This window comes from Coregonus clupeaformis, unplaced genomic scaffold (genome assembly GCF_020615455.1).
Source record: "Coregonus clupeaformis isolate EN_2021a unplaced genomic scaffold, ASM2061545v1 scaf0790, whole genome shotgun sequence".
In the NCBI taxonomy this organism is placed as follows: domain Eukaryota; kingdom Metazoa; phylum Chordata; class Actinopteri; order Salmoniformes; family Salmonidae; genus Coregonus; species Coregonus clupeaformis.
This window is the reverse complement of record NW_025534245.1, coordinates 25,133-97,221: the sequence shown is the minus strand read 5'-3', so window position 1 is coordinate 97,221 and position 72,089 is coordinate 25,133. Positions and strand designations below refer to the sequence as shown.

Here is a 72,089-nt window from a genome sequence, read left to right as displayed (position 1 = left end):
GCACAAAAGTAGCTAGACATTCATATAGGCCCAATATAGGCTATATCTCAATCAATTAAAACAATCTTATTTTCTGGTGCTCCTAAATGTTATGTTGTGCTCCTAACTTTTTAAAGTTGTGAGCACCAGTGCTACCAATGTAAAATGTTAATCAAGAGCCCTGCCCCCAAGATATGTTAATCTCTCACCATTACCAATAACAGGGAAGGTTTGTTAAAAGTATGGCCCTTTCTTAAACAAGCCATACAAAGCTGGTTACAATTTCAATTTTATCCTCCAGAAAAGACAGAACAAATATTACAACAAATATTATGGTTAAACTCAAATATACTGATTGATTTAAAAAAACATTCTTTATGGATTTTTTAAAAATTCAAATGGTATTATATTTATTAATGATATTATGAGTTACAGTGCCTTCGGAATGTATTCAGACCCTTTGACTTTTTCCACATTTTATTACGTTACAGCCTTATTCTAAAAGTCTTTGGGGACCTTTAACAGAATGTGACTGTCAGAACAGGTGTTGAATGTGGAGGATGAGGGCTGCAGTAGATAAATCAGATAGGGGGGAGTGAAGCCTAAGAAGGTTTAATAAATAAGCATCAACCAGTGGGTCTTGCGACGGGTATACAGAGATGACCAGTTCCACAGAGATTATATAATTTTGGACCCCACTGTACATTATGCACTTAGCAAAATAATGCCATCTGCACTGTTATTTTAGTTGTCAGTTAATCTGACTATTCTCTGATCATTGATTTTACTACTTATTTCAGCATTTTTTAAGGTTTTCTGTATAGTTGTCTGATGTTGGTGGGGCATACCATTATTTTTTTATGTTAATCCTGAATCACTATGATAAATATATACAGTACCAGTCAAAAGTTTGAACACACCTACTCATTCCAGGGTTTTTCTTAATTTTTACTATTTTCTACATTATAGAATAATAGTGAAGACATGAAAACTATGAAATAACACATATGGAATCATGTAGTAACCAAAAAAGTGTTAAACAAATCAAAATATATTTTATATTTGAGATTCTTCAAAGTAGCCACCCTTTGCTTTGATGACAGCTTTGCACACTCTTGGAATTCTCAGAGAGTCAACAAAGAGACCAAAGATAACCCTGAAGGAGCTGTAAAGCTCCACAGCGGAGATTGGAGTATCTGTCCATAGGACCACTTTAAGCTGTACGTTTCACAGAGAAGGGCTTTACGGAAGAGTGGCCAGAAAAAAGCCCTTGCTTAAAGAAAAAAATAAGCAAACACGTTTGGTGTTCGCCAAAAGCCATGTGGGAGACTCCCCAAGCATATGGAAGAAGGTACTCTGGTCAGATGAGACTAAAATTGAGCTTTTTGGCCATCAAGCAACACGCTATGTCTGGCGCAAACCCAACACCTCTCATCACCCCGAGAACACCATCCCCACAGTGAAGCATGGTGGTGGCAGCATCATGCTGTGGGGATGTTTTTCATCGGCAGGGACTGCAAAACTGGTCAGAATTGAAGGAAAAATGTAAGGCGCTAAATACAGGGAAAATCTTGAGGGAAACCTGTTTCAGTCTTCCAGAGATTTGAGACTGGGACGCGAGTGTTCACTCCCGCCGGGCAGGCACCGAAGCAAACACCTAAAGCAACCCTTGTGGTTTAGGGGAAACATTTAAATGTCTTGGAATGGCCTAGTCAAAGCCCAGACCTCAATCCAATTGAGAATCTGTGGTATGACTTAAAGATTGCTGTACACCAGCGGAACCCATCCAACTTGAAGGAGCTGGAGCAGTTTTGCTTTGAAGAATGGGTAAAAATCCCAGTGGCTAGATGTGCCAAGCTTAGAGACATACCCCAAGAGACTTGCAGCCGTAATTGCTGCAAAAGGTGTCTTTACAAAGTATTGACTTTGGGGATGTGAATAGTTATGCACGCTCAAGTTTTCTGTTTTTTTGTCTTATTTCTTGTTTGTTTCACAAATTTTTTTTATCTCTCATCTTCAAAGTGGTAGGCATGTTGTGTAAATCAAATGATACAACCCCCCAAAAAAATCAATTTTAAATTCCAGGTTGTAAGGCAACAAAATAGGAAAAATGCCAAGGGAGGTGAATACTTTCGCAAGCCACTGTAAAATATATATTGATTTGTTTAACCCTGTTTTGGTTACTACATGACTCCATATGTGTTATTTCATAGTTTTGTTGTCTTCACTATTATTCTACAATGTAGAAAATATAAAAAATAATGAAACACCCTTGAATGAGTAGGTGTTCTAAAACTTTTGACCGGTAGTGTATATATATATATATATATATATATATATATATATATATATATATATATATATATATCTTCTTCTTTGGAGTTTAAGGGCGGTTGGCATCCAATATGTTGCATTACCACCCCCAACTGGACTATGACATAAATCAATTTTACTTTGTGATACAAAATAAAGCAAATAAAAATAAATATTATTAATAATAATAATAATAATATGTAAAAACACCCTTCCAACTAACCCTACATTCATTAAAAACCCATTACCCCATTCCACTACTTTGACCCTATCTGCTCCTGCACCATGCCAACAGCCTGGCAGGACGGGACACCACCACTCAACACACACTGTAACTCTTCTGAAGTAAAATCTTGTATGTCCAAATACTTCTCTGTAGCTGCCACCACAAAATCTATTTTCTATGATTTTCGTTCCATTTCTGCGGTACAGTTGATAACCATTGCAATGAATGCTAAGAAGCCAACCTTACTGTATCACTTGTTGGCCTATCCCTCTGTGCTGGCACAGATCTACTACTATAGATTCATTACCGTCTACATCGGTGGCCATTTTGAATTCCGCATCCTCGTTAAGTTTGCAATGAGCACCCTTTCTAGGATGTTCATATCACCTGAGGAATGTTTGTACCAAATGTCATGCTTTAATCCATGACATTTTAGATTAGAAAACTATGTTATTCTGTTTTGACTGCATCATTAAAAATTGCTCCTCTATACTCACTCAATTATATATTTCACTGCAGGAAATCTTGCCTTGCGTGGAAAAGCTACACAGTCAGACCTCATCGAGAACCCAGGGCACGGTTATAGTCACGCCTCCAATGCCATTGATGGGAACCGCGATTCACATTTTCATCATGGGTCCTGCACTGCCACTGATGAATCCACTAACCCCTGGTGGAGAGTGGACCTGCTTGATACCTACATGGTCACCTCCGTCATCATCACCAACAGAGGGGATGCTGTTCCTGAGAGGCTTAACGGGGCTGAGATACGAATAGGAAATTCTTTAGTGGACAATGCCAGTCATAACCCTCTGTGAGTCAAGATACTGTGTTTAAAAAAAATGGTATATACAATGTGTTGCTACTGTTTATATCCTTGAAGAGTTAAATTAGAGTGACCACAGTATAAATAGCAGACATACTGTACATACAAACCCATGCAGGCAGGACAGATAGAATCAAGCAATGCTGGTGAAAAGATTCAACCCCACTCATAGGTTACCACCAGACCAGAGGCACAGTTGTAGACATCAGCATATCATCTCCTGTGCCTTGTTTATTTAGTTTAAATAAAGTTATATAGTATATGATGCAGTATCTTAACAGAGGTCAGTAAAAAACAATTTCTCTCTCCAGGGCTAAAACAATTGCCTCTGTGCCAGCTGGCAGTTCTATCACCCTGGACTTTGACCCAGGCTTTGAAGGACGTTATGTGACTGTAGTTCTACCAGGCCAGCAAAGACTTCTGACACTCTGTGAAGTGGAGGTTTATGGCTACCTTGCTCCAACTGGTAATAACTTATATTAATATATATATATATATTCTCTGTAATCATAGTCTAAACATTATCCACTCTTCTTAAAGTAACCTCTATGATTACAGTCTTTGTATGAGTTTGCATGCCCAGCAACGCTTATTGACGGGAACCGCAACGCTATTTGGATAGGAGGGTCCTGCACCCACACTCTCGAGGACATGAACGCCTGGTGGAGGGTGGACCTTCTGAAGACCTACAAAGTGTTCTCCATCACCATTACCAACACAGTCGACACTGTTCCCAGCAGACTCAATGGAGCTGAGATTCGCATTGGAAACTCCCTGGCAAACAACGGCATCAACAATCCCAGGTGAATTACTGTAGTAGAGTTGAGGTCCTTTTTATAGGTTTTAAAGATTAGTTTAAGCAAAAAAGGATGGAAAACCAACCTAGCCAATCAGGACCCAAGTTGGAACTATAACCATATTCGTACATTTATCCTGGCTAAGGTACTTACCAGGTACCTTAAATGGGCAATCTGCGAATGGTACATCCATTTTTTGACTTTTAAATTAATGATTTTATACCCATTGATTGTTGAAGTATATAGCTCATAAATATCTCATGAGCTTAGTTCAGAACCCAAAATATAAACTTGTTTTACTCCAATGTTTGTAAACAATGTAGATGTAAATTGACACGGTATAGTCTCAAAACACTGTTTTGAATCATGGTTGGTCAGTACTTGCATCCATAGCTTTGAAAGAGGTTACATTAATCTAGCCTCATCCCTCAGTTTTTTTTACCAAAACAGTTGCGGGGTGCCGCTTTGTTATTGTTTGAACTGCAGATGGGCGGCTAGAGATAGCGGCTAGATATCAATTTGAAATTGAGCAGAAGTTGATATAGTAGTTTGTTTATCTTTTATCCTGCAGGTGTGCTGTGATCTCCTCTATCCCAGGTGGCTATTCAAGCACCTTCCAGTGTAATGGCATGGAGGGTCGATATGTCAACGTGGTCATTCCAGGGAGGAAGGAGTACCTGACCTTGTGTGAGGTGGAGGTGTACGGGTCACCCCTGGATGGGACTGGGCCTACATGTAACTAAATCAGATCATAAAGTCTTAACAGCACCCTGCAATGTTTTGGGGGCTGTATTGTCTTACAGAAAACAATTAAACATTTTTTGTATACTTTCACTATGTTAATTATCAAAAATGTGTATTTACTTTCAGTATACAAAAACTATTCTGGAAGTTCTTTTTGCACACTGTTTTTGGACGTTTGGGTATAAATTGGCCAACATTTTTTGTAAAACTTTTAGCCTAATTATTGGTTAGATGGTTATCATTAATAACAAGAAAAACATGTAAAGCTGTAATACGAATGCTATTATGTTAGAATTAATGGTCTCACTTTAAATGACGTTCAGATGATAAAGGCTTCGTAAAGCCTTCATAATGCCTTCATAAGCACTACATAAATCTGTTACAAAGCATCTATGACCGTATGTCATCCTTTATAAAGGGTTCATAAATGTGGCATAACTGTGTGACATAATCGCCAATGTCAAATGTGACATAACCCACTAGGTCGAATATGATGTAAACATGTGCTTTATAAAGGGTGACATGCTGAAGGATGGCAAACGCTCTAAAGTCATGTTAGTCACATTACACCTAATCTCGTTCCCAAACACTTCCGCCCAAATGCTCAGAAGGTCACTTCCTGGTGAGGCCAGATCACCCTCACTAGAAAGACTGGAGACATTGGGTGAGATTTAAATTGGCTATGGTAACACTAATAATTAGAATAAGTTTATAATTCATCAATAGTCCTATGTGTATTTCGGATCACAAGAAGGACAGAGAGAGCGTGCTGCCTCTGAATGAGGGACACCTGTCTCTAGTCTATTTTACCATTACCTTATGGGATACAATTATTTCCTTATGGAGTTATCAAGAGTTGTAATTCTAATTTGATTAGTTTTTGATTTAACAGGCAGTGTTGTTGTTTATTGGGTCTCGTCATCTTTTGGTCATGTTTTGGTCATTTCCCTCACGCTTCATAAAATGTGCTGCCTGTTTTCCACGCAGACCCCCACTGGAAAGCTCCGCAGGCAGAATCAATCATCTAGTCCATGATGCCAAATTGTCGTGGAAATTCTTACACAGGGACACTCAAAGTCAATCTTAAATTAATCATTGTTTATTGTCAGCGCGCTGGAGAGGTTCCAACAAACTTAATGCACCATAGTGAACGTCAGTCAGAAGCTCTAACGGGGCAGTCCCGTTAGTTCCCTTATAAACTGACAAGCCATATTTGCATGATTTAGCTTATTCATAATTAATGAATCATTCATGTTTGCTTCATTCATGTGACCGACCAATTCTGGGTCATGAATGTGACAGACCAATACCTCACGAGGCTTCTTCTCTCTAAGCTGAGACTTTGAAACTGAGATATCCCTTTCTCTAAAGAAGGTTCTGGGCGTACTGTCAAATTGCAGACACTGGATAGTGAGGATTCGTTCAATCAGTCACTTGCATGAACACAGAAATTGGTTTATGGAAAAGCACAAACATAGAACATAGAAATTGATCAATAGAAAAGCACCAACATAACATTTTCCATCACACAACTTTAAATGGTTGATATCCCAGGCTTATGTGTGCTGTGTGTGCAATAGCCTGGGGATGACGTTACACCAAGAAACACTTACCTTGATGAAAGCCCCCAACCTAAAGAAATTGAAAGTGTCTTTCTTCTGGAACCAAGTTACATGTTCTTCAGAAGACAAACATCCAGACAACAAAAACGAGCCTTACCGCGCGGTGCTGGACCCAGTCAAGTCTTTGACACATTCACCCACTCCCCCACTGAAAGATCAGCCACAAAATGTTAGCACCATTGTAACATGTTGTAATCAAGCCCTGGTCTCCAGCATGGGAACAGAAGAGGGAAATCTGGTGCGGTAGTCTCAGGTTGGACTACTCCAAATCATCTTGGTTCTGACACACAAACGCAAGCTTTGCAGGTCCATCATCCCATTTAAAAGCCTCTCACACACTACAGTAACCTGTGGATCATGACAGAAACTTCATAAATCAGCAGAATGTTAATAACCTATTTATTGACACTTTATGTAGTGTCCTGTAATACTTAGTTTGAAATGAGACACCTTCGCATGATGCTGTACATAATTTAAAGTCAGACCCCTTTGGTCATTTATAACACATACATAAATGCCTTGTATCATATGATGCTGTACTTACTATAAAGTCAGACCCATTTGGTCATTTATAGCACATTAAGTACCAGTCAAAAGTTTGGACACAACTACTCATTCAAGGGTTTTTCTTTATTTTTACTATTTTCTGCATTGTAGAATAATAGTGAAGACATCAAAACTATGAAATAACACATATGGAATCATATATTAACCAAAAAAGTGTTAAACAAATCAAAATATATTTTATATTTGAGATTCTTCAAAGTAGCCACCCTTTGCCTTGATGACAGTTTTGCACACTCTTGGCATTCTCTCAACCAGCTTCATGAGGAATGCTTTTCCAACAGTCTTGAAGGAGTTCCCACATATTCTGAGCACTTGTTGGCTGCTTTTCCTTCCCTCTGCGGTCCAACTCATCCCAAACCATCTCAATTGGGTTGAGGTCGGGTGATTGTGGAGGCCAGGTCATCTGATGCAGCACCCCATCACTCTCCTTGGTCAAATAGCCCTTACACAGCCTGGAGGTGTGTTTTGGGTCATTGTCCTGTTGAAAAACAAATTACAGTCCCACTAAGCGTAAACCAGATGGGATGGCGTATCGCTGCAGAATGCTGTGGTAGCCATGCTGGTTAAGTGTGTCTTGAATTCTAAATAAATCACTGACAGTGTTACCAGCAAAGCACCCCCACACCAGCACACCTCCTCCTCCATGCTTCATTGTGGGAACCACACATGCGAAGATCATCCGCTCACCTACTCTGCGTCTCACAAAGACAAAAATGTCCAACGGTCTAATGTCCATTGCTCGTATTTCTTGGCCCAAGCAAGTCTCTTCTTCATGTTGGTGTCCTTTAGTAGTGGTTTCTTTGCAGCAATTCGACCATGAAGGCCTGATTTACGCAGTCTCCTCTGAACAGTTGATGTTGAGATGTGTCTGTTACTTGAACTCTGTGAAACATTTATTTGGGTTGCAATTTCTGAGGATGGTAACTCTAATGAACTTATCCTCTGCAGCAGAGGTAACTCTGGGTCTTCCTTTCCTGTGGCGGTCCTCATGAGAGCCAGTTTCATCATAGCGCTTGATGGTTTTTGCGATTGCACTTGAAGAAACTTTCAAAGTAAAAAATAGTACAAATAAAGAACAACCCTTGAATGAGTGGGTGTTCTAAAATGTTTGACCTGTAGTGTACATAATGGCTCAATGATGTAAACACAAATGTATTAACACTTAGGGAATTGTCACTAACAGCTAAAACAAGTGTCTAAACCATACATTTCTTTTTATTTGATGTTTCAAAAAGTCCAGCAATGCGATTACATTGAACATTACACAGGGCTGTGAATAGTGTGGCTTGTCCCTGAGCTGGTGGACGAATGGTTCTTGCCTCCCTTCTTGCTGGAGATACTGCTTGTTGGTTCCAACCTTAAAGTAACAACAAATAAAGTTAATAGGTCTGTTAGGAAATGCCGTTGTCACACCATCTGGATAAGGGCATATCTGTGCCGTACCAGAAACTCTAAATGTGAAGATGGGAAACTCCATTAAATTAATATTATTATATTATTCTTTCATTTACAAATCTCATGACGTAACTATGAGACATACTGTAGCTGTATCTAAGGGATGTGTATTTAGCTGAGCCTGCTAGCTAACTATATTTCGGCTAGCTAGCAATTGCTGTGAAGTCACCAATTATTTTTGAAATAATGATTGAGGTAGCTACAGTATGTAATCTCAACATGTAACTAGTACAAACTAGTACAAACTAACTACAATAAATAAACATGATTGTTTTTCGCTGTCCAGTGGCAGCACAAGTGGGGCATTTGATTTGCGAACTCATCACATGATCAGCATCTCATCAGCAACACTAAAAAAGGACTTCCAGAGTCACGGAATTTCTGAAATTCTCAAAATAAAAGTCCCCCATGTAATAACAGAAAAGTGTCAATAACTATTCATGATATATGACAAATAATTATCTAAACATTAACAATGATTCATATTTGTTGATATTTAAGTGACGTTTGCATTAAATATGGGTTTTAAAACATGTTCCAAGGTCAAATAAATGCCCCCAATGCGAATCACTGTATATGTAATACATATTGGCTTAGAGCAAGAAATATTCTGGGTGCAGCAGTAAAAGTTTTGTAGGGAATACTCAATATAATGTATATATGGTGTCATTTCATGGGGCTCTAAATTATACGGCGCGTGGCCGGCCTTTTACTCCACCCATTCCATTGGCGGCCCAATCACATTTTCTGTAGTGCTTACTGCACTACAGAAAACCTGCTAACCAAACAACAATGCAGGGCATGCTCACTGAATTAAAGGGCAACTACACTCAAAAATCTAAGTTTCTTAGATTTTTCCCAAAACTGGGGTAACCAGAAAAAATGGGGGAAATCCGAAACCTGGAAAAACAAAACCAAGAAAACTGAATTTGGGAAAAAACTGAAATAGGCAAAAAATAAAAAACGTGTGTTTTTTATGATTGCATAATTTTCACTTCTTTACATTCTTCAATAGGCACTAAACAATCAGATGTTTGTTATACTCCACATCCCCATGTTATTACATCATTCTCATTCCTTTGCTGTATCTAAAACATTTCTTTCCAGGAATAAAATTATATTTGCTCTTAAAAAAAAAAAAAAAAAAAAAAAAATAGGATTATAAAAGGCCCTACCAATGTTTTTTGCTGTGCATGACTGCACTTTGGAGTCTGTGTTCTCCTGCAGCACAGCATTTTGTGGGGAGTTGAGGTCAGGTCCAATATTGACTATGTACCCAAGAGGGAAAGAGGTTGGGCCATTCTATAAATGTTTTAGTGAAATATGATCTAGTATATAACATTTTGCAGAAACTTTTATCGAAAGCAAATTACAGTCATGCGTGAATAAATTTTTACGTATGGGATGGTCCCGGGAATCGAACCCAATATCCTGGCGTTGCAATGCTCTACCAAGATGTATGACAGGGTTATAAATGTTTTGTGAAGCCTCAATTTAATATGATTCATAAGGTCTTTATTAAGTGGTTCTTATGCCAACCTTTATAAAGCACAGGTTTATATCATATTTGACATTGGTGGTTATGTCAAACAGTTATGCCAGATGTATGAACCCTTTATAAAGCATGACATATGGTTATAGATGATGTGTAACACATTTATGTAGTAGTCTTTATGAAGGATTTATGAAGGCTTTATGAAACCTTTATAAGCTGCATGTCATTTAAAGCGGGACCGAATTAATTAAAGGTGAAATCTGGAAAGTTTCCATTGTGTGTTTGGTTGTTTGTGCTTGTAGTATGTAAATAGCTAAATAAATTGGGCAATATGCGCTCCTTCGTCCTTTGAACAACAATCCACTCTTTGCCATAGCCTGTTCCCTCTGAAGTTGTAACACTATCTTCTACTCGAAATTATAAGGGCCCGAAGTTATGGTCGGGATGACTGCAGATGACTTTATTGCTTGAGGCTTTATTACTTGCCGGCCTCATATCATAGCACATGGCAAACAAAGTTTGAAGAACCATAAACATAATAAATTATTAACCAGCTGCATTCATAAGGTAAGAGAATATGACAGAATCCACCAGTAGTCCATTGAATGCCTTTACCCTTATTTGGACATAATAGTAGTGATGTTAATTTGTTTACATAATGTGTATTTTAATTGTACTTAATAAAACAAGAAGATAAAAAATCAACACTCTAAAGTAGGCTTGAAGTGAATACTACCTAACTACCTTGAAATGAATAATGCCAAAAGGTCTACACCATGGGGTAAACAGTGCCCATGACCACGTTTCCATCCACAGTTTTCGTGTGAGTAAAGTCATACCATATAAAAAATCATCACGACAGCTGTGATGGAAACAGGACGTTTCGGTACAATTGTGAAACGAGTAGGTGATTACTGCGTAAGGGTTTGATATAGGCTATCTGAAAATGTTGTACAGTAAATTACTTACTGGTTGATTCACCTTGGAAATTAAAATTAATCTCATGTTGAATAGCGACCTGGACGTTTTACATCATATTATGAGGCATGTCTTACCTTGCTTCAAAGTAGCCTATAGCCATAATCCCACCATAGAAACGGGCAATGATTTTTATAAAGACTTACTCATATGCGTTCTCCTGTTCTATTGGTTTTCTTTCAACTTTATTTTATTGTCTAGCAGCCAAAGGCATTATTCTAGTCATATTAGCAGCCCAACCCCAGAGTTGCATCTTTAAATCCCCCCTCTTTCTAAATTTCAAATGGATATTTCCATCTCTGTCCATGAAGCCGCTCACATATGTGGTGCACATTTTAGAATGGTGTTTTCCTGCAATTGCATTTTGGAACATTCACGCGTAGGCCTTCCAACTTGTGTACATTGCTGTGCCTAAAATGTGAAGAAAAAATTGTTTATCAACATTTTAAGCTAAACATTCTAATCTGTTCCATTAGCCTTATTAGTTGATACAGTGTATACTTCCACTACACTACTTTGATACATATCAGTGGGGATTTAGAGTTGAGTATAAGCAATGCCCACTGGAAAATAAGTGGGTATGTGGCAGTGGAGGCTGCTGATGGGAGGACGGCTCATAATAATGGCTGAAATGGAGCGAATGGAATGGCATCGAACAAATGGAAACAATGTGTTTGATGTATTTATTTGATACCATTGCACATATTCCGCTCCAGCACACTTGCTGTTGATTGGTGAGATAATGCTGCTGCGTTCAGCCATGAGGAGGTTATCATTTACCCAGTATGTCAAAGTTAAATATGATTGGATAATTTATCTAGCAAGTCATCAGATGATATTTGGGAGTTTTATATACTTTATTTTAGTACACTGAACTAGAAATAAATAAGTAACCATAAGGCATATTTTTGTGTTTCATGAACTCAAATCTGAGTTGATCATCAGACTCCGGATACATACAGTAAGTTCACCTTACTTAAATGAATTAATGCAATTGGATTCCATACTTTAAAAAAAGCCAGTTTATTTGATTTCACAGTGCCTACAGAATGATAAGAAAGGTGATACTCCACCTCGTACTGGGAGTGCCAGGTCTCCTTTGTGCTGTTGTTGCCCCAGGTAAACAGATTGATTAATAACATATAAATGTCACTGACACCATAAGAATGTGTAGTGTATTGAGATTATGATGGTGTTAAATGTTTTTAAGTGGAACTGAAAGAATGTTCATTTTAGTATCAAGAGGGAATGTTTTAGTGTAATGTCACATACAACAGACAGGAAGAGTGTTGTAGACAGGGGAGACTGGTGATTGGCCAGAAGAGGGAGCCACCCATCTTTTTGCATTGTTTATAAATAGGGGTTAAACGAAGAAGAAAGTCAGAACGGCCATGGCAATCTGGGAAGCCGTTCTCCGGACACCGCGGGTCTGTAACTTATGCTGTAACCTCGTGATTTTAATAAAAGCCTCTAACACGGTGCAGCTTGAGCGGACTCTTTGTTGACAGCAATAATTGCCACCATTCACCCGATACGACAAATGTCAGACTACCAAGGCATGGGTATTTAACACACAGATCAAATGACAAGTACTAACTTTCCTTCATTTGTCCACATAATGTTGCTTGTAATACAAAACTTGAATGCTAATTGTTTAAATCTCCCTGCAGAAAACATTGCCTTACGTGGAAAGGCAACCCAGTCGTATGTGGTGAATAACGCATACACAGGTTATAGTCTTGCATCAAATGCCATTGATGGGAACCGTGAGTCAAATTTCATGGCTGGGTCTTGCACTGCCACTGAGACTCAGACGAACCCCTGGTGGAGAGTGGACCTGCTTGGTGTGTACATTATCACATCTATCATAGTCACCAACAGAAATGAAGCTCCTGAGCGGCTCGATGGGGCTGAGATCCGCATAGGAAACTCCTTACTGGACCATGGTGTTCGCAACCCCCTGTAAGACACATATTCAGTCAGGGTTCCACACTGTGTGTTTCTTTGATGACATTACATTTTGATCACACACATCACAAAATCTAGATGTATGTCTACACAATCATGTAAAGACAGATAGATAATTAGACATGCTTTGTTCTATTTCTTTGAATATAGTAATAATCTGATATGGTTCAATGTGTACAGTATGGTAAGTGTACACTCTTAGAAAAAAAGAGTTCCAAAAGGGTGCTTCGGCTGTCCCCATAAGTTGAACCCTTTTTGGTTCCAGGTAGAATCCATTTTGGTTCCAGATATAACCCTTTTAGGTTCCGTGTAGAATCCTCTGTGGAAAGGGTTCTACATGGAACCCAAAATGGTTCTACCTAGAACCAAAAGGGTTATACCTGTAACCAAAAAGGGTTCTTCAAAGGATTCTCCTATGGGGACAGCTGAATAACCCTTTTAGGTTATAGATAGCACATTTTTTTCTAAGAGTGCACTCTACTGTTCTATTGCAGACTCTTCCTTTAGGATAACTTATTATTTCTCTTCAGGGCTGGGGTCATTCAATCCATTCCAGCAGGTAGATCTCTCACTCTGAGGTGGACATCAGGTGTAGAAGGACGTTATGTGACTGTGGTTCTACCAGGCAAGAACAGAATTCTAACTCTCTGTGAAGTGGAGGTGTATGGGTACCATTCTTCAACTGGTAGGACTCCGTTTTCTTAAATGTATTTTCATTTATCTTCAGCAACATCTGCAACACTCATGGTCTAGCTTCTTTAGAAACAAAATATGAATATAGTGACCAGTAAACAAAGTATAATGTCCTGCTATTGTGTCCAGGAGAGAATGTGTCGTTGAAGGGAAAAGCCACCCAATCTTCACTTCATAAATTTGGATCTGCGTACAATGCCATTGACGGGAACCGTGATGGCCGTTGGGCACATGGCTCCTGCACCCACACTGAAGTTGAACTGAACCCCTGGTGGAGGGTGGACCTTCTGAAGACCTACAAAGTGTTCTCTGTCACCATCACCAATAACTTAGACATAATTCCCAGCAGACTGAATGGTGCTGAGATACGTATTGGAATCTCCCTGGACAACAACAATGGCAACAACAATCCCAGGTGAAGTATGGGACTTTAAGTCCATAGATACTACACTGTGTGAGAGACCGTGTTGGGAAGTACTGAACTAGATGTAGTTCAACTAGTAATTAAACTACATTTTGCAATAGCCTGGTGGTAGTTGAACTAAATTCAAATCTTGGTAGTGTTTTCAGTAGTTAATACTTTTTTTTGCGGTGTAGCCAACTACTAGAACTACACACTACTTATTTTGTAAAAAGAAAAGTAAATATGGGTGAAGAATTCCCTTTCTTTTTCAGCATCAGACCTGTTTAAATCTCACTTGAAACATCATTTTTGTTTAGCAGGCTAAACTACACATTCTGTTAACATATGACCCCAAAGTGATTTGTTCTTACAATTTGTAGTCTATGACATTTCGAATTTAGATATCATAATTTTCACAAAGTAGTTTGGATGTAGTGAACTACTTTTGCAAAGTAACTATCTTTTTCTTAAGGGTAGCTTTAGTGTAGCTTAATTTCTTCCATTGTGAAGTAATCAGTAGCTTGGTAAACTATATTTTTAGAGTAGCTTCCCGAACACTGGTGAGAGAATAGTATTCAGCTGGGTTCAAGGTTAATTGGCCAAAGTTATTGCTCTTACTGCTGTTCTAAATCAGATTCAGATCCATTCAGATCCATTTATTTTGCATCCTGCAGGTGTGCTGTGATCTCCTCTATCCCAGCAGGCTTCTCCAGCACCTTCCAGTGTAACGGCATGGAAGGACGATATGTCAATGTGGTCATTCCAGACAGAAGAGAGTACCTGATTCTGTGTGAGGTGGAAGTGTACGGAGCACAGCTGGTTTGATAAATCAGTACTCACGATACAACCATGGCTTGCTAGTTCCTTGCAACCTGCCAAGGATTACATTCACCTGAAACGCTGTTTTTGTATACAGTATGAGATTGAATTGCATGAGAATATAAAATCCACTCATTTTCTTGTTTACATTCAAAATGTTTTCTTTATTAAATCATTTATTACATTTTTGGTTTGTTTTTCTTCCACTAAGACCCAATGTTTGAGGTCTAAAATATATTTTGAACCATCTGATGGTGTTGTTGTATTGCACATGTTGATTCCCCTGGTGTAATAGTGGACTTCTCCAGCGTGTTCCAGTGTAACGGGATGGAGGCACAATACATCAATGTGGTCATTTCAGGAAGAAGTGAACACCTGACCCTGTGTGAGGTGGAGGTCTATGGGTCACCACTGGACTGACAAATCCAGAGCATTTATTTCCATAACTTAATCTGATGCACAGGATACACTGTTTTCTGGTCTTAATATACGTGGATAACATATTGTAGGTAAGATTTTCTCTGTGTAGGGAAAAACCATGTTTAAATTCAGTTGAGTTTTTTTATTTCACACTATACATATTGATACTCTAAGTACAGTGCCTTCGGAAAGTATTCAGACCCCTTGACTTTTTCCACATCAATCTACACACAATACCCCATAATGACAAAGCAAAAACAGGTTTTTAGAAAGTTTTGCTAATTTATTAAAAACAAAAAACCGAAATATCACATTCACATAAGTATTCAGAACCTTTACTCAGTACCTTGTTGAAGCACTTTTGGCAGCAATTACAGCCTCGAGTCTTCTTGGGTATGACGCTACAAACTTGGCACACCTGTATTTGGGGAGTTTCTTCCATTCTTCTCTTGAGCTCTGTCAGGTTGGATGGGGAGCGATGCTGCACAGTTATTTTCAGGTCTCTCCAGAGATGTTCGATCGGGTTCAAGTCCGGACTCTGGCTGGGCCACTCAAGGACATTCAGAGACTTGTTCCAAAGCCACTCCTGATTTGTCTTGGCTGTGTGATTAGGGTCGTCGTCCTGTTGGAAGGTGAACCTTCGCCCCAGTCTGAGGTCCTGAGCGCTCTGGAGCAGGTTTTCATCAAGGATCTCTCTGTGCTTTGCTCCGTTCATCTTTGTCTCGATCCTGACTAGTCTCCCAGTCCCTGCCGCTGAAAAACATCCCCACAGTATGATGCTGCCACCACCATACTTTACCGTAGGGATGGTGCCAGGTTTCCTCCAGACATGACGCTTGGCATTCAGGCCAAAGAGTTCAATCTTGGTTTCATCAGACCAGAGAATCTTGTTTCTCATGGTCTGAGAGTCTTTAGGTGCCTTTTGGCAAACTCCAAGCTGGCTGTCATGTCCCTTTTACTGGGGAGTGGTTTCCGTCTGGCCACTTTACCATAAAGGCCTGATTGGTGGAGTGCTGCAGAGATGGTTGTCCTTCTGGGAGGTTCTCCCATCTCCACAGAGGAACTCTGGAGCTCTGTCAGAGTGACCATCAGGTTCTTGGTCACCTCCCTGACCAAGGCCCTTCTCCCCCGATTGCTCAGTTTGGCCGGGCAGCCAGCTCTAGGAAGAGTCTTGGTGGTTCCAAACTTCTTCCATTTAAGAATGATGGAGGCCACTGTGTTCTTGGGGACCTTCAATGCTGCAGAAATTTTTTGGTACACTTCCCCCTCCAACACCACTTTCAGTACCAACCAGATTTCCATAGGTAGTCTCCAATCCAGGGACCAACCAGGCCCGACCGTACTCGGAGTATACAGTTAATGTTCACAGTGGTGTTGGCATAACTCCAGTACCTACCTCTTGGAGTGTGTAACTGAGGTGCTCTTTCGGTGGAGGTTTCAGAGAGGAGGCACACAGATTGGTATGGTTCAAACTCAGGATTAGGGTGTTTATACAGGAGGTGAAATCAAGCTGGGGAAAACTGTACAATAAGTACATTATGTAAAACAAATATAACAAACATGACGATAACTGAGACAGAAAACATAAAACTGGGAATAGCTAAGAATAAATCAAAATATAACTGCAAGCAGCCTTGCCGGGTTTCAAGCTGTTACACACAGTGAGACCATTTGGGTACATTTCCCTAGGATGAGTTACATTGCTGCTATAAGCCAATGAGCTGGCATGTATTGTTTATTCTATTTGTGTGTAGATAAGTATATAATGTTTTGTAACACTACTGCCTATTGGCCCCATAGCGCAACCATCAAACGTCTTCTTCTCCAGAACCGCTGGACCGATCTGCAACACATTTGGTATGTTGCATCTATGGACATACAGTGGGGGAAAAAAAGTATTTAGTCAGCCACCAGTTGTGCAAGTTCTCCCATTTAAAAAGTTGAGAGGCCTGTAATTTTCATCATAGGTACACGTCAACTATGACAGACAAATTGAGAAAAAATAATCCAGAAAATCACATTGTAGGATTTTTAATGAATTTATTTGCAAATTATGGTGGAAAATAAGTATTTGGTCACCTACAAACAAGCAAGATTTCTGGCTCTCACAGACCTGTAACTTCTTCTTTAAGAGGCTCCTCTGTCCTCCACTCGTTACCTGTATTAATGGCACCTGTTTGAACTTGTTATCAGTATAAAAGACACCTGTCCACAACCTCAAACAGTCACACTCCAAACTCCACTATGGCCAAGACCAAAGAGCTGTCAAAGGACACCAGAAACAAAATTGTAGACCTGCACCAGGCTGGGAAGACTGAATCTGCAATAGGTAAGCAGCTTGGTTTGAAGAAATCAACTGTGGGAGCAATTATTAGGAAATGGAAGACATACAAGACCACTGATAATCTCCCTCGATCTGGGGCTCCACGCAAGATCTCACCCCGTGGGGTCAAAATGATCACAAGAACGGTGAGCAAAAATCCCAGAACCACACGGGGGAACCTAGTGAATGACCTGCAGAGAGCTGGGACCAAAGTAACAAAGCCTACCATCAGTAACACACTACGCCGCCAGGGACTCAAATCCTGCAGTGCCAGACGTGTCCCCCTGCTTAAGCCAGTACATGTCCAGGCCCGTCTGAAGTTTGCTTGAGTGCATTTGGATGATCCAGAAGAGGATTGGGAGAATGTCATATGGTCAGATGAAACCAAAATATAACTTTTTGGTAAAAACTCAACTCGTCGTGTTTGGAGGACAAAGAATGCTGAGTAGCATCCAAAGAACACCATACCTACTGTGAAGCATGGGGGTGGAAACATCATGTTTTGGGGCTGTTTTTCTGCAAAGGGACCAGGACGACTGATCCGTGTAAAGGAAAGAATGAATGGGGCCATGTATTGTGAGATTTTGAGTGAAAACCTCCTTCCATCAGCAAGGGCATTGAAGATGAAACGTGGCTGGGTCTTTCAGCATGACAATGATCCCAAACACACCGCCCGGGCAACAAAGGAGTGGCTTCGTAAGAAGCATTTCAAGGTCCTGGAGTGGCCTAGCCAGTCTCCAGATCTCAACCCCATAGAAAATCTTTGGAGGGAGTTGAAAGTCTGTGTTGCCCAGCGACAGCCCCAAAACATCACTGCTCTAGAGGAGATCTGCATGGAGGAATGGGTCAAAATACCAGCAACAGTGTGTGAAAACCTTGTGAAGACTTACAGAAAACGTTTGACCTGTGTCATTGCCAACAAAGGGTATATAACAAAGTATTGAGAAACTTTTGTTATTGACCATATACTTATTTTCCACCATATTTGCAAATAAATTCATTAAAAATCCTACAATGTGATTTTCTGGATTTGTTTTCTCATTTTGTCTGTCATAGTTGACGTGTACCTATGATGAAAATTACAGGCCTCTCTCATCTTTTTAAGTGGGAGAACTTGCACAATTGGTGGCTGACTAAATACTTTTTTTCCCCACTGTACATCTTTAAAGACAAAATATATATTGTACAGTATGAAGAGAAAAAAAATGTGGTGATCCTAACTGACGTAAGACAGGGAATTGTTACTGTATAAATGCAGTTGAAGTTGGAAGTTTACATACACCTTAGCCAAATACATTTAACTCAGTTTTTCACAATTCCTGACTTTTAATCCTAGTAAAAAGTCCCTGTCTTAGGTCAGTTAGGATCACCACTTTATTTTAAGAATGTGAAATGTCAGAATAATAGTAGAGAGAATGATTTATTTAAGCTTTTATTTATTTCATCACATTCCCAGTGGGTCAGAAGTTTACATACACTCAATTAGTATTTGGTAGCATTGCCTTTCAATTGTTTAACTTGGGTCAAACGTTTCGGGTAGCCTTCCACAAGCTTCCCACAATAAGTTGGGTGAATTTTGGCCCATTCCTCCTGAAAGAGCTGATGTAACTGAGTCAGGTTTGTAGGCCTCCTTGCTCGCACACGCTTTTTCAGTTCTGCCCACACATTTTCTATAAGATTGAGGTCAGGGCTTTGTGATGGCCACTCCAATACCTTGACTTTGTTGTCCTTAAGCCATTTTGCCACAACTTTGGAAGGATGCTTGTAGTCATTGTCCATTTGGAAGACCGATTTGCGACCAAGCTTTAACTTCCTGACTGATGTCTTGAGATGTTGCTTCAATATATCCACATAATTTTCCTTCCTCATGATGCCATCTATTTTGTGAAGTGCACCAGTCCCTCATGCAGCAAAGCACCCCCACAGCATGATGCTGCCACCCCCGTGCCTCACGGTTGGGATGGTGTTCTTCGGCTTGTAAGCATCCCACTTTTTCTTCCAAACATAACGATGGTCATTATGGCCAAACAGTTCTATTTTTGTTTCATCAGACCAGGGGACATTTCTCCAAAAAGTACGATCTTTGTCCCCATGTGCAGTTGCAAACCTGTCACGCAAGTGTAGGTGGGTGATGTGGTGGAATCAGACGCAGGACACCGGAGTATAGTCCACAAGACTTTAGTATAAATCCAATACGGAAAATACTAATACAATATCCAAAGGCGCAACAAATACGCACAAAGGCAAAACGAAACCAAGAGCGCACCAGACAAGTGCGTAAACTCTCCAAAACAGTGGAGGGAAGCTCAACCGAGCGAACATGTAGAAACCCTACACATGACTGACAAAATCCAATAACACACAACACTAGACAAACACAACGAGAAACTTATAGGACACTAATTACGCCAAATGAGAAACAGGTGTGAAAACAAACAGACAAAAGCAAACGAACATGAAACATACAACGGTGGCAGCTAGAATTCCGGAGACGACGAATGCCGAAGCCTGCCCGAACAAGGGAGAGAGGCAGCCTCGGCCGAAACCGTGACAGTACCCCCCCTTGACGCGGCTCCAGACGTGCGCCCGACTCGGCCTCGGGGACGACCCGGAGGACGTGGAGCAGGGCGCGTCGGATGCCCCCGATGGAATTCCGTCAGGAGCGACGGGTCCAAAATGTCTCTCCTCGGCACCCAGCACCGCTCCTCCGGACCGTACCCCTCCCACTCCACTAGATACTGGAGACCCCCCATCCGACGTCTCGAATCCAAGATGGACCTCACGGAGTACGCCGGTGCCCCCTCGATGTCCAGTGGGGGCGGAGGAGTCTCCCCTATCTCATTTTCTTGGAGTGGGCCCGCTACCACCGGCCTGAGAAGGGACACATGGAACGAGGGGTTAATACACTTATACTCCACAGGTAGCTGTAATCTATAACATACCTCGTTCAACCTTCTCAGGACTTTAAATGGCCCTACAAACCGCCGACCCAGTTTCCGACAGGGCAGGCGGAGGGGCAGGTTTCTGGTAGAGAGCCAGACTCGATCACCAGGTGCGTACACCGGTCCCTCACTGCGGTGGAGATCAGCGCTCGCCTTCTGACGTCGGAGGGCCCGCTGCAGGTGGACGTGTGCAGCGTTCCAAGTCTCCTCCGAGCGCCCGCGCCTACTCATCCACCGCAGGAGCCTCGATCTGGCTCTGCTGCCAGGGTGCCAGAACCGGCTGGTAACCTAACACACATTGAAATGGAGTTAGGTTAGTGGAGGAATGGCGTAGGGAATTCTGGGCCATCTCGGCCCAGGGAACGTACCTTGACCACTCCTCCGGCCGGTCCTGGCAGTATGTTCTGAGAAACCTACCCACATCCTGGTTTACGCGTTCCACCTGCCCATTACTCTCCGGGTGGTAACCCGAGGTGAGGCTCACCGAGACCCCCAACCGCTCCATAAACGCTCTCCAGACTCTGGAGGTGAATTGGGGACCTCGATCAGCCACAATGTCCTCGGGCACCCCGTAGTGCCGGAACACATGGGTGAATAGTGCTTCGGCAGTTTGTAGGGCAGTAGGAAGACCCGGCATGGGGAGCAAACGACAGGCCTTAGAGAACCGGTCCACAACGACCAGGATGGTAGTATTCCCTTGGGAGAGGGGAAGGTCTGTTATAAAATCCACAGAGAGGTGGGACCATGGTCGTTGTGGAACGGGCAGGGGTAGCAACTTACCCCTAGGCAGATGTCTAGGCGCCTTACACTGGGCGCACACCGAGCAGGAGGAAACATAAACCCTCACATCCCTTGCCAACGTGGGCCACCAGTACTTGGCACTAAGACAGTGCACTGTCCGGCCGATACCCGGATGTCCAGAGGAGGGTGACGTGTGAGCCCAATAGATCAATCGATCCCGAACCTCGAGCGGAACGTACTTCCGACCCTCCGGGCACTGTGGTGGACTAGGGTCGGTGCGTAACGCCCGCTCGAGTTCAGCATCGACCTCCCACACTACCGGTGCCACCAGACACGACTCCGGCAGTATGGGAGTGGGCTCCACGGACCTCTCCTCCGTGTCATACCGCCGAGACAGCGCATCTGCCTTACCATTCTGTGACCCAGGGATGTACGTGATCTTAAAAGTAAACCTGGTCAAGAACATACTCCATCTTGCCTGGCGAGGGTTCAGCCTCCTCGCCGCCCGGATGTACTCCAGGTTACGGTGGTCCGTCAAAATGAGGAAAGGGTGTTGAGCCCCCTCAAGCCAGTGCCTCCACACCTTTAGAGCCTGTACCACGGCTAACAGCTCCCTGTCCCCTACGTCATAGTTCCGCTCCGCCGGACTGAGCTTCTTAGAATAAAAAGCACAGGGGCGGAGTTTAGGTGGCGTGCCAGACCGTTGTGAAAGCACGGCTCCTAAACCGGCCTCTGACGCGTCCACCTCTACCTGGAACGGCAAAGAGGGATCCGGATGCGCCAGCACCGGGGCCGAGGTAAACAGGTCCTTCAGCCTCCCAAACGCCCTGTCCGCCTCGGCCGACCACTGCAGACGCACCGGACCCCCCTTCAAAAGAGACGTGATGGGAGCTGCCACCTGTCCAAAACCCCGGATAAACCTCCGGTAGTAATTCGCAAACCCTAAAAACTGCTGCACCTCCTTCACAGTGGTTGGTGTTTGCCAATTACGCACGGCCGACACCCGGTCTACCTCCATCTTCACCCCTGACGCAGACAACTGATACCCCAAAAAGGAGACCGACTCCTGGAAAAACAGACACTTCTCTGCCTTCACATACAGGTCGTGCTCCACCAGCCTCCGCAACACTCTACGCACCAGGGCCACATGCTCGACACGGGTAGGCGAGTACACGAGAATGTCATCAATGTACACAACCACCCCCTGCCCCTGCATGTCCCTGAAGATCTCATCCACGAATGATTGGAAAACTGACGGAGCGTTCATCAACCCGTATGGCATGACCAGATACTCGTAATGGCCCGAGGTGGTACTAAAGGCTGTCTTCCATTCATCGCCCTCCCTGATGCGCACCAAGTTGTACGCGCTCCTGAGATCTAATTTAGTGAAGAAACGCGCCCCATGCAACGACTCAGTCATGGTCGCAATCAGCGGGAATGGATAACTGTACTTCACCGTAATCTGATTGAGACCACGGTAATCGATGCACGGGCGCAAACCACCATCCTTTTTCTTCACAAAAAAGAAACTCGAGGACGCAGGGGAAGTGGAAGGCCGTATGTATCCTTGTCTCAGAGATTCGTCTATGTAAGTCTCCATAGCTTTCTTCTCCTCCTGAGACAGAGGATACACATGGCTCCGTGGGAGCGCAGCTCCTGCCTGGAGATCTATCGCACAATCTCCCTGCCTATGGGGCGGCAACCGCGTCGCCCTCGCCTTACTAAACGCAATAGCCAAATCCCCATACTCAGGGGGAACGTGCAATGCGGGCACCTGGTTTGGACTCTCCACCGAGGTAGCCCCTACGGAAACGCCCAAACATCTACCCACACACTGAGCAGACCACTCCATCAGAGCCCTCTCCTGCCACGAAATAGATGGGTTATGGGTACTTAACCAGGGCATGCCCAGCACCACCGGATACGCAGGAGAGTCAATCAGGAACAGCTGAATCATCTCCTGATGATCCCCCTGCGCACACATCCTAAGTGGCGCCGTGACCTCCCTGATTAAGCCCGTACCCAACGGACGGCTATCTAGGGCATGAACGGGGAAAGGAACATCAACCGGAATAAGGGGAATCCCTAACGCTAAACAAAACTTTTTATCAATAAAATTCCCAGCCGCGCCTGAATCTACCAGCGCCTTATGCTGGGAATGAGGTGCTACCTGTGGAAAACGCACAGGCATACAAAAATGGGCAACAGTGAGCTCTGGGTGAGTGGGCGCCTACTCACCTGGAGGGAATCCCCAGTGCGGGACCTGTCGTCATCCCCCTAGGAGGCCATCCCCAGCACCTAGCCGCGGTGTGTCCTCCCCGACCACAGTTGGTGCAGTGGATGGACCCCCTAGCCAACCGACTCCTCCTCTCTCTAGCGCCAGCGCCCCCGAGCTCCATAGGACACGGCTCGGAGGCACTGGAGGGTGAAATGGACGGACCCTCCTCAGGACGTCCGCGGGTAGCCAGTAGGTTATCCAGCCTGATGGACATGTCGACCAGCTGGTCGAAAGAGAGGCTGGTGTCCCTACAAGCCAGCTCCCGACGGACGTCCTCTCGTAGGCTACATCTGTATAGATCGACGAGGGCCCGCTCATTCCACCCTGCATCTGCCGCTAGAGTACGGAATTCAAGAGCGAATTCTTGGGCACTCCTCCTCCCCTGCCGAAGGAAGACCAGACGCTCCCCCGCCGCTTTCCCCTGCGGGGAATGGTCAAACACCGCCTTGAAGCGGCGGGAGAACTCGTTGTATGTGATAGTCTCGGCGTCGATCTTCCTCCACTCCGCGTTGGCCCATTCCAACGCCTTCCCGGACAGGCAGGAGATCAGGGCGGACACGCTCTCATGCCCCGAGGGTGCCGGGTGTACGGTGGCCAGGTACAGCTCCACCTGGAGGAGGAATCCCTGACACCCAGCCGCGGTTCCGTCGTAGGCCCTCGGGAGAGAGAGTCGGATTCCTCGGGGTTCTGGCGCTGGAATGGGCGGACTGGCCGATGGTGCTGGCAGGGAGGGAGGTGGTGGAGGCGTTCCCCAGCCTCGGAGGGTGGTGATCACCTCCTGCAGGGCGGTCCCCATCTGAAGTATCTGGTCCTGTTGTTCCCGAACTTGGGCCTCCAGCCTCGTCGGGGCTGCTTCGGCTCCTGCTGATTCCATGTAGGGTGTGTTATTCTGTCACGCAAGTGTAGGTGGGTGATGTGGTGGAATCAGACGCAGGACACCGGAGTATAGTCCACAAGACTTTAGTATAAATCCAATACGGAAAATACTAATACAATATCCAAAGGCGCAACAAATACGCACAAAGGCAAAACGAAACCAAGAGCGCACCAGACAAGTGCGTAAACTCTCCAAAACAGTGCAGGGAAGCTCAACCGAGCGAACATGTAGAAACCCTACACATGACTGACAAAATCCAATAACACACAACACTAGACAAACACAACGAGAAACTTATAGGACACTAATTACGCCAAATGAGAAACAGGTGTGAAAACAAACAGACAAAAGCAAACGAACATGAAACATACAACGGTGGCAGCTAGAATTCCGGAGACGACGAACGCCGAAGCCTGCCCGAACAAGGGAGAGAGGCAGCCTCGGCCGAAACCGTGACAAAACCGTAGTCTGGCTTTTTTATGGCGGTTTTGGAGCAGTGGCTTCTTCCTTGCTGAGTGGCCTTTCAGGTTATGTCGATATAGGACTAGTTTTACTGTGGATATAGATATTTTGTACCTGTTTCCTCCAGCATCTTCACAAGGTCCTTTGCTGTTGTTCTGAGATTGATTTGCACTTTTCGCACCAAAGTACGCTCATCTCTAGGAGACAGAACGCGTCTCCTTCCTGAGCGGTATGACAGCTGCGTGGTCCCATGGTGTTTATACTTGCATACTATTGTTTGTACAGATGAATGTGGTACCTTCAGGCGTTTGGAAATTGCTCCCAAGGATGGCTGATTTCCTTTGATTTTCCCATGATGTCAAGATAAAAGGCACTGAGTTTGAAGGTAGGCCTTGAAATACATCCACAGGTACACCTCCAATTGACTCAAATGATGTCAATTAGCCTATCGGAAGCTTCTAAAGCATGACATCATTTTCTGGAATTTTCCAAAGGCACAGTCATCTTAGTGTATGTAAACTTCTGACCCACTGGAATTTTTATACAGTGAATTATAAGTGAAATAATCTGTCTGTAAACAATTGTTGGAAAAATTACTTGTGTCATGCACAAAGTAGATGTCCTAACCGACTTGCCAAAACTACAGTTTGTTAACAAGAAATGTGTGGAGTGGTTGAAAAACGAGTTTTAATGACTCCAACCTAACTGTATGTAAACTTCTGACTTCAACTGTATGTGCCCGTTATAGTGCCACTGTGTGGTCGATTTGAATGTGCTTGCATACGTTGAGTCCTGACAGTGTTTGGAACATATGTATCAAGTTTTGTTACAATACGAATCTGTCTCATTTATACGTTTTTATGTGCCAGGTCAAGCCCACTTGAATGTTTATTGGTTAGCAGCGGCCATGTTGTTTGAAATGCCTTCCTGGAAAATGTTGTGTTGTGAGAACTTGGTCCATAGATGCCATGTATCAAGTTTCGTGCAGATCAGTCATTTGTTGCAAGAAGTGTTTTTCACAAAATTCAAAATGCAGGAAAATCCATAGTGGCGGACCTTACGTGTCCTTGAGACACATTTCTTCCTTGTGAGGAGAAGGACCTACGTATTGAATTTCAGGACTCTAGGTCACACGGGGTTGTAACCTTTCAAAGTTAGCGTATTCAATCGCTTGTTATAGTGCCAGCATGTGGCCAATTGGCATGGCATTGCATGAGAGGGTGTGGCCCTTGGCCCTTTACCATCTTACAAAGTTGCACCCTCCTGGGTCTTACCATCTCACAGGAATGTGATTTCTTTCCACAAAATTGGCAGAAGAAGGAAAATAATAATCAACACCGACAAATACAATAGGGTTTTACCCAGCTTTGCTGTTTGACCCCTAATAATAAGCTGAGCTGAAATAAATTAGGCATCAATCATGCCTGCAAACTGGTAGTATGCCAACCTTACCCCTGTCTGACTAGAAGAGGAATGACCAGGGTTTTGTAGTTTACCTGAGATAGGCCTACCTGGAAAATACCATTATCAACTAATCAAATATCACTGGCATTAAATAAATACATAAAATGACCAATAACAACATACAGACATTCACATTCCATAAATACATAATTCTCAATAACAGTGTAGAACAATGCTTAAAGCATACAATAAACCCGGGTAACATTTATTTCCCCCCTTCGGACATGGCCAACCGAATTGCAGTCCTGGTTTGGCCCGCTCTCTGCCAGAGCATGGCAGAGAGAAAAAAACAATTCACCTTCAATAACCAGGAAAATACAGGTAAGTTCTAAATATATGTAGATATAGAGATCTAATTACCAGAACATTTGCATTTTGTAGTTAGTCTTGGAAATCCCAGACTTTGGGCAACAGCACTAGGTCTGCAAGACTGCAGCTGGATGCATCTCCACTGATTAACCAGAGGCTCATTATAGACTATTACGACTACAGAGAAATTGTGCAACATTTTTGTTTTTTTGTGTGTCCATTTCGACCGGCCCACCCAACTAAGAGATGGTCCATCTGGCATCTGCCAAAATTGCCAGATGGCCTATCCGTCCCTGCAGACAGAGCATCAAGGGAATGCACACAGCAGTACAGGACCGGCAACTTTTTCGTCCACGGTTGGGGTGGGGTTATCTGGGAAACAAAGACTTGTAAACAAAACCAGGTGGCCATCCTTCAATGGGATGGCCACCTGGTCATGTACATCACACACGGCGAGCCCATTTGGAGCAGTGGTGTCTACTTTGCTGATAACCTCACCTTCAACAATCACCTCACCCTCACTGATGAAGGTGCCTGATCCTACAGAGACTGAAAGGTGATATGGTGCTCTCATGATCATCGCCGTACCTGTCAGTAACATTATCACCATACTTGTCTATGTCTACTACTAAAATCTCCTTTGGAGGCTCTCTTACCCTCAAATTTGATAAATAAAGAAGACTGAATATTCATATTCATTGCTTTCCTATTAAACAGTTGTAATCCTCATACCGTCACCCCACACTGACAGAACCCAGATCCTATTTAAGTTATTAAAGGAATAATCCACCCAAAACCACAAATTCCTATGAATTACAGTGTTAAATAACAAGAACAATATTTTTTGGTGAAGGAATGTTTAATGTTGTTGTTAATGAGGCTGGTAGCAACGTGTAAAAAATGTTTTCGTTCTGGAAATCTGTTGCAACTCAAGTCGACTACAAAACCCACAATGTAATGTTATCTCTCTGGGCTGGCAGGGTAGCTAGCTAGCAAACGTAGCTACACACAATAATACCAAAGTCAATATCAGCATGTGAAGTAGCTAGCTAGCTGTAAAATCCCCAGACAGACAATTCCTATAGACGGCCCCATAGAGAAGTCAAATTAGAAAATTCATAATAAGACACTTTAGACATCACCTTTGTGCACAAAACATCCATTACATTATTCAAATAAATGTAACCGAGGCCAAATCTTTCCCCATCACTCACAGACGAAGATATTAACATTTTATATTCATGCTTGTTTACCTGTCCACGTGCTTAGTATGAAGATATGTAGAAACTGCTTCTCTAATAGAAATCCCTGATCACGCTTGTAGGCGATGTCATGGCGATGTTTGCTAGCTAAACTAATGCGCAGAAACACGTCATCACGCCGATCTGCGCATGTGCAGGCCTTCAAATCAAAGGCACTCCTTCAATATGAAGTTGTTTTTTACGAAAATTTAAATGTGTCAGTTTGTCACTTTGACGAGGTTGGAATAATAACACGTTCAGCTACTTAAGACATTGGCTCGAATCTAGGATGTGCCTTCAGATGTAATTTTTATTTTTTTTAAATAAGGAAGGATTTTTCACTTCTCTCCTTGACTTCTCAAATCCCAAACCCCGGTCTGGTCTGCCAAGTCTGCTTCGCAAGCGTTCCTGGAAGTCTTGCGATGTTGGGCCTCTGGGTTTAGAAACTCTGTGGTGCTAGTGCACAGGCATATTAATCCCAGTAAGAAAGATGGCAGCAACCACGAAATGGCCAATGCGAACGTGAGTAGATTACATTGAAAACAACGGTCGGCCATCTTGGATGCCGTCTCCAGTTCTTTTATACTTCAATGACAGCCACAGACTCAGGCCACGGCAAGGAGCCAGGGGAGAAAATCGCATTGCATGATGGTCATTGAAGGAAAAACTGAGTTGAATAATTTTGTCCACTGTTTAGTTTGAGCACATCTAAGCGAAATACATACTTTGTCATGACGATATAGACAGATGGATGTGTTCTAGATAAGTGTGCCCATACCATCTATTGGCTGATTTGGCAATCTGGAGTGAAGGTAATAGTTTTAAAAGCGTTATGAAATGTGACAGTGTGTTATTCCCTATCTCCAGTGACGAGAACCTTATCGTGACGATGCTTTACAACATGATGTCCTGATTTCACAGATGGACCAGTTAAATAATGGTGAAAATAGTCTATGTTCTATGAGGCATAAGCGACATACAGTGGCTTGCGAAAGTATTCACCCCCCTTCGCATTTGTCCTATTTTGTTGCCTTACAACCTGGAATTAAAATTGATTTTTTGGGGGTTTGTATCATTTGATTTACACAACATGCCTACCACTTTGAAGATGCAAAATATTTTTTGGGGGTTTGTATCATTTGATTTACACAACATGCCTACCACTTTGAAGATGCAAAATATTTTTTGGGGGTGAAACAAACAAGACATAAGACAAATAAACAGAAAACTTGAGCGTGCATAACTATTCACCCCTCCAAAGTCAATACTTTGTAGAGCCACCTTTTGCAGAAATTACAGCTGCAAGTCTCTTGGGGTATGTCTCTATACGATAGGCACATCTAGCCACTAGGACTTTTGCCCATTCTTCAAGGCAAATCTGCTCCAGCTCCTTCAAGTTGGATGGGTTCCGCTGGTGTACAGTAATCTTTAAGTCATACCACAGATTCTCAATTGGATTGAGGTCTGGCCTTTGACTAGACCATTCCAAGACATTTAAATGTTTCCCCTTGATATAGAAATTAAAATATATACAGGTTAAAAGTAATGACTAAATGTTCCACCCTTAAATATAGTTGTGAAATGTTCTTGTTTTAAGTATGATTAGTACTTTCTTAGTAGTGACTAATTATTACACCGAAACTGTGTGAGATCTGTGTTAGAATCTACTACCTGGTAATGTGTGAGTGTAGGACCAGTAAAGATTATGACATTGTGTTACTATTTAGCAATGTGAGTAGGAGTTAGACCGGACGGCGAAGAAGAAGGAGAACTGTTAAACAGGGTGCAGAATATTGTGAGAACGGCGATAACTGAGGAATTTAGGGAGGAGAGAGACTATGATAAGAACATGTGTGTATGTATGTGTGTGTGTGTGTGTGTGTTTATGTGTGTGTGTGTGTGTGTGTGTGTGTGTGTGTGTGTGTGTGTGTGTGTGTGTGTGTGTGTGTGTGTGTGTGTGTGTGTGTGTGTGTGTGTGTGTGTGTGTGTGTGTGTGTGTGTGTGTGTGTGTGTGTGTGTGTGTGTGTGAACTGATGGTCAGGAGAGCAGTTTTAAAGTGGAAAACTACAGCCCGCCTTTTCGTATGACGCGTGCGTATACAAATATTGTACGACCATTTTGTGGCAGAGTTCTCAATGAATAAAGATCTCTGACTATTGCAACTGGGAGCTCTGTCCGTTTCTTGATCCAAAAGACTTACAACCTTTTTGGAGACGCACAGAGACACTGAAATAGTTTGTTAAATAAACACCCCTTAAACCACTCAAGTGTTGCTTTAGCAGTATGCTTAGGGTCATTGTCCTGCTGGAAGGTGAACCTCCATCCCAGTCTCAAATCTCTGGAAGACTGAAACAGGTTTCCCTCAATAATTTCCCTGTATCCATCATTCCTTCAATTCTGACCAGTTTCCCATTCCCTGCCGATGAAAAACATCCCCACAGCATGATGCTGCCACCACCATGCTTCACTGTGGGGATGGTGTTCTCGGGGTGATGAGAGGTGTTGGGTTTGCGCCAGACATAGCGTTTTCCTTGATGGCCAAAAAGCTCAATTTTAGTCTCATCTGACCAGAGTACCTTCTTCCATATGTTTGGGGAGTCTCCCACATGCCTTTTGGCGAACACCAAACGTGTTTGCTTATTTTTTTCTTTAAGCAATGCTTTTTTTCTGGCCACTCTTCCGTAAAGCCCAGCTCTGTGGAGTGTACGGCTTAAAGTGGTCCTATGGACAGATACTCCAATCTCTGCTGTGGAGCTTTGCAGCTCCTTCAGGGTTATCTTTGGTCTCTTTGTTGCCTCTCTGATTAATACCCTCCTTGCCTGGTCCGTAAGTTTTGGTGGGCGACCCTCTCTTGGCAGGTTTGTTGTGGTGCCATATTCTTTCCAGTTCTTAATAATGGATTTAATGGTGCTCCGTGGGATGTTAAAAGTTTCGGATATTTTTTTATAACCCAACCCTGATCTGTACTTCTCCACAAGTTTGTCCCTGACCTGTTTGGAGAGCTTCTTGGTCTTCATGGTGCCGCTTGCTTGGTGGTGCTCCTTGCTTAGTGGTGTTGCAGACTCTGGGGCCTTTCAGAACAGGTGTCAAATTGATCAAAAATACAGTGTAGACATTGTTAATGTTGTAAATGGCTATTGTAGCTGGAAACGCCAGATTTTTTATGGAATATCTACATAGGCATACAGAGGCCCATTATCAGCAACCATCAGTCCTGTGTTCCAATGGAACGTTGTGTTTGCTAATCCAAGTTTATCATTTTAAAAGGCTAATTGATCATTAGAAAACCCTTGTTAACAACACAATTGCTGAAAACTGTTGTGCTGATTAAAGAAGCAATAAAACTGGCCTTCTTGAGACTAGTTGAGTATCTGGAGCATCAGCAATTGTGGGTTCGATTACAGAATCAAAATGGCCAGAAACAGAGAACTTTCTTCTGAAACTCATCAGTATTTTTTTGTATTTTTCATACATATTTCCCTATCACACTTTTCATCCTTCTACTAAATATACTTTCCTACAACCCACCTTACTCAATGTGGAATGGATTATATTATTGATTTACCTTTAATCTAGAATATCCAGTTGAAACTAGCTAGCCAGCTAACTAGCTACTTGCTATTAGCCACCGTTAGTGGTTTTTCACCCAGAACACCGGATTTTCTGCCGGAATAACTGAATCACTGGACATTAACACCGGATCGCAACTAGCTAGCCGCAACCGAATGGATGTTGCTGTTGGCTAATCACCACTGCCCCCGAAGCAAGCACCAGTTAGCCTTGAGCTAGCCTTGAGCCAGGCCCATATCCCGGCTATCTACCTCTCTGTCTACTGGACGGGAGTAGCCAGCTAACTAGCTACTTACTATTAGCCACCGTTAGCGGATTTTCACCATTGTCCGTGGCCTGCACTACCTACCAGCCAGCTCTAGCCTGGACTATTATCGGCCAGTCTGCACTGTCTGCACAGTGCGTTATCGACCCAGAACATATCGATTTTTCTGCCGGAATCACTGAATCACTGGACCTTTAACACCGGTTCATTGCAACTAGCTAGCTGCAACCAAATGGATGTTGTTGTTGGCTAATCAGCCTGAGCTAGCCTCGAGTCAGGCACATCTCCCGGCTATCTACCTCTCTGTCAACCGGACGGGACCTAATCGTCTGTGGTTTCAACAAGCTTCCCGTTGCGACGACCATGAAGATCCATCTGCTAGCCCCGGCCCGCTAGCACACGCAAACAACAGCCGTGCTTCCTGCTCACCTGTGCTATAGCATCAATTCGAACTGCTCTCGGACTCACATATTGCTGTTCACTGGACCTTATGATCACTCAGCTGCACAGCTGATGCCTGCTGGACTGTTCCTTTACACGGTACCCTGTCCTGTTTATCTGTTTAGCCTCAGCCCAAACTTTCATCGCCATTACCAGTTGTTGTCTTAGCTCTCTCGAATAACACCTGTGATTGCTTTATGCCTCTCTCCCATGTCAATATGCTTAGCCTATTGCTGTTCCAGTTAGTTCTTATTATACAATTTCACTGTAGAGCCCCAAGTCCCTCTCAAACTGCCTCAAATAGCTCCTTTGTTCCACCCCCCATACTAACAGAGACCGGCTCAAATCGGTGCCTCCAGTGATGCTCTCTTTCATTGTTACCCAACGCTTAGGTTTACCTCCACTGTACTCATATCCTTCCATATCCTTGTCTGTACATAATGCCCTGAATCTATTCTACAACGCCCGGAAATCTGCCCCCTTTATTCTCTGTACCCAACGCACTAGAAGACCAGTTCTTAAAGCCTTTAGCCGTACCCTTATTCTAGTCCTCCTCTGTTCCTCTTGTGATGTAGAGGTTAACCCAGGCCCTGCAGCCCCCAGTATCACTCCTACTCCCCAGGAGCTATCATTTGTTGACTTCTGTAACCGTAAAAGCATTGTTTTTTTGCATGTTAACATCAGAAGCCTCCTCCCTAAGTTTGAGTTATTCACTGCGTTAGCACACTCCACCAACCCTGATGTTCTAGCAGTGTCTGAATCCTGGCTTAGGAAGGCCTCCAAAAATGCAGAAATGTCCATCCTCAACTACAACATTTTCCATCTAGATAGAACTGCCAAAGGGGGTGGAGTTGCAATCTACTGTAGAGATTGCCTGCAGAGCTCTATCATACTATCCAGGTCTGTGCCCAAACAGTTTGTGCTCATACTTCTAAAAATCCACCTTTCCAGAAATAAGTCTCTCACTGTTGCCACTTGCTACAGACCCCCCTCAGCCCCCAGTTGTGCCCTGGACACCATATATGAATTGATGCCCCTCATCTATCCTCAGAGTTTGTATTGTTTGGTGACCTAAACTGGGATATGCTTAACACCCCGGCCATCCTACAATCCAAACTAGATGCCCTCAATCTCACACAAATTATCAAGGAACCTACCAGGTACAACCCTAAATCCGTAAACATGGGCACCCTTATAGATATCATCCTGACTAACTTACCTTCTAAATACACCTCCGCTGTCTTCAACCAGGATATCAGCGATCACTGCCTTATTGCCTGCGTCCGTAACGGGTCCGCGGTCAAACGACCACCCCTCATCACTGTCAAACACTTTAGCGAGCAGGCCTTCCTAATTGACCTGGCCCAGGTATTCTGGATGGATATCGATCTCATTCCATCAGTAGAGGATGCCTGGTTGTTCTTTAAAAGTTCTTTCCTCTCCATCTTAAATAAGCATGCCCCATTCAAAAAATGCAGAACTAAGAACAGATATAGCCCCTGGTTCTCCTCAGACTTGACTGCCCTTGACCAGCACAAAATCATCCTGTGGCGTACTGCATTAGCATCGAATAGCCCCTGCGATATGCAACTTTTCAGGGAAGTTAGGAACCAATATACACAAGCAGTTAGGAAAGCAAAGGCTAGCTTTTTCAAACAGAAATTTGCATCCTGTAGCACAAAAAGTTTTGGAACACTGTAAAGTCCATGGAGAATAAGAGCACCTCCTCCCAGCTGCCCACTGCACTGAGGCTAGGAAACACTATCACCACCGATAAATCTACAATTTCAACAAGCATTTTGCTACGGCTGGCCATGCTTTCCACCTGGCTAGCACTACCCCGGCCACCTGCACCCTCCGCTGCAACTTGCCCATGCCCCCCCCCGCTTCTCCTTCACACAAATTCAGACAGCTGATGTTCTGAAAGAGCTGCAAAATCTGGACCCCTACAAATCATCTGGGCTAGACAATCTGGACCCTTTCGTTCTAAAATTAGCCGCCGAAATTGTCGCAACCCCTATTACTAGCCTGTTCAACCTCTCTTTCGTAATGTCTGAGATCCCCAGAGATTGGAAAGCTGCCGCGGTCATCCCCCTCTTCAAAGGGGGTGACACTCTAGATCCAAACTGTTACAGACCTATATCCATCCTGCCCTGCCTTTCGAAAGTTTTTGAAAGCCAAGTTAACAAACAGATCACCAACCATTTCGAATCACACCGTACCTTCTCTGCTATGCAATCCGGTTTCCGAGCTGGTCATGAGTGCACCTCAGCCACGCTCAAGGTCCTAAACGATATTATAACCGCGATCGATAATAGACAGTACTGTGCAGCCATCTTCATCAACCTGGCCAAGGCTTTCGACTCTGTCAACCACCGCATTCTTATTGGCAGACTAAATAGCCTTGGTTTATCAAATGACTGCCTCGCCTGGTTCACCAACTACTTCTCAGATAGAGTTCAATGTGTCAAATCGGAGGGCCTGTTGTCTGGACCTATGGCAGTCTCTATGGGGGTGCCACAGGGTTCAATTATTGGGCCGATCTCTGTGTATATCAATGATATCGCTCTTGCTGCTGGTGATTCTCAGATCCACCTCTACGCAGACGACACCATTTTGTATACATCTGGCCCTTCATTGGACACTGTGTTAACAAACCTCCAAACGAGCTTCAATGCCATACAACACTCCTTCCGTAGCCTCCAACTGCTCTTAAACACAAGTACAAGTAAATGCATGCTCTTCAATCGAACGCTGCTTGCACCCGCCCTCCCGACTAGAATCCCTACTCTCGACGGGTCTGACCTAGAGTATGTGGACAACTACAAATACCTAGGTGTCTGGTTAGACTGTTAACTCTCTTTCCAGACTCACATTAAGCATCTCCAATCCAAAGTTAAATCTAGAATCTGCTTCCTATTTTGCAACAAAGCCTCCTTCACTCATGCTGCCAAACATGCCCTCGTAAAACTGACTTTCCTACCGATCCTTGACTTCTGCGATGTCATTTACAAAATGGCCTCCAACACTCTACTCAGCAAATTGGATGTAGTCTATCACAGTGCCATCCATTTTGTCACCAAAGCCCCATATACTACCCACCACTGTGACCTGTACGCTCTTGTTGGCTGGTCCTCACTACATATTCGTTGCCAAACCCACTGGCTCCAGGCCATCTATAAATCACTGCTAGGCAAATCCCTGCCTTATCTTAGCTCATTGGTCACCATAGCAACACCCACCCGTACTCTGCGCTCCAGCAGGTATATCTCACTGTCATCCCCAAAGCCAACACTTCCTTTGGCCGCCATTCCTTCCAGTTCTCTGCTGCCAATGACTGGAACAAACTGCAAAAATTTCTGAAGCTGGAGACTCTTATCTCCCTCACTAACTTTAACCATCAGTTGTCAGAGCACCTTACCGATCACTGCACCTGTACACAGCCCATCTGAAATTAGCCCACCCAACTACCTCATCCCCATATTGTTATTTATTTTGCTCATTTGCACCCCAGTATCTCTATTTGCACACCATCTTCTGCACATCTATCATTCCAGTGTTAATACTAATTGTTATTATTTTGCACTATGGCCTATTTATTGCCTTACCTCCATAACTTGCTACATTTGCACACACTGTATATATATTTTCTGTTGTATTTTTTTGACTTAATGTTTTTTTGTTTTACCCCATATGTAACTCTGTGTTGTTGTTTTTATCGCACTGCTTTGCTTTATCTTGGCCAGGTCGCAGTTGTAAATGAGAACTTGTTCTCAACTGGCTTACCTGGTTAAATAAAGGTTAAATAAAAAAAATTAAGCACTGCATGAGGAGCTATGTCTCTGCAGGTGATCTGTCTATTTGGTCAAAATCACTGATACAGTTCCCCCTCCACACTTTGGTGGTATGGATAACTTGTTATTATGTCTCCAGAGAAACCTAGATATGAAATTACTACAGGCAGAATTGGGTGTTTTCAAAATGACCCCAAAGGACTATATTGATACAGAAACACACACAAAATGATTTAGATTTTTTACAGTTTTTTTTGATTGCTTAAGCACGATTTTCAAAACAGGGCCCGTGTTTTCAAAACACTACACACAATTAGCACAACCACACACCCAATTAGCAAAACACTACAGATCCTTTGCAAAATTAAACACTCTTGTAAAAACTATACACTTCTTTTTAAAAACCACACTTTGTTACCATATGAAACACACACGTTTCACATTACTATACTCTGTTTGCACGAGTTACACTCTGCTGTGATAAACCTAAAACACTTTTAGCACTTCTACTTCCCTATGATTAGAGTAGGCTACTCTCAACAAAGTACAAATATAATGTAAATTCACCAAACACTACACAAGACCAATGTTGCAGACTGAAGAAACTCATTTATTTCTCAACACGCCCAAAATGTTGACATGGAGATTCATAATACTGTAACCAAACGTCACTTTACGTATTGTAAGTTCAAAAAAATTTAAAAAAATAACTAGACATTGTCTCTTCGCCTAGCTGGATCTGGCCAGAGAATTTCATCAACATCGCAGGCAATGTTGTCATTAGCAAGACACCTTGGAAAGAAACGTCTTGAATGACGAATCCATCCTTGCATTGCTGCTACCTCCATCTGGTCACAGGCCCCAGGGGTACCTCAGCCTGGAGACGGAGATCATATACCTTCCACCGCCATGCCGAGAAAAACTATTCTATAGGGTTGAGGAATGGAGAGTATGGTGGAAGATATAGGACGGTGAAATGTGGATGTTGCTGAAACCAGTTCTGAACCAGAGCAGAGCGGTGGAAAGACACATTGTCCCAGACAACAATGTATTGCATATGATCGATTTGATTTGCTGTTATGTTGTGCAATTGGTCCAAGAATGTAAGTATGAGTGCTGTGTTGTAAGGGCCCATATGGGCATGGCGGTGGAGGACCCCATTCTGTGTAATGGCTGCACAGAGTGTTATATTACCCCCACGTTGCCCTGGGACATTGACTATAGCCCTGTGGCCAATGATGTTTCTTCCCCTCCTTCGTGTTCTCGTCAGGTTGAACCCAGCCTCATCTACGTAAATGAACTCATGCTGGATCTCCTCTCCATCCATTCGTAAAACTCTCTGAAAAACAGTGTCAGGCAAAATTGTGTAGTTCAGTGTAGATCTAGTATACATATTACAGTACAGTAAAAGATTATGAGACAGTATGCAAGATCACACTGCTAAAGTGAATACATACCTCTGCATAATCATGCCGCAGTCGTTTCACCCTTTCGGAATTGCGCTCGAAAGGCACTCGATACATTTGCTTCATTTGAATATGTTTTTTTTTAGGATGCGTGCCAGTGTTGATGTTGAGACCTGATGGATATCGTTGAAAATGGCGTGGTTATTGACAATGTTAGCTTGGAGCTGCTTGAGTGTTATAGCATTGTTGGCCAAAACCATGTTTACTATCTCCCTCTCTTGCTGTTCTGTGAACATAGGAGGCCTTTCCCCTTGTCGTCCCTGACCCTCAATCCTATGTAGAAAAAAAAACAGTATACAATAGTACAGTAATTTCACAGGAAAAGGTAACAGAAGTGCTGATTGTTTTTTTTATCATGTTTTTGATATGATGATATTTTTACAATACCTATTTTCCAGTCGAAATGTTCTCATCACACTTGCCACTGTATATCGGCTTAGATTTGGCTGTACTCGCAGTCCAGCCTCCCTCAGCGTCAGGCCGTGGTTGACAATGTGGTCAACCAGTGTTGCGCGGATCTCATTTGTCAGATTCGGTCCTCTTTGAGCACCTTCTTGTCTTCCTCTTCCTCTTCCTCTTCCTCCTCTTCCTCCCCCTCCTCGTTCTCCTCGTCCTCCTCGTCCTCCTCGTTCTCCTCGTCCTCCTCCTCGTCCTCCTCGTCCTCCTCCTCGTTCTCCTCCTCGTTCTCCTCCTCGTTCTCCTCGTCCTCCTCCTCGTTCTCCTCGTCCTCCTCCTCGTCCTCCTCCTCGTTCTCCTCCTCGTTCTCCTCCTCGTTCTCCTCCTCCTCCTCCTCCTCGTCTTACTCTTTCTCTGACTCTTTCCATTGTGCTTGAAGACCGATGAACTCACCTGCTGCTTTTTATAGTGCTTATACACCTGATTGGTGTGTCTACAATTAAGCAAACGAGTGTTTGCACACCTGATGACTGTGTTGAACCAATTGGTTGGACGGTGTGGTAATTTGACAGTCAGTGCTTTGGTATTGCAAGGACGTGACTTCATGATAGATTTTTGTGTGTAATGTATGTTAAGTGTGTTTAGTGTTTTGCAAATCACTGTGTGTAGAGTTTTGCAACAAGTGTAAGGTTGACAATGTGCTTATAGTTGTGCAAATATGGGCTGATGTTTTGCTTCTTGAGTGTAAGGTTTTGCTAATAGTGTACTACTTTTAATTTTAGTGTGTAAGCAATCCAAAAAAACTGTAAGAACAAGCTGATTGACAAAATCATGTTTTTTTTTTTTGCCTCTGTTAAGTGGTGTAAGCACTAGAGTGGAATAATAATAATAATAAGTATAAAACAAATCTAGTGGTGTTGCTTTTAACTTTCTACTACAAATCATATAGAACACCGCAATAAGTGCAGCCTACCGCCTCACAAGTTGTTAAAAAATACATTTCCAAAGCAAAAGACAACCCATCACTAAAGCAAACAATAGAAGAAGCAATACCTTACAAGGACAATCCTGTCTCCACCCTACTGGACACCTGACCTAGAAAGGTGCAAAACGCCAGGGTTGTGGGTTCGTTTCCCACGGGGGACTAGTACGGAAAAGTACAAACCTGTATGCACTCACTACTGTAAGTCGTTCTGGATAAGAGCATCTGACTAAAATGTAAATGTAAAGAAAACTACTTAACTCTACCCCTTATCCTAAACCGTGTCCGTAACCAAACCCCCCCTATCCAAGCCCCAACCCTTTCCCCGACTCGGGCTCCCAAAATAGAAGAAGCAAGAAAATTTAACGATGCTCTCCTCCCACCGAAAGGGCCCCCCCAAAATATAATTTTATAATTTCTATATTTCTTTATCTTATCCTATAAGCTTATCATTTTAACTATTTTATTTACTTGTTGCACAGCCTTATCTGCTTATTGACTTGCTTCCCTAGAAATTGAATTGTATAACAGTTTCATTCACTCCTCCTTTACACACATACACAAATGCCTTGCCAACCATGCTCCACACCCTCCACGAAGCCAACCAATCCAAGACAGAAGCAATGGATAGAAAAAGAGCTGACACTCTGAGCTATCTCACCAAGACCAAGCTACTAACCTACTACTACCTGCAGTACCACTGCTCCTCACCTGCCTGTCTACCAGCCCAGGCCAGCCCAGAGTACCACTGCAGTTAACCTGTCTGTCTATCCGTTCACAATGAAGCGGATCTGACCTCCCACACTGAGACGGGTATCTACCGAGATAAAGAGTTTCTTGACTGCATCACTCCCAAATACCTGTGTAAATATTCTTCATAGCTAAATTGCCTTTACAGAATATAAGTACATTTTCTTATTTGATGTGTATTTGTATTTTCTTGTTTTTCAGTTGAGATGGTGCAGTGTCTGCATCCAGAGTGTATAAACTCATGTTTAGTTACCTGCCCAGCCTCTTTCAACAAAACATGTGTCACTAGTGTGACCACTATCATAACCGTAACAGGTGTGTTTAGAGTTTGTTATCTACTTAGAAATGCTTCAAGCCAAGCCATGATGCTGTTAGCTTCCTTATGAAGGATGTTTTGAAACCTGATGTAAAATTACAATGTACAATATTTATGGTTAATTGACTCTTTGCTCTATACTACTATTTAATTAGATTATATTCTAAATTGATCTATTTTTATCTTGTTTTGTAAAGGGCCTGTTACTGGTGAAGGTTCCATCAAGCTAATCAGGGCATGTGGCATTAAAGCAACATCCATCACTACCTCCAACTGCAGAACTCCTCTGAGCACTGAAGCCACAGTGTCAAAGAACAAGGGCTTAATATGCACTGCCTCTAACCAGCTCTGCAGTCATAGTTTGAAGAAATACAGTATATGATCTGAGTGTGTCTTACAGATCTAGTATCTTAATTTGAGCCAGTTTGCTACAGCAGGAAAATAATCCTGCAGCAACAGGAAATGTGAATTATTATGTGGATTATAATTAAATACTTTTTTTTGTAGGGTTTGATAAATTTTTTGTTAGGGCAAATCAAGTCTCACATTTTAAAGTGGAAATTACAAACTTTAGAAGCATTTTTAAACCTCGAATACAATACAAGTTTGCATTTCCTGCTGTGCAGGAAAATTCTCAGCAACAAAAGAGTGATCAAATTAAGATTCTACATCCGTACTTACATAATAACAGAACGCTTGTGCAAATACAGCAGCTGAGATTTATTGCCTGTTCTGGAGATTTTCTCATTTAGTACAGTCTCAAAGCAACCGATGTCCCTGATGGGGATTTTTCTTTTAAAAAGACAGTGTTCACTTACACATACTGTAGCCAGAAGTTGAAATCCTTTGTTGCTGCCCCTTACACCAGAGCGAGTGAGTGAAGTACATAGCTAAATCATTAGAAGGGTATTTTTTTTATTTTTTTTTAGCACAGGAGGAATATTTGAGCAATTTATGTAGTCAGCAATTTATGTAGTCAGTCACGTAGGTGGTTAAGGGTTTAAACCAGTTAGGCCACTGATCTAACTGTCCAGTCAGTCTTTGGAGTTGAGCACATACTGTAGGTAAGACATCAGATTTCACTACCTTTCTCAGGAGGGTTATACATTTTATATTTGACATTTTAGTCATTTAGCAGACACTCTTATCCAGAGTGACTTACAGTTAGTGCATTCATCTTAAGATATATATGTGGGACAACCACATATCACAGGCATAGTAAGTACATTTTTCCTCAATAAAGTAGCTATCAGCAAAGTCAGAGCTACTATACTGTAATATCTCATTGCCTCAATTCCACTCTCAGAACCAGGACAAATGAGAACTAAGGAAAACCAGACAACAAGGTTCTTGAATGTCTTTCCATTGCCCTACCAACAATGAGATCAGAACAATAGTTATTTATAGCTACTGTACAGTAGCTAGCTGTATGACCCCTGAATGGAAAATACATATCCACTGATATCCATCTCTGTTCTCCTCCTACAGCTCTCCTCCCCAGTTCACTGGCTAAAGGACTACAATGTAACACAGCCCCTGTAACTGTAACTACAGCTCCTGTACCAGTAACTACAGCCCCTGTAACTGTAACTACAGCCCCTGTAACTATAACAACAGCCACTGTACATGTAACTACAGCCCCTGTAACTGTAACTACAGCTCCTGTACCAGTAACTACAGCCCCTGTAACTGTAACTACAGCCCCTGTAACTGTAACTACAGCTCCTGTACCAGTAACTACAGCCCCTGTAACTGTAACTACAGCCCCTGTAACTATAACAACAGCCACTGTACATGTAACTACAGCCCCTGTAACTATAACAACAGCCCCTGTACCTGTAACTACAGCCCCTGTAACTTTAACTACAGCCTGCTAACTACAACTACATCCCCTGTACCTGTAACTACAGCCCCTGTAACTGTAACTACAGCCCCTGTACCTGTAACTACAGCCTCTGTAACTATAACAACAGCCCCTGTACCTGTAACTACAGCCACTGTAACTTTAACTACAGCCCGCTAACTACAACTACATCCCCTGTAACGGTAACTACAGCCCCTGTAGCGGTAACTACAGCCCCTGTAACTGTAACTACAGCCCCTGTACCTGTAACTACAGCCTCTGTAACTATAACAACAGCCCCTGTACCTGTAACTACAGCCCCTGTAACTTTAACTACAGCCCCTCTAACAGTAACTACAGCCCCTGTAACTTTAACTACAGCCCCTCTAACAGTAACTACAGCCCCTCTAACTGTAACTACAGCCCCTGTACCTGTAATTACAGCCCCATGTAACTGTAACTACAGCCCCTGTACCTGTAACTAACTACCGCCCCTGTAACTGTAACTAACACCCCTGTAACTGTAACTACAGCCCCGCTAACTACAACTACATCCCCTGTAACGGTAACTACAGCCCCTGTAACTGTAACTTCAGCCTTTGTACCTGTAACTACAACTCCTGTAACTGTAACTACAGCCACTGTAACTTCAGCCTCTGTACCTGTAACTACAGCCCCTGAAACTGTAACTACATCCCCAGTACCTGTAACTACAGCCCCTGTAACTGTAACAACCGCCCCTGTAACTGTAACTACAACCCCTGTAACTGTAACTACAGCCCCGCTAACTACAACTACATCCCCTGTAACGTCAAGAGTGTGCAAAGCTGTCATCAAGGCAAAGGGTGACTATTTGAAGAATCTCAAATATAAAATATATTTTGATTTGTTTAACACTTTTTTGGTTACTACATGATTCCATATGTGTTATTTCATAGTTATGATATCTTCACTATTGTTCTACAATGTAGAAAATAGTAAAAAATAAAGAGAAACCCTTGAATGAGTTGGTGTGTCCAAACTTTTGACTGGTACTGTATATATACTGAGCTTACAAAACATGACATAGACTTACCAGGTGAATCCAGGTGAAAGCTATGATCCCTTATTGATGTAATTTGGTAAATCCACTTCAATCCGTGTAGATGAAGGGGAGGAGACAGGTTAAATAATAATTTTAAAGCCTTGACACAATTGAGACATTGATTGTGTATGTATGCCATTCAGAGGGTGAATGGGCAAGATAAAAAATATTTAAGAGACATTGATTGTGCTAGCTGTGCCACTAGAGATCCTGGTTCGCGACCGGGAGACCCATGGGGTGGCTCACAATTGGCCCAGCATCGTCCAGGGTAGGGGAGGGAATGGCCGGCAGGGATGTAGCTCAGTTGGTAGAGCATGGCGTTTGCCATGCCAGGGTTGTGGGTTCGATTCCCACGGGGGGCCAGTATGAAAAATAAAAAAAGAATGTATGCACTCACTAACTGTAAGTCGCTCTGTATAAGAGCGTCTAATAAAATGTAAATGTAGATATTTGAACGGGGTATGGTAATAGGTGCCAGGCACACCTCTACATTGTAGAATAATAGTGAAGACATCAAAACTATGAAATAACACACATGGAATCATGTAGTAAACAAAAAAGTGTTAAACAAATCAAAATAGATTTGAGATTATTCCAATAGCCACCCTTTGCCTTAATGACAGCTTTGCACACTCTTGGCATTCTCTCAACCAGCTTCACCTGGAATGCTTTTCCAACAGTCTTGAAGGAGTTCCCACATATGGTGAGCACTTGTTGGCTGCTTTTCCTTCACTCATCCCAAACCATCTCAATTGGGTTGAGGTCAGAAGATTGTGGAGGCCAGGTCATCTGATGCAGCACTCCATCACTCTCCTTCTTGGTAAAATAGCCCTTACACAGCCTGGAGGTGTGTTGGGTCATTGTCCTGTTGAAAAACAAATGATAGTCCCACTAAGCCCAAACCAGATGGGATGGCGTATTGCTGTAGAACGCTGTGCTAGCAATGCTGGTTAAGTGTGCCTTGAATTCTAAATAAATCACAGACAGTGTCACCAGCAAAGCACCCCCACACCATAACACCTCCTCCTCCATGCTTTACGGTGGGAAATACACATGCGGATATCATCCGTTCACCCACACTGTGTCTAACAAAGACATGGTGGTTGGAACCAAAAATCTCTAATTTGGACTCCAGACCAAAGGACACATTTCTAATGTCCATTGCTCGTGTTTCTTGGCCCAAACAGGTCTCTTCTTCTAATTGGTGTCCTTTAGTAGTGGTTTCTTTGCAGCAATTCGACCACGAAGGCCTGATTCACACAGTCCCTTCTGAACAGTTGATGTTGAGATGTGTCTGTTACTTGAACTCTGTGAAGCATTTATTTGGGCTGCAATTTCTGAGGCTGGTAACTCTAATGAACGTATCCTCTGCAGAAGAGGTAACTCTGGGTCTTCCATTCCTGTGGTGGTCCTTATGAGAGCCACTTTCATCATAGTGCTTGATGGTTTTTGTGACTGCACTTGAAGAAACTTTCAAAGTTCTTGATATTTTCCATATTGACTGACTTTCATAAAGTAATGATGGACTGTCATTTCTCTTTGCTTATTTGAGCTGTTCTTGCCATAATATGGACTTGGTCTTTAACCAAATACATCTATCTTCTGTATACCCCCCTACCTTGTTACAACACAACTGATTGGCTGAACGCATTAAGAAGGAAAGAAATTCCACAAATTAAATGTTAACAAGGCACACCTGTTAATTGAAATGTATTCCAGGTGACTACCTCATGAAGCTGGTTGAGAGAATGCCAAGAGTGTGCAAAGCTGTCATCAAGGCAAACGGTGGCTACTTTGAATAATCTCAAATATAACATATATATATATATATTTTTTAAATTGGTTACTACATGATTCCATATGTGTTATTTCATAGTTTTGATGTCTTCACTATTATTCTACAATGTAGAAAATAGTAAAAATAAAGAAAAGCCCTGGAATGAGTAGGTGTGTGCAAACTTTTGACTGGTACTGTATGTATTTTCTTGTTGTTGTATTTTACAAAATTTTTCTCATTGCTGCAACTCCCCAACAGGTTCGGGGGGCGAAGGTTGAGCCATGCGTCCTCCGAAACATGACACACCAAATCACGCTTCTTAACACCTGCCCGCTTAACCCAGAAGCCAGCAGCACCAATTTGTCGGAGGAAACACCGTTCACCTGATGACGAGGTCGGCCTGCATGTGCCCGGCCTGCCACAAGGAGTCACTAGAGCGCGATGAGTGAAGTAAAGCCCCTCCCCCCCCCGGCCAAACCCTCCCCTAACCCGGACGACGCTGGTCCAATTGTGCGCCGCCATGTGGGACTCCCGATCACGGCCGGTTGTGATACACCCCGGGATCGAACCTGGGTCTGTAGTGACGCCTTAGACCGCTGCGCCACTCGTGAGGCCCCGCTGCAGTGTTTTTGATGCTCAACAGTTTCCCGTTTGTATCAAGAACTCGGGTCTCCCGAGTGGCGCAGTGGTCTAAGGCACTGCATCGCAGTGCTAGCTGTGCCACTAGAGATCCTGGTTCGAATCCAGGCTCTGCTGTAGCCGGCCGCAACCGGGAGACCAATGGGGCGGCGCACAATTGGCCCAGCGTCGTCCAGGGTAGGGGAGGGAATGGGTAGGGAGGTAGCTCAGTTGATAGAGCATGGCGTTTGCAACGCCAGGGTTGTGGGTTCGTTTCCCACGGGGGGCCAGTATGAAAATAATAATGTATGCACTAGTAAGTCGCTCTGGATAAGAGCGTCAGCTAAATGACGTAAATGTAAATGTAAGAATGGTCCACCACCCAAAGGATATCCAGCCAACTTGACATAACTCTGGGAAGCTTTGGAGTGAACATGGGCCAGTATCCATGTGGAACGCTTTCAACAACTTGTAGAGTCCATGCCCCAATTAATTGAGGCTGTTCTGAGGGCAGAAGGGGGTGAAACTCAATATTGGGAAGGTATTCCTAATGTTTTGTGTACATGTGGCCAGTGACCCATAACCCCATGTGAGAGTACCTCTAGTGGACAAAACAGGTTAAACATCATTAGACAGAAAACACATACAGAGGCCAAAATATTTCCTACATATTAATTTTACTCAAAGCAAGACTGCTGTCAATGACTAAGTAACACTAGTTTAAAAAAAAGTAATAAAACATGATAAGCATATGTAATGCATATTTATATTATACAGCATTTCACAGCTTTGTTTTAAGGAGACAGTTTAGGCTCTGTCGCTGCACTCTCCTGGAAGTGCAGGTCCACATATTGCAGGATGTGGTCAACTGCACTGAGCAGAAGGATGTCTGTGTTCTCATCAATGTTCAGCACAGATGAGTAGTTCTTCAGTGGGATGATGTAGGCGGTGGACATGCCAAGCAGAGCCCCAATCTTGGTCATCTACACACACACGTGTGCATGCACAAACACACATGTGCACACACACACACACGTTTGTTTTACTATCCCAGTGGGACTAAATAATTTATTCCCATTCAAAATCCTATTTTCCCTAACCCCTAAACCTAAACCTAACCCTAACTCCTAAACCTAACCCTAAACCTAACCCTAAATCCTAAACCTTCCCCTAAACCTAACCCCTAACCCTAATTCTAACCCTAACCCTAACCCTAATTGTAACCCTAACCCTAAACCTAACCCCTAAGCCTAAAATAGTATTTTTCCTTGTGGGGACCTGAGGAATGTCCCCACTTGTCCGAATTTTCCTTGTTTTACTATCCTTCTGAGGATTTCTGGTCACCACAATGATAGTAAAACCAAAAACACACACACACAGTTATTAAATCATATACTTGGTTTTTTAGATTAAATTAAGCTCCTCTTTTGAACCATCTGATGGTGCTGTTGCATTGCAAACATTTATTCCGCTTGTGATATATAGTGGGTGTAGGACGTGGCATACCGTGATTCTGCAATGCTGCTATATTTATTCAGTGGTGTTTAGTGGTCTTCCTGGATTTTGTTGTTGTTGCAAAACATAAAATTAGTTTTAAATGACCATTTCAGACTGATTTAGCTGTGTTTTCTGGACTATATGCATGTGTATACTACAGTATGATTATAGGGCAATGGCCAGGTTGATGTCACCAGGTTGTTCCACTGAGCCTTTACAACAATCAAGGCCGTCTTAGTGTGTCTGTGAAGCTGCATCATGTCTTATAAACATACTTATAAGCATACTGTACAAGGAATATAAAAAGTGCAGTTCAAACAAAAAGTATAGAGATTGGAATAAGATTACTAAATGTGACATGCCTGTGTTAGTGCTCTGTATATGTAATGCTCCATGGCACAGTCTTGTTTGCCACTTTTGAAAAGTAAACAGTTCTTTGTACATTGCAAACATAGTGACTTAGTGGTCAGTGGACCCTTCCTACAGTGGGGAAAAAAAGTATTTAGTCAGCCACCAATTGTGCAAGTTCTCCCACTTAAAAAGATGAGAGAGGCCTGTAATTTTCATCATAGGTACACGTCAACTATGACAGACAAAATGAGAAAAAAAAATCCAGAAAATCACATTATAGGATTTTTTATGAATTTATTTGCAAATTATGGTGGAAAATAAGTATTTGGTCAATAACAAAAGTTTCTCAATACTTTGTTATATACCCTTTGTTGGCAATGACACAGGTCAAACGTTTTCTGTAAGTCTTCACAAGGTTTTCACACACTGTTGCTGGTATTTTGGCCCATTCCTCCATGCAGATCTCCTATAGAGCAGTGATGTTTTGGGGCTGTCGCTGGGCAACACGGACTTTCAACTCCCTCCAAAGATTTTCTATGGGGTTGAGATCTGGAGACTGGCTAGGCCACTCCAGGACCTTGAAATGCTTCTTACGAAATCACTCCTTCATTGCCCGGGCGGTGTGTTTGGGATCATTGTCATGCTGAAAGACCCAGCCACGTTTCATCTTCAATGCCCTTGCTGATGGAAGGAGGTTTTCACTCAAAATCTCACGATACATGGCCCCATTCATTCTTTCCTTTACACGGATCAGTCGTCCTGGTCCCTTTGCAGAAAAACAGCCCCATGGTGTTCTTTGGATGCAACTCAGCATTCTTTGTCCTCCAAACACGACGAGTTTAGTTTTTACCAAAAAGTTCTATTTTGGTTTCATCTGACCATATGACATTCTCCCAATCCTCTTCTGGATCATCCAAATGCACTCTAGCAAACTTCAGACGGGCCTGGACATGTACTGGCTTAAGCAGGGGGACACGTCTTGCACTGCAGGATTTGAGTCCCTGGCGGCGTAGTGTGTTACTGATGGTAGGCTTTGTTACTTTGGTCCCAGCTCTCTGCATGTCATTCACTAGGTCCCCCCGTGTGATTCTGGGATTTTTGCTCACCGTTCTTGTGATCATTTTGACCCCACAGGGTGAGATCTTGCGTGGAGCCCCAGATCGAGGGAGATTATCAGTGGTCTTGTATGTCTTCCATTTCCTAATAATTGCTCCCACAGTTGATTTCTTCAAACCAAGCTGCTTACCTATTGCAGATTCAGTCTTCCCAGCCTGGTGCAGGTCTACAATTTTGTTTCTGGTGTCCTTTGACAGCTCTTTGGTCTTGGCCATAGTGGAGTTTGGAGTGTGACTGTTTGAGGTTGTGGACAGGTGTCTTTTATACTGATAACAAGTTCAAACAGGTGCCATTAATACAGGTAACGAGTGGAGGACAGAGGAGCCTCTTAAAGAAGAAGTTACAGGTCTGTGAGAGCCAGAAATCTTGCTTGTTTGTAGGTGACCAAATACTTATTTTCCACCATAATTTGCAAATAAATTCATAAAAAATCCTACAATGTGATTTTCTGGAATTTTTTTCCTAAATTTGTCTGTCATAGTTGATGTGTACCTATGATGAAAATTACAGGCCTCTCTCATCTTTTTAAGTGGGAGAATACTTTTTTTCCCCACTGTATGTTCAATCAATTTTTGCCAGTCTCTTAGGACTTAAAGAAATCCCCTCTAATGCCGAGCATGCAAACACATTACATACAAGGTAAGTTCCCAAATGTATATGATAACTTCATTTTGAGTAACCTACTGCAAAATGTGTCAGTCACATGTTTTATCTGATCTGTGAATTTTCAAAGAACTGTCTGGTGAACAGAATATATGAACCTGTTGATGTTTATCTGTGAACCTCTCCTATTTGTCTCTATACTCTCCCTACTGGGATTCTGGGAATGGGAAGGTGCTCTAAAGATGAATTAGGTTAGTAAACCTCTTACCTTATTGGGTCCCATCAGAATCTATTTTCTATTGTTCTATATGTAAAGTTAACGCATGCAAATAGTATCATTATTTCAAATTTGGATCTTTAAATACAGTCTTTAAAAACTATTTTATAACATGTTTGGAGATTATCAGCTGGTAACATGATTTATGGTTGATCTGTGTTCTGAATAGCTATCCTCATTATTCTCCTTCTGGCCCACAGTGAATGTTGCTCTGAGGGGCAAAGCAGCCCAATCCTCCACATTCTACGGAGGCACTGCAAAAAGAGCCATTGATGGAATATGGAACTCGGCTTATGAAGATCACTCTTGAAGCCACTCTTTGGGAGAGACCAATCCCTGGTGGAGATTGGACCTGCTGGAGACATACCAAGTCACCTCCATCACCATCACCAACAGAGATACTTTAGCAGAGAGGATCAATGGGGCTGAGATCCGCATTGGAAACTCCCTGGAGAACGATGGCAACAGTAACCCCAGGTATGGCACTGCCCTTCATCCTACATCTAAGCATTAGAGGAAAATAATGTTGTATGCCCATGCTGATAGCAGACACCTGAGCTCTGTCACAATTCTATGATTCCTCACATCCTCTCTCTTCACCTGCTTCTCAATAGTATTGAGGAGAAGGTTCAAGGTGCCTCCCCTAGGACTTTTTTATCCAATGGGTTTTGACAGTGGCGTAAAGTAGCTAAGTAAAAATACCTTTGACAACTTTTACTCCACTAGATTCCTATTTTTCGCTTACTTTTCACTCCCATACATTTTCCCTAACACCCAAAAGAAAAAATGGTCCAATTCACGCACTTGTCAAGATAATTTTACTGGGTGACTTTCACTTTTACTTGAATATTTTTTACTGCAGTATATTTACTTTTACTCAAGTATGACAGTTGGGTACTTTTTCCACAACTGGGTTTTAAAAAAGGAGGCGAGGATAGAGGATACATCTTAATGTTCCGTCCAGGTGTGCGTTGATATCCTCCATTCCCGCAGGGGGCTCCACCACATTTCAATGCCACGGGATGCAGGGGCAATACAGCAATGTGTTCCTCAGAGGATACATGCAATATCTGACCCTGTGTGAGGTGGAAGTGAATGCTCATCCTGCTCCTATTGGTACACATCAAAACCTGGAAGAAAATAACCCAGCAGAGTGATCATACTCATATTGAGATCAATCTGTTGATGGTGATGCATTTGTGTGGTAGTTTTCCTTTTTTATTAGCTAGAAATGGTTGATAAGACACAGTATAATTTCACTGTTCATCCCATGTATGTTTCATTGTGTCTTCTAAGAAGAAATGGGACCAACTCAAACTTCAGAACTTGATTTAATTGTTCCTGTTACAGGTAAACACAGATCTATACGACATAAGTATGTTGAATAACTTCATGGATCTTTGTACAGTATTTGTAAGTGTAAACCTTCTATTTCCCTAAAGACAATGTTGCCTTAAAGAAAACTACTGGCCAATCCTCCCAGTACTCCTACATGGGGGGCTCTGACAATGCCGTAGATGGAAGACGTCTCTCCATCTACAAAGACAAATCATGTAGTCCCAAGTCAACCCATGGTGAACGATACCTCCATAACAGTCACCAACATTGAAGACGTTGATCCAGAGATGATCGATGGTGCTGAAATCCGCATTGGAAACTCACTGCAGAATAACGGCAACAACAATCCATTGTGAGGAGCCTCGTCAGCAAATATTGACTTATTTCAATTCTAAAACACAGAGCGCATTTGATGTTTAAGATTTGAGATCAAAAGCTTGATTATACAATGTGTTTTTGTTCGATTTCCTTCTTTAGATGCGCTGTGATCTCCTCATATCCCGCGTGGGTGGTCATGACCTTTCAGTGCAGAAGGATCTAGGGTCCCTATGTGAACGTCTTCTTGCCGGGCTGCAATAAACACCTGTCATTGTGTGAGGTAGAGGTGAATGTGGGCAGCCGTCCTGATGAGGAGCAGACATTATATGGCATCAATTAACGGAAGGGGCAATACATGATCACTTTATCTAAGTTTATAAGCTTGTTAGGGTGACAAAATCATGACATCTGGTCAAATATGACCTATTCCTATAATTACAACACATTTCTTGGTCCTTTTACAGATATGGACAAACATCTTTCCTCTGGTATGTACAGGATTTTAGATACTATTTCTCCGATGTGTTATTGTTGGACATTAACTTGCCTACATGGTAGCTATTAGATGACTTGAAACCATGGCTAACTTTCTCTTAACAGTGTGGGTCCAAAGCCTGTGACTCAAACCCTTATGTACTGTAATGTTTCCTGTAGAGAGGAAGGTGCAAGATATGAAGAGAAGGCAAGACATTCTATGCTCAGACCATAAGACTCGATATGGTAATACAATACAGTGGGGGAAAAAAGTATTTAGTCAGCCACCAATTGTGCAAGTTCTCCCACTTAAAAAGATGAGAGAGGCCTGTAATTTTCATCATAGGTACACGTCAACTATGACAGGCAAAATGAGATTTTTTTTCTCCAGAAAATCACATTGTAGGATTTTTAATGAATTTATTTGCAAATTATGGTGGAAAATAAGTATTTGGTCAATAACAAAAGTTTCTCAATTCTTTGTTATATACCCTTTGTTGGCAATGACACAGGTCAAACGTTTTCTGTAAGTCTTCACAAGGTTTTCACACATTGTTGCTGGTATTTTGGCCCATTCCTCCATGCAGATCTCCTCTAGAGCAGTGATGTTTTGGGGCTGTCGCTGGGCAACACGGACTTTCAACTCCCTCCAAAGATTTTCTATGGGGTTGAGATCTGGAGACTGGCTAGGCCACTCCAGGACCTTGAAATGCTTCTTACGAAGCCACTCCTCCGTTGCCCGGGTGGTGTGTTTGGGATCATTGTCATGCTGAAAGACCCAGCCACGTTTCATCTTCAATGCCCTTGCTGATGGAAGGAGGTTTTCACTCAAAATCTCACGATACATGGCCCCATTCATTCTTTCCTTTACACAGATCAGTCGTCCTGGTCCCTTTGCAGAAAAACAGCCCCAAAGCATGATGTTTCCACCCCCATGCTTCACATTAGGTATGGTGTTCTTTGGATGCAACTCAGCATTCTTTGTCCTCCAAACACGACGAGTTGAGTTTTTACCAAAAAGTTCTATTTTGGTTTCATCTGACCATATGACATTCTCCCAATCCTCTTCTGGATCATCCAAATGCACTCTAGCAAACTTCAGACGGGCCTGGACATGTACTGGCTTAAGCAGGGGGACACGTCTGGCACTGCAGGATTTGAGTCCCTGGCGGCGTAGTGTGTTACTGATGGTAGGCTTTGTTACTTTGGTCCCAGCTCTCTGCAGGTCATTCACTAGGTCCCCCCGTGTGGTTCTGGGATTTTTGCTCACCGTTCTTGTGATCATTTTGACCCCACGGGGTGAGATCTTGCGTGGAGCCCCAGATCGAGGGAGATTATCAGTGGTCTTGTATGTCTTCCATTTCCTAATAATTGCTCCCACAGTTGATTTCTTCAAACCAAGCTGCTTACCTATTGCAGATTCAGTCTTCCCAGCCTGGTGCAGGTTTACAATTTTGTTTCTGGTGTCCTTTGACAGCTCTTTGGTCTTGGCCATAGTGGAGTTTGGAGTGTGACTGTTTGAGGTTGTGGACAGGTGTCTTTTATACTGATAACAAGTTCAAACAGGTGCCATTAATACAGGTAACGAGTGGAGGACAGAGGAGCCTCTTAAAGAAGAAGTTACAGGTCTGTGAGAGCCAGAAATCCTGCTTGTTTGTAGGTGACCAAATACTTATTTTCCACCATAATTTGCTAATAAATTCATTAAAAATCCTACAATGTGATTTTCTGGAAAAAAAAATCTCAATTTGTCTGTCATAGTTGACGTGTACCTATGATGAAAATTACAGGCCTCTTTCATCTTTCTAAGTGGGAGAACTTGCACAATTGGTGGCTGACTAAATACTTTTTTCCCCCACTGTATACAGTATTTTTACTTTTGTTGTACTATAGAGAATGCAATCACTGTTTTAGAAAAGGTTTTCATTGAGATCATTGATTAGTACAGCTATGTACTGCATCTTGAACTGACAATGAACCATTTTTATACCCATGATTTTAATCTTGTTTGTTCTGCCACTGGCGGCATAGCCAGTCAGTCGTCGCAGTGGGACACGTTTGGAGATGCCAACAATGCCATTGACCTGAACTGGACCAATCGGTATCTGGAGGGGTCCTGTAACCACACGAAAGCAGAGATCGACCCCTGGTGGCGGGTGGGCCTGAGCAAGACCCACAATGTCACCTACGTCACCATTACCAACAGAGGGGACTGCTGCTCCGACAGGATCAGTGGAGCAGAAATCCACGTTGGGGACTCCCTGTTCAACAATGGCAATAGCAACCCACTGAGTTATCTTCATAACACAACTTCTGGCTGGCTACACAACCCACTATGTGTCATCCCAGTAACACAACTCTCCCTTAAACAATCCAATCATCTCCATAACTCATCATCATTAACTATGAGACTTTAACCAGACTTAAAGGGGTAATCTGCAATTGAAACAATAACAAACTGTTCTTCCAGCCCAGGGATGGGGCTAGACAAATGTAATCACTCTTAAATTCATAGACATAGCTATGGATGCAAGGACTGACCATCCATGATATCAAACTTATAGTTTGAACCATGTTATGAGGCTATATAGTTTGTTTACATTTACTTTATTTAAGAACATTGGATAAAACAAGATTATATTTTGGGTTCTGACGACAGTTGAACTAAGCTCATGAGGCATTTCTAAGTTATATTCTTCAAGAATCAATGTCCAAAAATAGATTTAGCAACTGCAGTTTGCCCCTTTAAGCTTTCAGGACACTCATCCCTGATCCCTTATTTTGAGCAAATACTGTTTGTCCCGCAATCATCTTATAACATATAACAATGCTCAACATTCCTATACCTGTAGGTGTGCTGTGATTCCATACATCCCTGCTGGGCAAACCAGGACATTTCCGTGCGGTGGGATGTTGGGGCGCTATGTCAACATTCTCCTCCCAGGAAAGAGAAGTACCTGACTATGTGTGAGGTGGATGTGCACGCAAGCATATTTCAGGCAGGTATGAGCTCCATCATTCTGAATGTACACCTTCTCCAGCAGATGCCTTTTTTTATTATTGTTTACGGATACAAATGTTTTACTCCACTCCCTTTCTCCCTGTCTCTCTCCTCCTTTTTGCAGCCCTGCCTTCAACTGCCCCCAAGACAGCTGTTACAGCTCCAAACCTAAACCTAGCCTGGCTGTTGGATCTTCTGAGATCCCTCAGAAGACCTGCTATTCTGAAAGGTCAGCTACTCCTACATCCAATCATACAGTACCCTCCAGGCTAAAATTGGGACCAGAAATCAGAAATCCTTAACCAGAAGCTTGGATTTTACACAATATTCCATACTCACTAAGTAATTTTTCTAAGCAAACCCCATCCCTCATATTTGAATGAAGGCAACATGGCACTGATGGACAGAGCGACCTAGTTGTCCAAGCTAAGCCGTCTGACCCACGCCGAGAACGCCATCGATGGTCGCCTGGACGCAGAGTACCTCTCTGGCTCCTGTGCCCACACCCGGCTCCAGAGCGACCCCTGATGGAGGGTGGACCTGCTGGCTGTTCACAGAGTCACATCCATTACCGTCACTAACAGAGAGGACTGCTGCCCCTGGAGGCTGGACGGGCGGAGTTTCTCATCGGAAGTTCCCTGAAGAACAACGGCAACAGTAACCCTCAGTGAGTAGGCTGAGCAAATATGTTTACAATAAACTACTGACAACTCAGTTCAACTAAAGGACTAGTACATGAAAAGCACAATATCAAGGGTGTGCAAAGCTGTCATCAAAGCAAAGGTGGCTACTTTGAAGAATCTCAAATATAAAATATATTTTGATTTGTTTAACACTTTTTTGGTTACTACATGATTCCATATGTGTTATTTCATAGTTTTGATGTCTTCACTGTTATTCTACAATGTAGAAAATATTACAAATAAAGAAAAACCCTTGAATGAGTAGGTGTGTCCAAACGTTCGACTGATACTGTATATATTTGTTTTTTTAACCTAAAGACTGTAAAAACACCAGCAAATCAGCTCCAAGTGATTTTAGTTTTGGAAATCTGTTCCAAAGTATTCCCACGCATAATAGAGAGATATGTGACCATGTTCTAAGTAAGCATGGTTTGAAATGATTATGTTTTAATAAAATATCTGTTTGTACTTCTTGCGGTCAATTTGCAGTTTACAAATTATTTGTAACTATGTTCCGGCCCCCTGACCATCCGCTCCAGTAAAAATCGGCCCACATGTGAATCTAGTTGAAGATCCCCGTCTTAGAGACTAACCGAGAAAGACTGACTGCTGTAATCACTGCCAAAGGTGCTTCTACAAAGTATTGACTCAGGGGTTTGAATACTTAAGTAAATTATATATTTATGTATGTCATTTTGAATACATTCGTTGAAATGTCAAAAAACATGTTTTCACTTTATCATTATGGGGTATGGGATAGAATAAAATATTTTTAATCCATTTTGAATTCAGGCTGTAACACAACATGTGGAATATGTCAAGGGGTATGAATACTTTCTGAAGGCACTGTATTTCCCCCTAATTCTTATTGTGTGCCCCTCAGAGAATCTAGCCTCCGGTGGAGTAGCGGTCAATTCCTCCCAGTACGACAGCCACGATGCTGCCAGGAATGCCATCGACAGGAAGCGTAACCCACTGTACCATGCTGGCTCCTGCAGCCACACGAAGGCAGAGACTAACCCCTGGTGGAGAGTGGACCTATTGGACACATACCAAGTCACCATCACCAACAGAGGGGACTGCTGTCTCCACAGGATCATCGGGGCTGAGATCAACATTGGAGACTCACTGGAGAACAACGGCACACGACCAATCCACTGTGAAAAAGATAAGATATGATTCATGAAGCCTTGGCTTAGATGATCCACAGCGGTCATGTTTTGGAGATGTTGTGGCGAATTTACCGGTTTACATCAACAATTGCAGGTTTCATGATCAGGAAAAACCTCTGGCTGTATGCTCTAACTTACTGGTATGTGTGCTTTTCAGGTGTGCTGTGATCTCCGAGATGAGAGAAGGGCAGCCAATGGATTTTCCATGTAACATGGAGGGACACTATCTCACTATCTTTCTCCCAGGAAGAGAGAAGTACCTGACACTGTGTGAGGTAGAGGTGTATGGGGGGGAAAGAGATGACCCTAGCCAATCATAAATTACCCCTTTTACAGGAAAGTCCAAATAAGGCCAACATAATGTTACCATCTAACTGCATAACTACTACAGAATCACTTAATATTTTGGGAAGTGTGGAGAAAGTCACTCACTATTTCTTGTCATACCCAGTGGAACCTTTTTTCTTTGTGGGAGGCGGCCCCCATATTATAACCAAATTATAAACAGTCACGTTTGTATTCAGGTGTGTATTCTATTAATAAAGGCTTCTTACTGTGAATTCAGAACCCATTTAAATGAATGAAATATCAAATTCTTTCATAAATGATCAACCAGCACAAACTTTTACTCATTGGTTTGACTGTTAATCAAAAACAAGAGAAAGAAAGATGCTGATAAACATTTTATTTTCAAAATACAGATGAAATAGACAAGCATTAGACAAAGCTAGGCCTGTCACTAGAAATGTTGACGTCACTCAAATTGGTGATGTCAAAATATTTCAGGTTGTGTGGTCACCGCCCAACCACAAAAAACTGGCACTTTGCTTTCAAGATCACTTTAGTACCTTACAGTATATCTTGGACATAACAAAAAATAAAACCCCATAAGCACCTGCAGTGCTATTCGTGAACAGTCACAGAAATAGCAGAATACATTGAAATAAACTTCTAGCTTTCACCTTGCATTTAATTGAAACCGTTACTTGATACTATTACAATTGCTGAATGTTGTATTAAATGTATAAACATTAAACAAAGTCTTGATGAGTAACTAACTATGCTTATTGCTAAAAAGGCTCACCTGTATTGGTGAGATGATTTTTACCCAACAATAGTGTCGCTTTTACACTGGAATGATTACACTGGGGTTGTTGTAAGTAACTTCAATGCCACACTGGTAAAAGGCAGAGTGAGTCACAGGGATTATGACAAGGACACTCCGGTTAAGCGGAGCACTCTCCTGTTTGACCCTTGACCTCATCAGAGTGGCAAAGGGACTTTCACAGTCACAAAAGGAGAAAGTGGTTTTAAGTGGGTAGAGCACACCAGTGCTAACGAGTGTAAAGTGGAGTCCACAGAGTGGCGTAGTCTTTCACAGCTATGGGGAAGTAACCACAAGCGCGTTACAATTCAAATAATAAAAAATTAAAAAAGTGTTGAGTCATAATACATTGTCGAATTCTAATATGTTGCTGTTGTGACATGTGCAAGGCCACATTTTGAGGTGCAAAAAAGGCTACAAATTCATGACGTACCTTCCTGTGTGGTAGAGTACAAAGCAATGACGCTAAAAGGTCATTACGCTAATGCTTAAAATAATGCACTGCTACAAGCTGCAATGGGTGGTTGGAAAAAATCTGTTTGTAGATGATTATATTCCGCTTCTCTTAAAGGTCATTTCAGGTGGGCTACATTAACCTGACACTTGCAGCTGTAACACCAGTAGTTATACTAACTACACTTTGCTTTGGCAAATAACACAATTATAACACACAGCAGTTGAAAAAAAATAACACTGTCTAAATACTGACAATTCTTAATATGCAAAAAAAGGGCATAAAAGTACGAAAACTAAATATGCCTGACATCCAAAATGTACTAATACACACTCAAATAAAATGAATTCAGTCTTTAAGAACAACTTTCAGTATAAGCTTGCATAAAACCAAATTAAATTAAATGCTTATACAACACAAGTGGGGACTCTAATCTAGCCCATCATATCAGTCCACTGTTCTAACAGAGCCTCAGAAAAGGGAGACGTAAAACGCAGCTGTGGCAGTGGTACCTCCAAAGGGAGACAGACCAACAGGAAAAGGAACTATATAAAAACACCACCGGGCCGGAGCCGGTGGAAATACTAGAAGGTAGCACCAAAAACAGGCCGACCCTGCTGTTATCTGAGGTCTTTAGCTGCTTTGGGAACTTTCAGGACTTTGTAAACGTTGTTGTGAAAGACGGTAGTAAAGTGGGGCCTGGAGTCCCTGGACATGAGCGTACAGAGGGGGACTTTCCCAGCGTTCTGAGGGTCCTCCACGTCCCAGATCTCAGGCATACTGCAGCCAGGCCTGGGGAGAGCACAGAGAAAGCCAGGAAGGGAGAAAGAGGGGGGCAGAGAAAGAGAAAATATTTCAGCAAAGAAACAAACTAAAGAAAAACATTGTTTGATTGATTGGCTGCGAAACAGACTGTTCAAAAGGTCACTTTGCAGCAGAATTGGGTTCAGTTCAATTCAGAGTCATTTCAGAGTGAGTTGGAAAAATGCCCTGCACTGACTGGAATTACTTGTTGACAATGTCACAAGAGCATATGACAGTGTAAACAGCAGTGGGTTACTGACAGGAAGGCCACCCAGGGTTACCTGGAGCGCCGGGTGCACCACGAGTCCTCCAGGACGAAGTAGTCCACCTCCAGCTGCATCAGGTTCTTCTTCACCACCTCGGCAGACTTGCGGCTGTACATGGCGTACACCAGCTTGGTCCTCTCTCTGAGTGGAACAGACCACAACAACGTTTAGACAACGCTGAATTGGTGTTAGCCTGGCACATAACATTGATACTACTGTACTAGCTATGTCCACACCTCAGTCCAGCGTCCTCGTAGTGTGGGTGGTTGACGATGGGCCGGCCGGCTGACAGCTTCACACTAGCCATGGTGGGCATGGCTCCAGCAAACACAGCGTCTGCACCACACACAAAACAAAACATCTAAGAGAAGAGTCCACAAAGGAATGGGTCATGATCACTGATCTGAAAGGGACTGGATCCATGAAAGTGAGGTTACCAGCCAATTGCTTTCACCAATCCAACCTAGTCAGATCAGTCAATTCCATAATGAAGGACACCATTTAGAATGATTTAAACTATTATTTTGTTTTGAGCGCCAGGGGCTTTGTTTCAGGCGTAGGATGATGACATCACTCACTGGGCCGGGTGCTGTCTTTGATCCAGTCCAGCAGCTGCTCCTGGGGTAGGTTGCTGAATTCTCCCATGATGCCCCACTGGGCCTGCAGGTTGGCCGCCCCTTGCATGGCCATGATGGACAGGATGCCAAACACCATCATGTGGAGCTTGAACTTCTCCCCTATCCAGCCAAACAACTGACACACAGACAGACAACACATGAGCATCACAGAGAACACTGGTTTGTAGTCTGTCTGTGATGAAGGTCTGTGGTGGTAGTGGTGTTGTGATCTATCTTTGGTACCGTTATGTACTCTGTGGTATCTGTGTGGTGTCAGTGCTAATTGTGTTGTGGTGTGTTGAATCTCATTGAGTCGCGTTGAGTCGTGTTGTGTTGAGTCCTGTTGTGTTGAGTCGTGTTGCATTGAGTGGTGTCGTGTCATGTTGAGTGGTGTTGTGTTGAGTCGAGTCAGGGACTGACCTGTTTGGAGCAGATCAAGGAGGCCATGATGCACATGTGGGGCGTGAGGAAGAGCTTGAGACGCATGATAAGCATCGCCAGCACTGCAAAGGCTATCAACTGTAGGCTATGGTACACCAGCTGAGACCATGACAGAGAAAGAGAGAGAACAGAGAGAGAGAGAGAGAGAGAGAAAGAGCCCAGGTAGAGAATGAGGGTTGAAGGCCACAGGGAGTGAACAAGATTGGGGGAGGGATGGATGGAGGAAGCGAGAGAAATAAATGGTTTGAGCTAGAACTGGTAATAAAGCGAGCACAATTTAACTGGCAGGAGAAAATTGCCTCTGTATGCAGGTAATGAAAATCACTTAGAAGATCATTACTATTGTAGCTGAAGCAGATGAACATTACCGCATTTAAGAAAAAAGAAGGCTTGAATCATATGACATGATGAGACAGCAGTAACATTCAGGGAAATCAGGATGCTTGCTTACCTCTCCTTTTGCTAACATTTCTGGCCTGTGAAAAATTTGAAAAAGTTGTCAAAATGTCAAGTTGTGTTGTCTTTATAAGAATGAACGGGCAAAATGCACACAGGTTTGCCTTTTGACTTGTGCTGTTAAGAGGGTGAGTTTTACAACAGAGAGAGGACAGAGGGAAAGATACTCACTCTTCGTCGTCGTCGTCGTCATCAGGTTTGACAGAATACTTCTCTCCTTCCCTCAGGAACCTCACAACATCCTGGATCGTCTGTACAGAGTAGGAGAATGGACAAACAGTGTCACAAATAAAAAAGGCAAACCTCAGAAGGGATATAACGTTGACCAGGATGACTCCGCCTTCTATTATATGCTAACAGCGAGCATACTCACAGCAAATATCAAACAATTAACCATTTCAATTTTTACCAGTGTCACTATTTAGAAGGCCTCCAGTTCTTCACTTGCAAAGCAAGTCAAGCAGAATAAAAAATGGCACTTGTCATTTTTTGTGACAGTTTTTATTTAGTTGTACGCCTTTTTCTCCCCAATAGGTAGTTACTGTCTTGTCCCATCGCTGCAACTCCTGTACGGTCGAGAGCCATGCATCCTCCGAAACACGACCCTGTCAAGCCGCACTGCTTCTTGACACACTACTCACTTAACCCGGAAGCCAGCCACACCAATGTGTCGGAAGAAGCACCGTATAACCGGCGACCGTGTCAGCGTGCATGCTCCCGGCCCAACACAGGAGTCGCTAGAGCGCCATGGGACAAGGACATCCCGGCCGGCCAAACCCTCCCCTAACCCGGACGACGCTGTGCAAATTGTGCGTCGCCTCATGGGTCTCCCGGTCGCAGCCTGGGATCGAACCCGGATCTGTAGTGACGCCTCAAACACTGCAGTGCCTTAGACCACTGCGCCACTCTGTGTTATTGATTCTGCATTGACACACAATTAGATCAAACGGACACATTTGGACACGCTCGAGGAGATTCTTGAATATTTTTGGAACATAATTCTCTTGCCGTTTCTTCAAGCCTGCCTCAAATATGACAAACTGAGCTCAACAGGCATGTCAAAAGCAGAACGGGAGAAATGACATTTCAAGGATGCCTGCCTTGTTCTCTAACAGTGGATTGTGTGGAGTGCCTGGTGTATGGTACACAAATGAAGTCTTACCCGTCCTGCTATGACAGTAACCACCAGCATGTTGATGGGAAGCAGCAGTGTCTTGATGTAGCGCAATGGGGTCTGAGAAGAGCAATGTTACACACGTCATATCGACTGGAGAAAAACATTTATTTCTGACACACACACACACACACTACATGACCTTTACAAAATTAGTTGCCAAATACTATGAAAGGATCCCTTCTAACACTAGTACCATGTTGCTTTGCCAAATATGGCCAATAGTGTCTTTCATACCTCAATTTCCATGAAGTCAAACTCAGCAGCACAGGTATACATCATGGTGTCAAAGTCCTTGTAGCTGGTGAACTTGGACTTTATTAAGCTACTGATGTGAGCCTGGGAGAGAGAAATTGTTGTAAAAATAGATGCAATTTCAAATAGTTTGCATATTCCTATTTACTTGTATTCCTATCATACTTCTGAGTGACGGCTTGTTTCAAAATGCACATTGATTCTTCCAGAAAAGGGCACCAAAATGTAAGACAATATAGCTAGGTTGTTTCAAATGCACAATAATATTTTGAAAGACTTACATCATCAGAGGCTCCAAAGATGGCTGACAGCATGAACTTGAGAATGACGGTGGAGACGACCCATACCAGGCCCTGCATGACCTGAGAGCAGACAGACAGGTCAACCAGGAAACACACACGTGCCCTCGCACATACACAGTCTTGTTTTACTAAGCTTGTGGGGACACACAATTGATTCCCATTCAAAATCTTATTTTTCCTAACCCCAAAACCTAACCTTAACCCTTAACACTAATTCTAACCCTAAACCCCATAGAAATAGCCTTTTTCCTTCTGGGGACCGGCAAAAGGTCCCCAGTTTTTGTTTGTTTAACATTCTTGTGGGGACTTCTGGTCCCCACAAGTAAAGTTAAACATGTTCACACACACTTATGTGCTCTTACCCATGTGATGAGGCCAGGTTTGAAGGCTTCTGCAAATTTGTCCCGCAGGGTGATTATTCCCTGCAACCAGGAAGGAACTGATTTCTACACCATACCATTTTCAACATCACACCATGCTTAACATAAGACACATCCTCTACACATTGAAAGCATGAGGAGAGTGCTAGTCCAGCTCACCCAGATGGATACCAGCGAGGAGGCGTAGAATGATGTCAGCAGCATGGAGTTCCCGAACATCAGAACAAAGCACACAGCAAGTGTGATCTGGAGATGGAATCGGGTGCAAAGAACTTTGGTGACATAGTCCGAGTCGATATTCACGTAATAATAAGGAATTCCCCTCGACCACACCCACAAATTGGGGAAAATAAACATAATTTCCCAATGACCCCCAGTGTAAAAGAGACAACTTTGTTGTAGATTTTTTGTATACAGAAAAAGAAAAGAAATGCAGAAAAGCTGCTGTGTTGCTCATTATACATGTAACCAGGTCAAAAATCCTGACCTACGGTTCGCAATGCTTCCAGGTAGGGAAATAGAGCGAGAAGAGCCCTATGGCTTCAGGCTATTCAGTGTGGGAAATGTGGGGACCCAGTGTCCAAGTAAGCGACACGTAGCTACAGTATGTGTGTGGAAAACATTTCATCACAGGTAAGACATTTAACTTGTTTAGTAGAGTATTTTTTAAGCCTTCAGTCACCGTCTTAATGCTACTATTTGTAGCTGCATAGTCCGTTATAGTCTGTTTGTTTGTGTTGTTGGTGTTGGCTAGCTTAATGTTCTGGTCGGTAGCCGGTCAGTAGCACTCATGTGGCTGCTAGCACCGCCATGAAAACAGACATGAGGGAAGCTCTACAATATTATGTGTTTCTAAGTAGTGAGAACACTCGGGAGCAGGCAATGTTGAAAAGTCATCTTTAGACATAATGTGCTTTTCTTAAATGTAGTTTTGTAATTGACTAAAACAGGTTGACAACAAGGAAATTGCATTTGAAAAAGGTTACATTTTTGCTGTGAGCCAATGGGGTAACCTAAGTAACCACAGGTTGTTTTCCCCACAGGTGGGCAGGGCTGCGACGTTCTATCGAATACCGACTGGGACTATGAAAAGAGTGTGTGAATATTATTTTTTTTACTGTTGTCATGGCACACAGACACACCAAACTTGTTTCAGCCAAAGTGGGCTTAACAATGCTGTAGGTCGTCGAGGACACAAGCCTGTGTGTGTCCCCGTTTTCTTCACGCTGCCACTTCTTGCCAGGCAGATGAATTATTCACAGCCATATGTCCTCTTTCTTCTCTCCTCCTCCAATGACACAAATCTCAGCATCATCTTAATACAAAGGGATTCTTCTCTTATCTCCCCAGCACACTGGCCCCAGCCCGCTATGCTAGCCACGCTAACAGCCTGTGTTGCTGAGACGATTAGGAGAGCTGGAACTGTGGTGGAGGAGTAACGTAGCTACGGCCAGAATCACACACACAGATAAACACACTCCTTGGCAGAACGCACAGCCCTGTTTTACGATGCACGGCCACGAGTACAGGTTAGTTAGGAACCAGAAAATCCATTTACCATGTGTGTCACTAGGAGGGACTGCATTTTGGTGGGGCTGATGTATCCCAGGATGTACGAGGCAAAGAGAGAGGCCACCTGAAACAAGTACTCAAACGTGTAAACACAAGCAATAAGTAGTGTCTACAACACAACAGTGAAATGACTGCAATAAAGGGTGCATGCTTACTTTCGACGACAATACACATTGTAAGTAAGCATTTCACGGTAAGGTCTACACCTATATTCGGCGCATGTGACAAATACAATTTGATTTGATGTAATAAGTACTTAGATTACAGTGTGTTGTAAAATCCCCATATAGAAGGATCTGATTAGGATAGGGAACTGTAGCTAGCTGAGGGATACTTGATAGCAAAGCTGTTGCTAAGCAAAGATGCCAGCAGATCCCATTAGTGTGAAAGACTAACCTTTGACGCTTTTGTCTGCCTCCCCTCCAGAGTCTCTTTTTCTCCATCTGTCTCACACCCTCCCTCATTTTTCAGTCTGTTGCTTTTTTTGTTATCCTCTTCTCCCTCTCTTACAATGTCGCTTTAACGGTCTACTCTTCTCCCTTTCTCTCTCTCTCTCAATCTCTCTTTCTCCTGGCTCAGTCTCTTTTTCTCACAGCGTCCCTTCACTCTATCCCTCTCAGTCTTCCTCTTCTCCACCCCTCTCACAGCCTCCACCTTTCCCTATGTTTCTCTCTTACCTGGGTTAGCAGCACAAACTGGGCAAACTGCCAGGGAAGCATGAAGCACAAATTGGAGATGCCCAGCGCCCACATGGCCTTTCTGCTGGGGTTTCGTGTCCTTTGGAGAGATAGATGTGGAAAAGGGCAGGAGGCGAGAGGTAAGGAAATCCATTAACACAGGCACACACTAACACTCCCATTCAGGCTGCCTCTAGATAGAATGTATCAGTCACCAAACCATCCACTCACACTGACAGCTTTAGAGAAGAAGTTAACATGGTCAAATAGCAGACACTGACTCCATGTGAACAATGCGGGAACGTAACCAACAACCTTGGTATTACCAACACCAAGCTTTACAAATCAGATATCTGGACCACAATGAATTGAGATCATAACAATTGCAGAGCACTCAATATCCTCTACATCAGTGGTTCTCAACTGGTTTTTCCTCAGACCCAAATTGAATTAGGTTGTCTCAGTCGCGACCCAATATTCTTATCGTGAAAAAGAATCGCCAAAATACAATCTTGAAAAAAAAAGGAATGGTATATTGATAGTTAATATAGCAATTATATGACAAGGGAACAACATTCCCAACTACCTCGTTCATTGTCAATAATTACATTTTGCCCATATTCTTGATGAAAAATGTTAATAAAGTCACCTCACTGGCTTGAGACCACAAAATCAACCAAAATAGTGCTGCTAATAGCTCTATATTGAAAATACTGTGATTTAAGAAAAAATGTTCAAGGATGAAATTATAAAAATATGTAAGTACATTATCATTTCTACACACTTTCTACCTGGTTTAGTTCAGACTGGAGTATTTTTTTATTTAAAAAAACAAACATTACTCGTCCCATCAAAAAGCTTCCGCGACCAAACTTTGGGTCGCAACCCACCAGTTGAGAATCGCTGCTCTACATTCCATATCACGAGGCAGCCAGAGAGTATTGATAAGAGAAGGAGAGAGAAAGGAAGGAGAAAGGAGCAGAAGGAGGGATTGTGAGTTACCGGAGGATGTGGGTGAGCAGTAACATCTGCAGGACCAGGAAGGGATAGGAGAAGCTCTCCCTCAGGGGCGGAGTCCACATGACCCGGGTGCTCTGGGACACAGAAACACACACACACACACACACACACACAATCCCACTTTATTTTGCGACAACACATTGTTGCGTAGGAGGGGATTTTCTGTACCGCTACGCAATCAATCAATGACAACTGCGAAAAGCTATTTGTACATAAAGATGCATCCAGTAATCTCATCCAGTACATTTAGTCATCATCCTACAACCCACACTGCACCAATGATCCTATAATAATGATGCGGATACATTCACACTTCTGCGTTGAAACCAGCACAGACTGAGAAGGCCAAGGAGACAAGTGGGTGGGGACTGGGGAGAGGAGACAGGAGAGCTGAGAGTATGATTGAAATGTCAGTATCTAATGGTGTGAAGAATACAATAGAGAAACCACTCAGCCCATCTGATACTGGCTGAGACAGAGCTCCTTTTGATGGCTGCCTGCATTGTATCCATCCCCCATCTCCACCTTCACCAGTCTACCTCCACGGTCCTGTACGGTACACACTCACCTCTCCATGGTTGAAGAAGAAACACAGCACCGTGACCATGCCCCCAAGCCGACTACCACTAGAGAGAGGAAGGGAGGGAGATAAATGTTTTCTTATTTGATCAGTCTTTGTTAAAACATTAAACTGACTAAATGACTTTAAAGTCCTAATCTGAACCCTAACCGATGCAGAATCAAAGGAGGGTAAAGGTTAAGTTACCTGAGGTAGGTCCCGTAGATGAAGAACAGACTCATCATCAGACCGTTGAGGAGGAACACAAAGGTCACGTAGAAGTAGGCGGGGTCACCCATACCTGACACACACAGATAGAGAGACTATTAGGATTGAGACTGGCAATGGCAAGGACCTTGGATAGCCAAATACCATAACTTCAAAGCACTGATTCTCATGCCCAGGGATTCTATTACATTACTATATGTTCTTCTATGGCCATGACCTGAAGTCCTGGACAAAAATGAGTGAGAATATTGTTTGCTTGTCATATTACTGTCCCAAACAAATTACCTTACTTTTAGAAGATGTTTAGTCAACTGATGGAATGCCTCAAAATAAGATGTTTGAAGCATGATGGAATATTGATTGATTGACACCTGACACATGGCACGCTCATAGTGAAAGACAGGCCTAATGGAAACCTTGAAGCCTTCAGTCGCCGTCTTAATGCTTTCCTGAAGTGAGAGGCTTTCTTTCATTTCACTACCATAGAACTGCTGAGGATAAAGGGCTATTCTGAGTCTGTTCTAATTTGCTGTGCACTCAGCTAGTGGAAACAGGAACAAAAGGCAGGCGGCACTTACATGTACAGCAGCACCTTCAAACTACATAGTGTGCTTTCACAGAATTCACACCTTAATTAGAAAGAACTGTAACTTGCACCAGTCTTAACTATATGCCTATATGTATATATATATATATATATATATATATATATATATATATATATATATATATATATATAAAACACTGAGAAGTACCATGTCCACGCATATAACATGCTATGGAGTGCTAATAAGAAGTCAAGAGAACAGTTCAACAAGTAGAAAAGGGGAACAACCTCCCCTCACAAAACACCTCCCCCATATTCATAGATTTCATTGAAGTTGGCCCTGATAAATGTGTTTTGTGAAATAAGAAAAGCTTTTCCTTTCTGCAGCAGCTCAATAAAAATGCAACGAAAGCAAGAAATAGCCTAATGGATTGCAATTATTCATAAGCTAAGCAACTGTATGGTATTCCTATGGGAGACACAGATCTATATTTTCCTGAAATTAACTGGTATTCAGTCAAACTTGCACATTTGGAAAGCCACGATTCAGAAAAATAACATTGATCCAGTGCAGTGGAATATATTGTGCTGCTTGAAAGTATGTGAACCCTACAGGGCTGGTCATTGTTTTGCTATAAAATAGTAAAATAAACATAAATTCCTTATCTAAACCCCAATTCGTAATAAAAGACATTCCAAGTAAATGACAGAAGAAAAAAAAAAGATATATTTTCATTGTTTATTTAACAATGTGGTTTATTTAACAGAAACTCAGATTTGATGTGTGCATAAATGTGAACCCCTTCAGTCAATAGCTTGTGGCACCTCCATTAGCAGCAATAACTTGGACTAAACATCTCCTATAGCCAGTAATCAGTCTCTGACATCTGTTTTGAGGGATTTTTGCCCACTCCTCCTTACAGAACTCAGCCAATTGAGTGAGGTTTGAGGGGTGTCTGGCATGAACTGCCCGCTATAGGTCCTGCCACAGCATCTCGATTGGATTTAGGTCAGGACTTTGACTTGGCCAATCCAAAACACAAATCTTCTTTCTCCTGAGCCATTCTTTGGTAGACTTGCTTGAACGCTTTGGGTCGTTGTCTTGTTGGAAGACATTACATTTACATACATTACATTTGTCATTTAGCAGACGCTCTTATCCAGAGCGACTTACATACATTTTCATACTAATCTCTTCAAATTCAATACAATATTCAGGGTCTCGCGAATGAGCTGCTTAGTTTGATACACCGACCACACGGTTAACAGCTATAGGCAGTAACCTGCCCTTCAGGGTCTGGAGAACATGTTGGGAGTAGGTCAGCAACCTGATTCTGCACCGCAACGCGTCAAGAGAAAACACAGGACGGGCAGCCATTATGGTGGGAAGCCCCTCCACCGCTCTATGGAACCAGAGGGCTGTGTGTGATGGAGGAGTCTGGGCCGTAGGCTACAGGTCATGTGGTCTCAGACTGACCAACCAGACTGCAGCACACCTGAGGGATGGGGTGAGGGCAGTTCACACAGACTGACACCAGACTGCAGCACCCAACTCCTGAAGAGGTGATGGCAGCCTCGGATATCATCGACTTCCTACAGCCGCCCTTGTAGGCAGACCGAAAGCCTCATTTCAGAACAGACCAGCCTCAGTGCCATCAGAACCCCAAAGGTATCGGGTCATTTTATGACGGATGCATTGTGCAGGTGCAAAAGACCCATTTTCGGCCCAGCTTTAGCTCCTTGACTGATGCCCTGACGTTCTGTTCAATAATCTCCTGGTATACCTCAGAATTCATGGTTCCCTTAATGATGTGGAGTTGTCCAGGTCCAGAGGAGGAAAAGCAGCCCCAGATCTTGACATTTCCACCACCATGCTTGACTGTTGGGATAAGGTTATTTTGGTGGTAGGCAGTGTTGGGTTTTCACCAAACATAGCAGTGTTGATTGTGACCAAAAACGTCAATTTTGGACTCATCGGTCCAGAGAATGGACTACCAGAAATCTTCAGGTTTGTCCAGGTGGTCTCTGGCAAAGTTAAGATGGGCAATTTGGTTCTTTTTTGACAGCAGAGGCTTCTTCCTAGCAACCCTCGATTCAGTGTTCTTATTGTTGAAGCACGCACAGTTACCTGAGATGCAGCAAGGGAGGTCTGCAAATCTCTAGATGTTATGTTTGGATGGCTTTTGCCTGATTTATTATTGTTCTTGTAGCTCTTGGGGATATTTTGGAAGGGCGTCCACTTTTAGGCTGAGTTGCTGTCATGTTAAATGCTCTCCATTTGTACATTATTTGCCTCACAGTGGACTGATGGAGCTCAAATATTTTTTTGATGATTTTATAGCCTTCCCCAGACTGATGTCCTCTGAGATCTCCTTTCCTATCGGCATGGTGTGCTTTGCATTCACCTGGATGGGTAACACCAAACTGACCAGGTTTCTTATCTCTATTTATCAGAGTCCCGCCCAAACTCTTTGCTAACGATCTCTCCTTTGATTGGTTCATTTGGTAGATAATTATTTACCCACCTGATTCTACTTACCTACTTGATTTAACCAATGCAACTTAATTCACTTATTTTTGCACCTGCACTAATTCCTTTTTAAATTTTGTTTTTCTACTACTCATGATTTCCTCTACACCAACATATGGTATTGGTAAATATAAACCTGTTGTCAGATCAAAAAGACTGGTTCTGATTAAATTAAGATTTGATGGTAAAAACTGAAAGAATCTGTAATTGCACAAGGGGTTCACATACTTTCAAGTAGCACTGCATATGTTGAATTAAAATCTAACAGTTTGGCTTTGTGTCATCAAGCAGTCCTCTCTCTACAGAGTGGAACACTGGCGTTATGCCAACTTTCAATTTCATATGCAGCAATAATGAGTTTTTTTACAACTAATATTTCAGATGAACCACTTCAGCTGGATGGCACAGGAATAACACTTGTTTTCTTTATTATTTCCCATAGTGCTGGTTCGATTGCGTCCGGCCTAGCGAGTTGTGTGTCTGTGTGTGTTCAGGTCAAACAAGACTGCATTGGTACCTTCACAGCCGTCCACTGCAGCCATACCCTCTCCTCTATTGATGGACCAACACATCTTGGTGGGGAGTCCAAAGAATTCCATTATATCTGTGTAGATTCTGTACCAGCTGGCCAGGACAACCTAGAGAGCAGTGGAGGAAGGATTTCAGCATGAAGACCCTCAACAAAGTCTGTTGTCCAATTAAATGCCAAGGATGTCCATTTCCACAAATGTTACCTCTGGATAGAGATTGAACCTTTTCAGTGTGTTTATAACCAGTGGGTACTCTGTAAGCCGATCGTTCATGACCAGATACAGGCCGTTGAGAAAAGTTGGGGCCTCAATGATGGTCTTGAAGTAGGAGTAGTATAAGCCCTAGAACAGGATCATATAACAAATTGATTAAATTCCCACATAAAAGCCCTGATCAGGTATTGGCTCATGGCCTGCTACAGAAACAAGGCTCTAAGATTTTGCAAGACACAGTATCAAACACAATCATATAGAATAGGTCATCATTATTTAATTAGTTTCTTCTTGTCATCTTTCAACAACACAAGACTTACCATTTCTGTCCGAAATGCCATTTCCTTTTCCAGTCCTGACAGATGTGAGAAGTGTCTGTCATTCTCAAAGAGGCGTGAGAGATGGTACCTACACAAACAACAAATAGGCTTTAGGGATATCTAGTTAGCTAGCTAACGTTAGTTATCTACAATCAATGTACACAGGACACATTCAAGACTTTGAAGTACATGTCAATGACCTGAACTGTTGTTAGACACGAGGTTAGCTACTTACCAATGTAAATACCCAGTCAGAGCAGCTATAAAGAAGAGACAGAGAAACAGATAAATATAACTAGTTAATGATATTAGGAAAGTTGTGGGGTTTAATCATAGTTCTATTATGAGTTAGCTAACTAGTTAATAATATAATTACCGTTAACTAACTACAGTAACGTTAAATTGGCTAGCATAATTTGATAGCCACCAATGACCATGGCACAGCCTGGGATAGCAACCTCAGAAACGTTAGCTGTCGTTGTGGTTGTGCACTGTGAGCTAGCATTAGCTAGCAAACTAGCGTACGCTACTGTTTGCTAGCTAACGTAAGCTAACAGCTACGTTAGCAACATAGTTACAGTACTTGTAGCTAGCTAACTAGCTAGCTACTGTAGATGTGTTGTTGTGTGACACTTACCAAGAACCAGAGTGATTCCAAGTTTCACAAAAGCAGACGGAGTAAGGCCAAGCTTACTTCTGATTAATGAAAACCCAGGAAATAGTCCATTCTTATTGTGAAGCAAGCTGTTGAAAGAGGTTCCTTTGCCTGATCGTCTACTTTTCCCGGTTCCTGGCGATACAAGCGGACTCCTGTCTCTGTCGTTGACGTTGGCCTGCGGCGGTTGATCCTTCACGTTTTGTTTTCTAGTTTTTACGACCATATTTTCATAATCGTAAGTCTTCGGCTGTGAAAGACGTTTTGTATAAGTAACTGGATGGGTAGCTTCTATCCACCGCTCAGGGTCTACACCTTTTGCTTGCTACCTGAGTGATGCTGTGTTCACTGCACAAATCTTTGAAATGTTCGCCCCCAACTGGAGTTAATACAGACTGCATGCGTTAGTAACCATGGTAACGCAAATGTCAGTTTGTAGTTGGAACACTTCAGTTCAAAATGTAGTTTTTCTAACGTAAATAGAATCCTAATGCTACAGTGGCACATACCAGCAGAATCCCTGCTGGCAGACTCAAGACCTCTCTCTCTCTCTCTTTCGCGTTCTTTCTTTTCTACTTCGATGAGGTTTAACGGCCATTGGCATCCAATAAATGTTGCATATACTGCCACCTACTAGACTGGAGTATAACTCCCTTACACTTCGCTTTAATTTTTAAAAAATACAATCATCTAACACTACACTCACAAAAAAGTATAATAATAACTACCATACTCCACTATTTAAATCTATGTATTCCTACTTCAAGCCAACAGCCTGAAAGGATAGGACACCACCACTTAACACACCCTGTAACTCTTCTGATGTCAAGTCTCGCACACCCAAATAACTCTCTGCATCTGCCACCACAACCTCTATTTTCTGCGACTTACATTCCATCCCTGCAGTACA

The 72,089-nt window shown here is 42.8% G+C and overlaps 2 protein-coding genes and 2 pseudogenes across 2 annotated transcripts; 3 read left to right on the top strand and 1 right to left on the bottom strand.

Moving 5' to 3' along the window:
* The first annotated feature begins 3,013 nt into the window (after nucleotides 1–3,013).
* On the top strand, nucleotides 3,014–4,975 carry LOC123485668 (annotated as a pseudogene).
* Nucleotides 4,976–12,482: 7,507 nt separating this feature from the next.
* LOC123485667 lies at nucleotides 12,483–15,069 on the top strand. Its single transcript, XM_045216760.1, has 4 exons — nucleotides 12,483–12,964; nucleotides 13,501–13,655; nucleotides 13,793–14,078; nucleotides 14,741–15,069. The coding sequence occupies exons 1-4, from the start codon at nucleotides 12,585–12,587 to the stop codon at nucleotides 14,889–14,891; spliced, it is 972 nt and encodes a 323-aa protein (XP_045072695.1). The 5' UTR covers nucleotides 12,483–12,584; the 3' UTR covers nucleotides 14,892–15,069.
* A 33,956-nt stretch (nucleotides 15,070–49,025) lies between these two features.
* LOC123481186 lies at nucleotides 49,026–56,395 on the top strand (annotated as a pseudogene).
* A 349-nt stretch (nucleotides 56,396–56,744) lies between these two features.
* On the bottom strand, nucleotides 56,745–71,717 carry LOC121543156 (probable C-mannosyltransferase DPY19L1). The gene is made up of 22 exons (XM_045216759.1): nucleotides 71,162–71,717; nucleotides 70,760–70,784; nucleotides 70,525–70,612; nucleotides 70,196–70,333; nucleotides 69,979–70,099; nucleotides 66,364–66,457; nucleotides 66,166–66,223; nucleotides 65,580–65,671; nucleotides 64,578–64,677; nucleotides 63,887–63,964; nucleotides 62,488–62,574; nucleotides 62,311–62,370; nucleotides 61,928–62,008; nucleotides 61,629–61,730; nucleotides 61,380–61,451; nucleotides 60,389–60,468; nucleotides 60,213–60,237; nucleotides 59,741–59,860; nucleotides 59,282–59,456; nucleotides 58,940–59,039; nucleotides 58,719–58,844; nucleotides 56,745–58,425 (listed from the first exon to the last, which is right to left on the bottom strand). Exons 1-22 carry the CDS (start codon nucleotides 71,403–71,405, stop codon nucleotides 58,254–58,256), a joined length of 2,238 nt encoding a protein of 745 aa, XP_045072694.1. The 5' UTR covers nucleotides 71,406–71,717; the 3' UTR covers nucleotides 56,745–58,253.
* Nucleotides 71,718–72,089: the final 372 nt, after the last annotated feature.

What these genes read in the sequence shown, in the direction of transcription:
- LOC123485667 (XM_045216760.1), top strand. Translation starts at nt 12,585, where the DNA reads ATGACAAGTACTAACTTTCCTTCATTTGTCCACATAATGTTGCTTGTA. An exon ending in CATGGTGTTCGCAACCCCCT is followed by an intron (nt 12,965 to 13,500) that starts GTAAGACACATA and finishes ATTTCTCTTCAG; the next exon opens with GGCTGGGGTCATTCAATCCA. An exon ending in AATGGCAACAACAATCCCAG is followed by an intron (nt 14,079 to 14,740) that starts GTGAAGTATGGG and finishes TGCATCCTGCAG; the next exon opens with GTGTGCTGTGATCTCCTCTA.
- LOC121543156 (XM_045216759.1), bottom strand. Translation starts at nt 71,405, where the DNA reads ATGGTCGTAAAAACTAGAAAACAAAACGTGAAGGATCAACCGCCGCAG. An exon ending in CAAAGACAGCACCCGGCCCA is followed by an intron (nt 59,040 to 59,281) that starts GTGAGTGATGTC and finishes TGTGTGGTGCAG; the next exon opens with ACGCTGTGTTTGCTGGAGCC. An exon ending in TACGAGGACGCTGGACTGAG is followed by an intron (nt 58,845 to 58,939) that starts GTGTGGACATAG and finishes TGTTCCACTCAG; the next exon opens with AGAGAGGACCAAGCTGGTGT.